Source organism: Mercurialis annua, linkage group LG2, assembly GCF_937616625.2.
Source record: "Mercurialis annua linkage group LG2, ddMerAnnu1.2, whole genome shotgun sequence".
NCBI lineage: Eukaryota > Viridiplantae > Streptophyta > Magnoliopsida > Malpighiales > Euphorbiaceae > Mercurialis > Mercurialis annua.
The window spans coordinates 29428848-29500104 of NC_065571.1; the positions used below are offsets into that span (position 1 = coordinate 29428848).

At 44.3% G+C, this 71257-nt stretch overlaps 5 protein-coding genes across 5 annotated transcripts; 2 read left to right on the forward strand and 3 right to left on the reverse strand.

Moving 5' to 3' along the window:
* Positions 1-2737: 2737 nt before the first annotated feature.
* On the reverse strand, positions 2738-3519 carry LOC126667516 (uncharacterized mitochondrial protein AtMg00170/AtMg00620-like). The gene is given in 2 exon segments (XM_050360502.2): positions 2738-3200; positions 3202-3519. Coding segments are annotated over 2 exon segments (570 nt in total). The 5' UTR covers positions 3373-3519; the 3' UTR covers positions 2738-2801.
* Positions 3520-17730: 14211 nt separating this feature from the next.
* On the forward strand, positions 17731-25363 carry LOC126667518 (NADH dehydrogenase [ubiquinone] iron-sulfur protein 2). Its single transcript, XM_056104646.1, has 9 exons — positions 17731-17873; positions 18769-18837; positions 22176-22642; positions 23496-23498; positions 23704-23944; positions 24020-24325; positions 24658-24737; positions 24989-25044; positions 25205-25363. Exons 1-9 carry the CDS (start codon positions 17731-17733, stop codon positions 25361-25363), a joined length of 1524 nt encoding a protein of 507 aa, XP_055960621.1.
* Positions 25364-32600: 7237 nt separating this feature from the next.
* On the reverse strand, positions 32601-32913 carry LOC126667519 (uncharacterized). Its single transcript, XM_056104791.1, is given in 1 exon segment — positions 32601-32913. A coding segment is annotated over 1 exon segment (294 nt). The 5' UTR covers positions 32904-32913; the 3' UTR covers positions 32601-32609.
* A 304-nt stretch (positions 32914-33217) lies between these two features.
* Positions 33218-34031, forward strand: LOC126667520 (probable cytochrome c biosynthesis protein). The gene is given in 3 exon segments (XM_050360505.2): positions 33218-33276; positions 33383-33416; positions 33418-34031. Coding segments are annotated over 3 exon segments (528 nt in total). The 3' UTR covers positions 33853-34031.
* A 21233-nt stretch (positions 34032-55264) lies between these two features.
* On the reverse strand, positions 55265-56061 carry LOC126667522 (NADH-ubiquinone oxidoreductase chain 6). Its single transcript, XM_056104542.1, has one exon. It carries the CDS (start codon positions 55880-55882, stop codon positions 55265-55267), a length of 618 nt encoding a protein of 205 aa, XP_055960517.1. The 5' UTR covers positions 55883-56061.
* Positions 56062-71257: the final 15196 nt, after the last annotated feature.

A 71257-nucleotide genomic window follows, 5' to 3' on the forward strand; every position in this document is an offset into this window, starting at 1 on the left:
TTAGACATGAAAGGATAAAATAAGAAGTTGCTCTTATACCTCAGGTATTTCTAGCTTCACTGACATGAAGGAATGGCTACAAGGCCTTTTTTCATACTGAAAAAGACAGTTAAGTATAGCCAAACTCACATGAGAGGGGGTTACTCTTAGTTTTTGTTTTACTGCTTTCAGATTGGTCTCTTAATTGAAACCCTAATGCGCATATGCAGCCTATTGAGAATACATTGTAAAGTGAACTTTTATTTCGGGCCATGCCTCTTTCTCAGTAGCAGGCGCTAGAGAAAGCTAGCATCAGTAATTCTTTCTTTCCTGATCGAGTTAGATAAAGAAATTAAAGAAGTTTCTCCGTAGGGAAAGATTTCTATAGGAATGCGGTCAACTAAAGACCAGGAGTTAGGAGTTTTTTTTTGAGGCTGAGTTAGGAGTTAAGGCATTGAAAAAAGAGATATTCTAATTTTAAGATAGTTAGAATTTAGGCTTTTTAACTCTTTATCGGTTTTGGGACATGAAACTCAAACCCTTAAGGCAATTGCCTTTTACCTTTATTCATTATTAAATAATATGCCAGCGAGCAGAATAGCTATTATAATAGGAAGCTACAGCTTTACTTGAAAAATGATCTCTCTTTGCTCAATGAAAAGTCTATACGCATCGTCAAAGAAGATAGAATGCTGCTACCTTTTGCGAATGACGACAGTAGGCCGATTTCTACTTTTCTTCAGGGTGAGAGGTTATCTTGCTACTTGTTTTTTGTCTATAGTGAGATTCTCTTAGAATGAGAATGTTGTAGTTAGAGTAGTCTGCCTATAGTCTCATTCATTGACGTAGATAAGGATTTTCTTCGTTGACTACCTCCTTATAGTGCGAGAGAGAATGCAAACATAAGATATTGTTTTACTCAATGCTAGATGCACTTGTATGCCTCCACTAAAACTGAAATTTCCTCCTCGCTTCCATGAATGCATATTTGACTTCGTCAAGCATTTCCCCTTCAGCCGGTATTTTCGCGTCCTACGGTCACATTCTTTTTTTTGGAAGGCGGCGAGCTCGAGTCCTGTCATGATCGCGTAGCCAAGTTTAGTTTGGTGTAGTAGTAGGCATTTATAGTAGCTACTCAGATCTTTATCTTTCAGCTTTCTTTACTCCTTCTGATAAAATCTAAGTATATGGTAACGATGTAAAGGCCTACGTGCAGTTCAATCGTCTTGTCCTCGCTGACACATATCCTTTTTTTGTCTATTTTGAAGGGCGGTTTAGTTTCTTTTCAAGAAAGAATCTCTTATCAACTCTACAGAGAAAGCGGCGCTCCTCGGATTTTTGAGTTCTTGGCCTCTATTCACACTTACACATCATATGCTTGTGTGGATAGCTGCTGTATGGCACGCCGAAGCTTTGCGACTATGCCATTCTTGGCGACGGTGATCTTAGCAGCTTGGCGGTGTACCACCGATTGGGAGCCATTGCCGAAGAAATCGTTAAAGGCAACTGGCCGAGCCCGGCAAAAAGAGGTTTCCAGAGCGAAAGCGCTTGAAGTTGAATATTCTTCCGCGAGGCGGGGCCCTTCAAGCACGCTTTATTTTGTAAAATACTTTGAAGTTTGGACAACGGGTTGATCCACTGTTGTAGATGAGAGAGTGGACCACTTGCAATATCCTCCTTCAGCACCTTCGGAAAGCGCCGCCTTACATTTGGACGGAGAGTCGGGGTCGAAGAACTAGGTTTGTTGCTACTACTACTTCTACTAGAAGTACCATAATCAGGCCGCTTGAAAAACGGCACTCTGTCTTGTGTGCTCTGAGGAACTCCAGCAACCAACTAGATTTGTACACTCCTGACATCCCCTAACTTTGGCAAGGCAACAAACAAGTAAGCTCTTAGCGCTTCTTTGGAAAAGGCTACTCGCTGGATTAAACCTCTGCTCTCCTAATTCAGTCTATAGGCTTTTGTTTAGGTTCAATCTTATAAGTTTAGCTTAGGTCCATCAATCAATCTCTCATAAACCCCTAAGCTGAATCTATATGGGGCCTTGTGGTAGGCCTAGCTTGTGTAGGCTATCTTTCACCTATGGTTTCACCCATACTTTAAACTCTTGTCATTACATTAGGCCCCAAATTCCTTGTAACGCTCTAAGAGGGTAGTGAGGCTTAGATTCCATAGAGTTCAACCTGCATTGGGCTTTAGTTAAGCTACATCCATTTTAGAATAGATCTTTTATGTAGCCCAACTCATAGAGAGTTCTGTCACTTGGTCTGAACCTATTTCTTATATTCCTATGATTGTTCAGTGATGGGTTTTCTAGGTTTAGGTTTCTATCCTATATCGTGTTGTGCTAAGCTCATTTCTCTTATTAGGTCTTACCTTTTGTACTTTGTGGACGTTCAGATTGCATACCATGCAAGTCATTCATTATCCACACATGTCATACATCTTTCATATAGGATGATCTTAGAAAGCACCTAAGTGTTGGACATTTGCATGATACAAGTAAACTATAGCCTAGAAAGAAGCAGGCAAATCGCTCTAGGTTAAAATAGAACCTACCTCGGAAAACTACTTTATAAAACAATTACTGCAGATCGACATTGGAGGTGGCCCAAACCTAGGCTGTGACGCTTCCTGTTGAGTACACAATTAAGACTTGAAGTTCGTTTACACAGTACGAGAAAGACAATTATAAAGAAAGAATGGGACTAAAGCAACTTTTTTAGATTATATTCTTTAATATAGCAATAGCATCAACATGACAATAACATTACAAAGCGATATAGGCATTTATCCCATCCATCAACCGAGAAAGACACCTACGTTACACTAACAGGAGCGCGCTTCTTTATTAAAAAAAATACATTATGAAATGAACCCACATATAAAAGTGGGCTGGTCTGCTCATTCTTTGTGTTCGTACATTTATTCATTATTGCAATACAAATAACACCTCCACTAGAATAGTGATGGAGAGGACTCGCGCCGGATGGAACAAGGCGTTTTGAACCATATACTACTGTTGCTGGAATGAAACGCAGCCTCGGAACAGAATTATGCTGCTTGCTGGGCCCTGATGGTGGAACTGGCATTTTTGGGGGGAAGAAAGCGGCCCCCTTTTCCTTTTGCGGCAGAGTGGGCAGCATCGCTTTCCCTCGTGTAGCTATGATGCCATTCAGAAACAACACAAGAAGAAAAAAAAAGCAGTATTTCGCGGATTCTTGCCCTGGAAATTGTAGAACTGTAGGCATCAAGGTAAGGGACCGAGATTATATACTGCTGCAGAAGCGGAATCGAAGGGGTTGGTTGAAAGGCAAGGATAGCGTGATTGGCCGATTGGTTGGAAGGTAAGGATAGCATGATTGACTGGTTGCGGGTCCTTTGGATCATGGGCCACAGCTACTTGGGTAGAGACCGCTGAACATCATTTGGACAGGCCGAGGCTATATGGGCTTAGGCCTTTTGATGGCTGTCATTTTCTGGGCTATTTTGAAGGGTTAACTAATTTTGTATATAAGCAGTCAAACAAGATCGGATGGAATCTAGCCGGACAAGCAGGCAATGGAGAAGAATCCCTCGATCTATTCTATGGTGAGTAAAGCGCGTCTTGCGAGTCAAGAGAGGGATCAGATCAAGATGTCGTGGGATCACCTTCGCGCGCACCGACGCGCCTAGGGAGGCAACCTGTTCGACGTCATAACCGATCTCTCAACTTGCTTGATGAGCGATCCGCGCTTCGAATCAAAGTGGCGATAGCTTGCTGTACTTCGCGCACAAGAAGAGCGATCAAAAAACTAGAGGGCCCAGTGAGCCCACTGCAATGGCACCGAAATGGGGTCTGTAGGACGAGAACCCTACACTAGCTGAGATCCTTTCCTGTGCACGGCGTACCGAAAGGCATTAGCAACTTTGTGACGGGGGCGACCATGGATTAAATAAGAAGATTAAATAGCTATCATAAAAAAGCATGGATTGAACGGCTCTTTTTAAAACCCGTGTTTTTCGCCTAAAATTATCTAAAGCGCGATAGAAGCCCTAAACTAGCTAAGCTAAGTACGTACGCAATAGCGCGGGAAGAGCCCCTACCCTATAGTTTGAAACTAGCTCTGAATCAAAGAAGCTAGCATAGCATAGCGAAAAGATGCTCAACATTATTTGTTCCTATATTCTTATACAAGAAGCTCAACTATTTCTCAAGACTATATAACTAATCAATGCTACACTCACTGGTAACGAACAGCAGGAATCGCATACAAAAGTTCACAATAAGTATGCCAATCCACCGGTGAAGATAAAGGCACATCCTGAGAAAGAAACTCTAAAAGAAAATGCTCGACGAAGGGCCTGCTTTAACTTTAAGGCGCATTAATCAGGCTTTGAAGGTCACACAAGAAGGCTATTCGACCGACAAAACGTAGGAACTATTGCGTGCTGAAAAATGGACTTTTCTTTTTCTAAGTGAAGGGCAGCAAAAAGAATCTTGCATCTATCTCGAGTTGCTCCCTTGAGCGATCTATCCCTGGTTTTGTGACGTCGAGTTTGCTCTATTCTCTTAGCTCGGGCTCCTATCAAGCTTCGCTTCGCGCATGATAGCGGCATTATTGGGGAAGGAAGTCGCTCGCTAGTGCACCTCACCCAAGGTTCACGTCGCTAAGTCAATTCATGCTTCGACGCCACTCCCGCCTCGTGTTTTTGACAGAGTGTTGTGCCATACTTCGAGAATGACACGATTCGGAGGAGCTATAACTCATTTGGGTGAAAGCCCCTTCTTTCAATCCAGAAGCCTGGAAGAATTGATTGAGAATAACAATACGATTGACCCATTGAATTATCTTTCAATAAAAGACATCATGCCCTAGACGCGAGGGTGAGTAAGAGACCCAGGTGAATTCTGCGAAGATAGAAGAGCGGACTTCTGAGAAGACTGGAAGCCTATAAATAATAGGAAATGCGAACTGGAACCTCATCCTTCAAAGGTTTGGTGTATATTTTTCCTATTCGTAACGACCCCGACCTTGCGTCAGGGAAAGTGGTAAACCCCAAAGACTCTACAGGCTAGCCAGGCCTAAAAGAGCTTCTAAAATTCCACCTATTTTCATTCTGTCTTTATTCCCCTTCTGCGCTATCAAATATTCATTATCCCTTTAAAGTCAGGGATGTCGGGACGGGGTAAAGCTATTCTCCTTTTTTTCCTAAAGTTACAGAAGGAAAGAGGCCTCTTAATTAAATATGTCATAAATAAAGTAGGAACAGCAACATATAACATCGGAGAAGGAGATCTTTTTTTGCTATCTAGTGCATACAAAAAAAGGAACTCCCTTAAAGAACTTTCAGTCCTAAAAAAGGACTTCCCCCTCGGCCCCATCCTCCCATGGGTCACTTCGCTCGAGTCCATAAAGAGTGAGTAAGCCGCTCATGTCAATTGCATAAGTGATGCCCGACATCGCTGACGGAGTCTTCAATCCTTAGAAGCTTACGTCCTATGAACCAATTGCCCCTTAAAAATCTAGCTCGAAAGGCTTGCCCTTCTCCTCTGATTGGGTATCAGAGGCAGGTGCGTATATGTTTCGCGGCAAGTCAGCTCGCTCTTGTCCAGTAACCATTCTGAGTGGAGGTAGGGCGTATTGTTGAACAGGATTGAACTTATTATATTCTATTCGAGAACATCAGAGCAGTCGCCGGCTCAACAACACACAACACAGAATTGCATAGAAAAATGAAATTAGAAGTGAAACCTAACCTTTTATAAAAAAAAGCGGGGAAGGCAGAGCACTAATCGGGCTGCGAAACTAACGACTCTATTAGAAAGTAGAATTACCCACTTTTACACGAATTTTCCAGTGGATTCTTTTTTGCAAGGAAGAAAAAATGGACTTACATTACGATATATTTTTCTTCCTCATTCTGATTTTGGTTATTTTAGTTGCATTGCTTCCATTTTTTTTTTACGCTGTATGGCTCGCTTGTGGGTGGGTAAAAAAGTGTTATATGGAGGGGCAAGAGGCATTTGAGACTTCTGTCTCCCCTTCCGGAAGAGAACTCGAACAAGAGCTCAAAGGCATTCTTCTTTTTGTTGGTTCATAGTCCATTTCGATCTTGTTACTTTATGTTTCGGAGTCAATTGATCTCTCGATCAAGTTTTAACTAGAAATATCTTTAGAGAAGAAAAACAATAAATCGTTTGCCCTGTTGGGGGCCCTTCCCCGCCGTTACGAAGTTCTTCTGCTGTCATCTTCAAAAAGGAAGGCTAGAGTAAGGGGGGACTGAGTCTCGTTCCCATAGTTTTCTCTGGGTTTAGGAATTGTCCACCTAAGCGCCCTGAAGAGCAGTGGCTCAATTGCAGCGCACCAACTGAGAGATAGACTAAATGTATCAAAGCTCAATCGAAAAAAAAAGAGCAATCAATTAGATCCTTACGTTACGCTCCTGGGATTCCTCGGCGCAGGGAGTACGGGCCTTCATCTCCAGAAGAAAAGCATCGAGTGCGCGAGTGCAGCTTTCGACAAAACAAATGAATTCTCGAAGTTAAGTTATGGCGGAATGCGGAAAATCCCCGGCCGTGCTGGTTCTTCCCTCCACACGTTCTCAAAGCGATCGATAAAGTGAAGTACCAGAAAATTTGGCTTTCGGAAGAAAAAGATTGAAATTACTGTTCATAATTTCACCTATACCTTTGAGATTCAAAAAGAATTGGATTTTCTTATGAAATGTTTATTATTATTAAATAATCGTTGATAGCTCTCTTCTTTAAAACTTATGCCGCAGAAGCTGACATCAGGCTATTGGCGTTTTATCTGCATCTTCTCGACCAAGACCCGGAGGGGGTTTGCTTTGTTTGGGATGAACTCGCAAGGACTCGACCCGAGGACTTCCCTCGTAGAGTGGCGTCTTTTATAAGACTCTCTTAGTTGAACTAAAAAAAATAGAAGATTTTGAGCTCTTTTGGCTTACTTTTAGCCACGCGGGGCGGCTATCCGCATGTGTCCCAAACAAAGTGACGTCAATTTTTTTGTAATGGGTCTACTTGAGATAAAAGTTTTGAATTAAACCTATCCTTATACGCTCTAAAAAGGGTCATGGACTCCTTTTTTGTTTAGGACCCCCTTTCTAGATTCCATTTTTTATTGAGCCTGACCATCATTACACATGAATTCTTAGTATAGTTGCTGGTCTAGCGATCCCTCCTAGCCGCCGCCTAGAGTGCAGCCTGCCTGCTGAAGACCGTAACGTAAGTAACTCAGTGCTCCATACGGGGGAAATGAAAGCAGAATTCGTTCGGATCCTCCCACATGTTCAATCTTTTTTTAGCGGTTTTCCCAGAGATCTTTATCATTAATGCAACCTCCATTTTGCTCATTCATGGAGTTGTATTTAGTACCTCTAAGAAATATGATTATCCGCCGTTAGTTAGTAATGTGGGTTGGCTTGGATTACTTAGTGTTGCGCGCCTAGTAGGGCAGCGCGCTTTGGGATGCGGAGGCGACCAACGGAAGCTCGACTGGTTGGAGAGGAGCGAAAAGCCCCCTAACCTAATGCGGCACCGGGTTTGGACCGTAGGGAACCGTAGCATGGGGGACGTCTGATCCTTTTGCCGCCGCAAGGCTGGCTAATCGTACGCAGCAGGCTCGAAGACCCCTGGTTCTGGAAGGCACATGAGTCCGAACGCTATGTTGAATGTGCGACCGACACTACACTACGTAGGTACCTGTGCAGATGAGGCATCGGTCGGTCCTAGAAACGGCGGCAGCGGAGCGAGGAGTTAACGACCGGGCGTGCTGCAACCTAGGGATCACCGGGCAGCTCTTTCGCTCTATAGGGATCGGGGGGGCATAGCACAATTCTTCTTGGAGGAGGGTTGTTTTGCCCAGGTGACTGATCCTGCCATAATGTACTCCTACCTATTAAAGCATCGGCAACCGAAGTCGAGCATACATACGACGACGTGAATAGCCGGGAGGAAAGAAAGGGCGGTAGATGATAATGAAAAAGGGCGCCGCGTCTGGACGGGCGGAATAGATGAGCGAAAAGTGCCATGGAGTGAGGAAGATCCCGAGTCTCATGTAAGACAACTAAATGCACCTCGAGGTGCTGCCAATGAACTGGGGGGACCCTCTCGAGCACAGGATAGGCAATTCAGAGATAGAGCTCGTTATGGGAATCAATGCTCCGGGCCGAATAGAGCTTACTTCCGGCACCTGGCTTTCTCTGGCGCATATTAGCTTAGCTGCGGCCGGTTTGGCTTCCTCTCTGGAAAAAAGGCCACTTTCCTTACCTTACCCACGCTACACTCTCACTTCAAGCTACGCCTGCTGAGCAAAATGCATTGCGATTGACTCTTCTGTTGACGCACCGGAATATGATCCAGGACGGGAAGAGAAATACTTTTTTTTCTTCGGCGGGCTTTCTCTCGTAAAGCCAAAGACGCCCAAGACAAGGTACAATTGTTAGAAAGGGGACATGATCAATAGAACCTGGCTGGATCGGGGCTGGGATAGTGGCGCCCATTCCTAACCAGTTCCGAAAAGGTTCGCTCATACTGGAGGGAGCATCCCCGCTTAGTGATCGGTCCGCTAGTTCACGCAAATCCGAAGAAGTTATCACGGACGAGCCACATGCAGGGAAACTTGCACGTGTGGTTCTGGCCGGGCTTTCCTGAGGTATCTAATAACCTTGCTTCTGCTCGCTGCTGGCGCACCTCTCCTAACTATTGCCCATTTATTCTGGAATAATCTTTTTAGGAGGGACAATTTTACATATTTCTGCCAAATCCTTATATTATTAAGTACGGCTGGTACCATTTCGATGTGTTTCGATTCTTCCGAACAAGAGAGGTTTGATGCTTTTGAATTCATTGTTTTAATTCTACTTCCTACTCGCAGTATGCTCTTTATGATCTCGGCTCATGATTCAATTGCCATGTATTTAGCTATTGAGCCTCAAAGTTTATGTTTTATGTGATCGCATCATCAAAAAGAAAGTCTGAATTTTCCACGGAAGCCGGCTCGAAATATTTGATCTTAGGTGCATTTCCCTCTGGAATCTTATTGTTTGGGTACGACCGGACAACTACCGACATCTTTTAATATCTTTCTTTTTTGAATGTTGTTGTTAGTTAAATATGTATCTATCTTTATATATCGTAAATTATCGGATCGGGTATTACTTAGATGTGAAACTTGCAGACCTCATTGGTTGTGATATTGATCTTACGGGGGGGGCGAAATCAAAGAATATATAGACTTGTAGAGACCCTCTATGTAGTTGTCTATCTAGGGCGATCGATCTACATCTTTCCCCATAGCCCTGGCTCTATCGAACCAGCTATTTTCATCCCTGGGGCTGTGTCTCGATCTCCTACGTGCAAAATCTGAGGGACTAGTTCCTATGGAGATCCCCCTTGGTCTAATTCCACGCCTTATGACGAAAAGGGAGTCGGCGTGGCGTAAAGTGAAGATTGAGGGAAGTAGATCAAAATTCCCTTCTGGGGTATTCCGAAGGTGTAACCTAGGCAACGAAAAATGGGCCCGATACTTCAACTAGAGGAGCGACCAGTTGGTTCACCAAACCCCGACCCAGCGTCACACGTTTTCCAGGTCCGAAGGGATCCTGTGCCCAACTACCGACTCCTCCCGGAATTGCGTTATCGGAGCCGAGCCAGGAATGGCCGTTAGTGGACACTCACCACGGTTAGAGAGGCCCTCTTTAATACATTAAGAAAAGATGTTCACAGGGGCCAGAAAGACTCGGTCATAGGAACTTAGACCACCTACGCGCTGGTAAACGAAAACCACCTCGACCAGATCAGAGTAAACAACAATGTCAAATCAGGCTGCCCCTTGCCTTGAAATAATTCAATTCACACGCGGCCACCAGCTTTCCAAAAAGAAGGAGAGATTTGCTGCTTACTGCTCACGAAAAAATTCGACATATACTTATAGTCAAGTCGTCCGCGTATCTTTCTGATCTCCTTTCCTTCTATTCATCAGATTTTTGGACCCATTCAAAGTGAAAAATGGGGTTGATGATGTTGGCTGAAAAGGGGGAGAGAGGAGAGGTTTGGGGTACGCTCACTTCTGCATTTTTCTTTAGGTTATCGAAATTATCAATCGCTCTTTTGAGTTAGGAGGAATAGTGCGTGAATGGCGATTCTCAGACGAGGTAATCATTCCTCTAAAAAAAAAAGAGGCTAGAATGCTTCTATCGATAGAACTTTCTCGTCTGCGCATAGAATCGTTTTTTTGCCTTTCTTTTCCGTTATTACCATATCATGGGCAGTTGGATGGGAATCCGTGTGATGGTTCTAGAGTGGTTTCAAATATTCTTCGCATCCATCTTCGGCCTTGTGTTAGAAGTCCCGCGGGACTGAGTGAGTTTTTGAGTTGTTTTTGGTAATTGACAACCGTCGTATTAGTTTCAATTCATATGTTACCATTCATAGTGAAGTAGCCCTCTTTTTGATGTTTGAGTGCCTTATTCTATCTATCAAAGTCTTTCTTTGTCTATAGCTCGGGTCAGTCCCCCATGGTCAGCTTTTATTTTCTCGAACAGTTCCGGCCTGCATCAGGTACTCTCGTGCGAGCCATGCAACGTTCCCCTTCTAAACCAAGCCTTTCCTTGATCTCTTTATTTAGTTCCTCCCAGGCGTTGATCTCGCAACGGCCCTCCAGCACGTCCTCATATCGCGTCCGCCACCACAGCTTCGCATCCCCAGAGAGAGACATTGTTGCCATTGTGACTTGGTCGTCAAAAGGGGCACGAACAACTTTAATTAAAGTACTCTTCCATGTCCCAGAGGTCTTCGAGCCTTGACATTTCGAATCCCGTTGAATGGCTGTGGTTCCAGGACTCAAATGCGTCTGGAGTCGCCAGGTGAAACATTCGGTTCACAAACCGAAGACCTATCTCTACAGCAAGCTCTTCAATTTTACCTGGTCCGTCACGCTTTGGACATCGCCACCGGGATCGTTGAGGCCCCATGAAGACGGCTCTCCTTCACTGGGAAGACGCAGTACTCATTAGCGAGCGTCTGGTGACCAACGATTCCTGATTCTACTGCCTTTCTGCCATAGTCTACACTTGTCCGCCCAAATGGTCGACCTTGCCATCAAGTTGGGTCACTCGATCCTTTAGTCTTTCCTTAGCAACAGCTGTCGCAGACAGCGCTCCACTGCTATCATCAAGCTTGGACATGGTACAAAAAGAAAGATAGAAAATGAATTAGCAGAAATCGAAAGGGATTTACAAAAAACTCTGCTCTGATACCTCCTAAAGCGAAATAGACACGCGCACGGGTAGAGAGTCTGTCTAAGTCGCGCGGCCCCAGGTGCTACACTACAATAGGCGTCACCTGGGTTCTCTCCTTGCCGAATTTTGCTTCTTCTCCAAGCCAACCATCTGATCAGAGTCCTGTAAAGAGATTTTTAAAGACTTATCCCCACTTTGGTAAGTCTGCTTTGCTGCTCTGCCCCCCAGGCACTAAACTCGGTAGTCCCACTGGTAGATCTTTGGGTTAGCTTGTCTTAGTCTTATCAGGTTTTGCTGCTTTTGCTCTGTCTTCTTCTTCTTAAGAGAAAGCGCCTGCTCGCCCTCGAAATGCGTACAATATTCGTCTTTCAGTACTGGCGAATCAAATGATTATGCTATTCCTTAATTAAGGCCTAATTCATCTTCCACCAACTCAGAAAATTCAATCCCCTTGAAGTAGCAGTCATTCCGGGGTCTTCATCCCCAGCCTTTCCAGGATTCTCTGACTCCTATTGGCTAAGATTAGAAAACTTATTTAGGAAAGCTACAAGTTTGAGGTTCTCCCCTATATTTATGTTATCCGAGACTTCTTGAGCTCATTTCGAAGGACTTTACTTCGCCAAAAAAGGAAAAAGGAAGCACATTTCGGTCTACACTGAAGATCCTGAAAAACTAAAAATAATGAAGAAGGTTATGAAATTCCTTCGGTCTTAGAAAGATTGCTTCTATCCAACTCATCCAGAAAGAGCTTAGGTGCGCGTTAGCCCTAGCTAGAACTCTAGCACAAAATATGAGGACTATGTTTTCTAGCTGAGCTCTCTTAACCAAAATGACTACTCTCTCTGATCGGGCTAAGGAAGGACCAAACCCCTCCCAAACGTTTCACTCGAGTTACTCCTACCAGACTCTCCTTAACAGTTGCACTTTTTCTTCCTCCATTGGCTGATCAATCCATCGTTGATAGTGACTTTCTCTTTTCAAGTCCAGCACTGAGGGGTCTTTGTAAATAAAGGGGGAAGGAAAGCAGCCAAAAAGCTCTCGGGCTTACTTTCTTGTGATGAGAAGAAAAAAGAGATTGCCCGCACAGACTCACACTCGGACTCATCTTTTCAAAGGGCCGGGGACACTTCGATGGCTCGATGTCCTGGAATGACTGCGCTGATTAGTCACCCTTTTGCCTTCGAGGGATATGATCGCCCACTTCCTTGACTAGAATGAAGGCCAGGAAACTTGACTCACTTTCTTACACAGCTTGGAGCCGGGTCTTAAGAAGGCAGCAAGAATCCACCAACAAGTAGATAGACTAAGACGAAGTCCTTTACTTTCTTGGAGAACTTCCTACCCTTCCCGCGCGCGAAGCGAATGGGCCCTGTACGTCAGTTTCGGGGCGGGGGGCGAAGAGCAGGGATAATTGTAGTAGAAAGGACAAGAGCATTTTTATATTTTATCTTAACATTGGTATAAATGAATTGAATTGGGCATTTGCTTCAATCATAGACAGGTCAAGGATATCTTCTCTCCAAAAGACCAAGATATTGGCAGGGGATTCATCCGAGATGTTCGACATTCATCCATCCATATGAAATTTCCGCTTCCATTTTGATACATAGTTGGACCTGGTTTCAGGATGACAACCAAAGACTAAAGCCCGGTCCGAGCAAGATCGTCGAGACGTCTACGCGTGGGGCCATTTCTGACGCTCCAAACAATTGCAATTGTGGAAATTTTTGAAATATAGTGGGGTGGGGCTTAGCCTCAAGTTTGGATTGTGCCCTAGTAGTCGCGCTCTTATCTTACCCAGGTGCTGTCGTTTGTTTTCCTTGTTCGGAGGCTCCGGTTTCAAATCTTTCTCAAAGATAGATGATTGTGGGTCCTGAGAGGAGCTATTGGATTCTTCATCATGATTATTGGAATGAAGAGGCTTTTTGAGCACCTTCCTTCTAAGGAGAAAGCGCGAACTTGTCTCTGTACGGCAACCACTAAAAAAGAGGGTTAACCATTGGTTCATTGGATTCGGGGCCGGATGGATCCAGTGCATGATCCGTAGAGGGTCTTGATTATCAACAAAATTTCTGCCAACTAGTTCCTCTTCCTGCTGTCCTCCGATTTTTGAAGAACAGGAGCATGGGGATTGTTATCTGGTTCAAGCTCTTCGCCCCGAGGACCATCTTCAATGGTTTGCATGTCAGCAGCAGGCATCGTTTCAATGGTAGGTGCTGACCGTATTGGTAGCATTGGTTCTTGGAACATAGGCATTCTCGGTGACGGGTTGACACCAAGTTCCTTATTCGCCACTTTGCATTCGTGACGGGCATGACCTTGTCGTCTGCAATGCGTACAGAACTTAGGTATTCAAAAAGAAACAATTGATTACTAGTGATCCATATAAAGTAGATCCAATCAAAACACGATTTGGGAGGTTTTCCTTGCGAAGACCAACTTCTACACAAACCCTAGCTACGTTGGGGCGTGAGACAAGCTTCGTAGGACCATCAAGGGTCAGGCCAATTCCGAAAGTAGAGATGAGAAAAAACAGGCGAAACTCAAAGAAGAAGACAATAAATAGGCAGATGGGGTCGCGATACCCAACTAAATAGGGGCATGCATTGGATTGCAATTGGGGAGACGGAAATCATGGCTCCGGAAGAAAACTTTCCCTAAGCATCAATCCTTCAATCAAAAACTTCTCTTTGTTTTTTAGTGCATATTTTCTTTGTTCGAGAGCTTGATGAAGACATGCCTTGGATCTAACAGAGTGATCGAAAGATCTCCCTTGGTACGCCAGTTCTTGCGAGCGAACTCCCGAACGACAGGTAGAAGAGGGCGGCCTCGGAGGAAACGTCCTACCAAGCAATATCGAGATTTTTCCGCCGGGTTTCAATAAAAAATTGCCTCAAAATCAAATATATTGCAGACTCGTCGGTCGGTTTAGGACGACCAGCCACAACCGCCGCGTAGTTCTTCGGAGCGATCTCCGTAGGAGCGGGACGCCACCGAAGCGGTAGAAGACGAGGGGGAAGGCTTCGAAGAACCATTCCCTCGTCGAAATCCGTTTGCCATTTATTTATAAAAAATTAAGAGTAATCACGAACAGCAAGAAAAGAATCGCAGCAAGCCTGTCACGAGCAGGCACCACGGGTTGTTGAGTTTTTGGTGGGGCGGAGGGCATTTGGGGATGCATTATAGCACAGGCTGTGACTACGTTTTTTTCCGTAGGTTGATGCTTTGTATCGCACGCTTGTTATATTTGTTTATATAATTAGAAAAAACACTAAGTGCATATCAATTAGTTCCAAGAAAGCGGCCGGTTATACTTTCATTCAAATCTTAATATTTAACGGAATTGGTATCGAACAAGCTAGGGATTCGCGCCTTTATTGCCTGCGAAAGCCATAGCCCTTTAATTGCTTAGGAGAACCGGCCTTATTTAGTCAAATTTCTTGATGCTTTCCTATCTCAAGTTATTCCCCGTGAATCCACCTATGAGATTGCTTGCACCGGCTTTGGATTAAAGAAGATCGGCTATAGAATCGAAGAAAGGAATGGGGACTTAGCGAGAGACTCTCGATTCGCTGCTCTACATTTTGAGAAAGTGGAATAAAAAAGTAAAGGCCGTAGTACCGTACGCCCGTAACAACAACAAAGAGGCCGATTTGAGAACGTTTGGAGAGGCTCACGGGGCTAGACTCATCGCAGACCACAAACAAAAGCCTTTACTAAGATAAGAAAGGCGGCCTCAGAAAAGCTTGTCAAAAGACTTGACCCCCGAAGAGCTGACCCAAGCAAGGGCATTTCGGCAGTTGGTCGGTTAAGACCAGTTGGGGACTTTCCCAAAGCTCCTTTCGACCTCAGCTCCGCAACAAAGACCGATACAAAGAAGGGGACCAGACTGGGTGAGGAGGAGAGGAATATAGTAAATGGATTCATTCACAGATGAGCCCTTGCCTATACCAGAGAGACTTGTGAGATCGATAGAGATAACGAGGCCAGGGTAAGAGACCCATTCTTTATAAGAGAACGGGAATACGGAATGGACTGACAGATTCCTCCTCTCTCCTCTTCTGCTTCTTCGATGAACTTGGCTATTGCTGAAAGTTCACTTCAATAAGACTGTTAAAGACTTTTCGATAAACTACCATCTCGCATCTCGATTCACTAGCACAGCCCTTCTTCCGCTTGGACCAAGCCTTGAGGAGACTGGCTAGGAAAGAAAGACTCTCATTAAAGGAGGGGCAGATATTACTATACTAAAAAAGAATGCCCTTTTGAGAACCTTTATCACATACCTAGACCCAGCAGAGCCTCGGCTCACGTTTTCACTAAAAGAATCAAGCCATTGCCAGCCTTTTCCTCATGGAAGGACCAGACGAAGCAAGAGATCGGATTAGATGAAGGGGAGAGAAACCTACTATTGAAAGAACGCGAACCGCTGCCTCCTTAAGCTTCGCTAAAGCGACTACGTACCTCGCTCCTCATGAATATAATCTTCTACTGAAACAGAATCCACAGCAATCGATGAACTGAGCCCAAGCCCACCTGCTGCTGATGATGAAAGTCCTCCCACTGAAAGAAGTGGAATAAGAAAGCAAAGAACGCAAGCCCTTGACTCGAAAAAGAAAGAAAGGAACGAACGCCCGGCAACTCCCAAAACCAGATTTTTTCACTGAGAACCCGGGCAGGAGCTTTTTAAACCGAGGCTGGGGGAGATATTGACACAGAAGTATTTACAGAAATTGGAATGAATAAGCCCATTCCCTAAACGGATAGACAGAGACGAGAGAAGTCGACCGATGGAAGTCGAAACTGTCACATTATGACAGCCCAAAAACACGGTATAGATGACATTTGATTCATTCCTATATCTTTGAATCGGTCTCAAGTCTGAGGTCATAGCATCCTTTCTTGAAAGAGTTCCTCTCCTCTTGCCCTGGCCTAGTAGCTCGGGTCGGGCATACCCTTGATTCTATTCTTTCTCGTCCACGAACCCCTGTCTACGAAGCCGGGTCCTTGAAAGACCTCTCGCCCCCCCCCCCCCCCCCCGTGACGCTTTCAAACCGCTCGCTATCTTTTTCTTGCTTTCTTGTTTGTTGTCTTGAATTTTTTTAGAACGGCTTTCTATCAGGTATAGTTGGTAGGATGAAGTGGGATGAAGCATTAGTGGATATAGAAAGTGTGCCGGGGATGCGGTTCAGGCGTAGTAGGTCTGGACGCTTAGCATGAAACAGCCCTCTCTGGTATGGTAGCGGCACTATACTAAGGAATAGTATCTCTCTAGCTTCCAGTCTATATCAAACGTAGTTAGCAGAGAGGTAAGTCTGTCTGGCGTTCCCTCGCGTAAATGGCGACTTTGGCATCGGCTCTCTCTCGTTAGGTAATTACCGAGGCGAAACCAGCTCTCTCGGAAGTAAGTTTCCCCACCATCTTAGTGGAACTAGTCTAATAAACTTTCACTTGAACTTCCAAGACTCGGATTTTTTTGTTGTGGTAACGCTCTTCTAGAATTGCGTTTAACGTCCCTTTATGACTTTCCCGATCGGCGCCTCGGGTCGGGAGCCGGGCTCCGGGACATTACTACCACGGCTACTATCGACCCGAGCCAAAAGAAGGAAAAGAACGGACTAAAGCGAGGAGTTCATTGGCCATAGTGAAGGGGGATGGGGGTCAACCTCTTTCATGACCCATGGCCCCAGTGTGTCACTTGGTTAGCATTTCTAGAGAAAATGGAGCAGGGCAGGTTTTTCAACAGGGAAAGAGGGGAGTTGGCTGTAGTTGAGATACGTTTTTCGGATGGACGATATGGATTTTTTCGAGATGGTTAACCACTTTTTTAACCGTGAGAGGGAGGTCATTCCGAACCCGCTGGCTCCAGAACCGGCGGAAGAGTTCCCCACGCCGATCCCATTTTTTTTAGAAAGTTCGGGAACATTGTGAGAAGGAGAAGGATTTAAAAAACGTTAACTTTCCGAAAATGGCAGAAATCTACAACACTGGAGTAGAGAACATTATGTCTCGCGATCTGGAAATATGTGCGAGATTCATACTGAAACCCTCAGCGGATGGGGGGGGGGGGGGGGGGAGGAGAGAAAGGAGAACCCTAATTCAAATCTTAAAATTTCTCATTAGGGAACAACTGTAAGATTAGTTTGCCGATTTCTTTCATAATAGAGCCGTTATTCCCGGCTGGCATAGAAGTCTCTCGCACGCAAGGGGATGCTGCTGCTGGATGTCACGGTTCTGGGGCGCCACAATTCTTTTCTTCTCTCTGGAACAAAACAATCGAGGGCATTGCCTTCCTTCAGCTTTCAGAGGTGGGGGGCTGCATCAATCGTCGCTCAGTGAGCTATTTATTTTATTGCCGCCAATAGCGCTTCGCTTGCATACAAGGCGGCACGGCACGCCAGGTAGAGCTATCGCGCGCGGGCGAAGGAGATGCATTTCTGGTACTGGTAGTACTGTACAAGCTCTTAGGGAATAATATTTTTCTTATTTCTGCCTTTCTTTCCCATGACGACTAGGAACGGGCAAATAAAAAATTTCACTTCGAATTTCGGACCTCAACATCCTGTTGCTCATGGTGTTTCACGATCAGTATTGGAAATGAACGAAGAAGTGGTTGAACGTGCGGAACCACATATTGGATTACTCCAGTGCGGCACGAAGCCGCTGACGTCGAGTCGGCTCCTATGCCGCTAGCTATGCCCTGCTTGGTCCCCCGGCACGGTGGAGGTTCCGTAGCGCGTCATGAGCACCGGGCTAAGGGGCGGTTGAGCAACTCAAGAAAACCTCCCTACCTTACTACAACATAGGGACAGAGGGGAGAAGGTTGTGAAGGTGGCCTGGTTATCCACACCTCTGGTCGGGGAGGACCGACCCAGGTTTTCATGAGCGTTGGCGGGTCCTGGAGTGCCTGTCAAGGGCGCTAGAGCATACCCCGGGGTGATCATCACCACCTGCACCGCACATCTCGGCACAGTGGAACGTGTAACCCGCCTGCTGTCTCATTCAACTACATTTGTTCTTGTAATCTATAGCCTAACAGAACGCAGCAGCGAGGGACAACCCGCCCATACAGCCAGCGGGGAGGATGGCACTACTGGAAAAGACCGTCTGGAGAAAAGGCCGCAGGCGCGAAGCGTGGTAGGCCTGCGCCGGGGGAGCATAGGGAAGAAAGGGAGCCCGGACGGTGGAAGAGCCAGGGGAGGCCGGGTCATTTGACGGAAATGGAAGGCTTTTCCCCTATTTTAGAAGGCCCTATGAAGTAAAGGGAAGCGCATGAATTCTTGGAAAAAGAGGGAGCGAGCCTATAAAAAATAAAAAATGTAAAAAAGTGAATTCAATGAATAGATAGAGTCAACAGTACGACAGATAGCGCTGCCTACACGCGAATTAGCTTCCGAGGTCGAGCAGTCTCAATTTAACTACAGGATTTGCGAATGAATGCTGAGCTGGACCACCTCGAATGGCGTGAGCCGCATGCGGGGAGACCCGCACGTACGGTTTTTAGGGAGATCTGGCCGAAAGACCGGCCGACACCCACCCGACTAGAGGGACTGAGAAATTAATAGAGTACAAAACTTATCTTCAAGCTTTACCTTATTCTGATCGTTCAGAGGGCGATCGCGGAGTCACTGAATGAAGTCCTCCGTTTCTTTCGGAGGTGCTCACCCGCAGCGAGGCAGAGATGACTAAGTGACATATGGAATATGGCGACGACAACAGCATGTCGTAGAAGGAGATAACAGGTGGAGCCAACGATCCACTAAGACTAACGTATCTACAACTACATCCCCGAGCGGCAGTCAAACGGAGGCTTGAATGCAAGATGCCAGCGGAATGATCAGTCGGACAGAGGCTAGGGCTGCTTCCTTCCCACCGCGTCCTTCCTTGTGTGTCGGAGATATAAAGCGAGTGCACCGGAAAAGAACGGGAACTGGGTCGATCTATTCTATGGCGAAGCATCCGAAGCATAACTGCACACTCACACAATCTTTGTCGAGAGATAGGAGCATTCGGTGGAACCGGTGAACCACACTTGCTTCTGGATAGATGTGTGGGACAGAGGGCTCGTGGTACTTTCTGCCCACCCTTCCTCCCCTGCTTTGAGAACCGCGTAAACGGAGAGTAGGCAGTGTTGCTGCAGCGGGACGTGAGGGTCCGAATCGTATATTTCAATTCAAAATTGGAATTCCAACAATTCGGATCCAGAAATTGATCATATCAATAAAAAATGGATCGTCGTATCATATAGTAATTAAAGCACGCATCTAGAAATCGTAAGAAGAATACCTATGTCGATTCTCCAACGATTCTTGTAGTCTCGATAGTACGGCGACCTCAAGCTCATCCACACGAGTATGCGTCTGATTGAATCCTCGCCTTGAAGTAATCTGCAAGAGTTTCTCTTGCTGAGCAACCCTAAGCTCAAACTCTCGCCTCGATTACGTCTTTGCTAGGATGTATGAAAAACTTTCTCCAAGCTTTTCTGTGATTGATGACTACTTGAACTCCTTCAAATATGCTCTCTTAAGTGTGGTGTGTATGTAGAATGAGCAAAGGCAACCTCTATTTATAGGGTAGAGCTTTGCTTAAGAATGCAACACCTCACATGCTAGGTGTCACACACCAAGCAAAGGTGTTGCCACCATTCGACACCTCACATGCTAGGTGTCACACACAAAGCATAGGTGTTGCCACCATCTGACACATCACATGCTAGGTGTCACACATCAAGCATAGGTGTTGCCACCTTCTGACACGTCGGATGCTAGGTGTCACACAGAGAGACATACATGACATCATCACGTGACATCATCATATGACATCATCGTGACATCATCACATGACATCATCGTGACATCATCACATGACATCATTATGACATCATCACATGACATCATCGTGACATCATCACATGACATCATCGTGACATCATCACATGACATCATCACATTAACTTGGACAAAATACAATTAGGTGCCTACTAAATTATAACTCTTACAAATTAGTCCCTAATTTATACTTGTTTTTCATCTTAGATTAATTTCCGAGATATGCTAGTATCTATATGAAATCGATCTCTCGTAAACTCAATCGGTTGCACACCCTATTGTGTGTGACTAACTAGGTTCACATCTATATGGCCACGAGAGTCATAAGAAACGCCTTTCTTATATTAAATAATTAAATCCCATTAATTATTAATTCTCGTAGATCGTGAGTGAAGTCTAGCAACATATCACGACCCCCAAATAGATATGAATGTTTCGATGCATTCTTTATGAACCAATGTTCATAATTACCGTACACTCAAAATTCCCTTCATCTAAGATTCCGATCTCGACTAGTGTCACGGTTAAGTCAAACACTGTTTGTCTTAATCATATGACCTCATCTCAGTTCTTATTCTTGATAAATATGGCTTTCTCTAGAAACAACTTTCTAAGTAAGTCATATACACCCGCGCAGGTTTTATCATCCATCAAGAACAATTTGAGATAGCATAGAATCTTTTCTCCGTTCATCCGGAGTGATAAATCCTCTGTTGGTTAAACCCCTATCTCCATATACAACTAACTAGAGCCAACACATCCCGCGACCCTAGCTCATGAAAGATCTAGGGATAAGGAGTATCAAACTCTAATCACCTATATACAAGATAGTGTCACCGCAAGTCAAAGGACATATGTACAATTATGAACTAGATGACATTAAATTGACTTTGATGAAATACCATGTATAAGTCATCGAGCGTCACTTGTTCGACCCACTCAACATCTTGAGTGTCCACATGTTTATCCTGATCTCCATCAAGTAGTATGAGACTCACTACTTCCTATAATTAGTAACTCCTTACTAATCAGGAGAATAAACAGAGGTGACAATCTTTCCGGGATAATACGATGCCCTTATTCGTAGGACCCCATCGATCATGAACTGTTATTTAGATCACATGTATAATAAAATCTGCAACTCATATTCTTAACACCATAAGAATAGATTCTACCACAATGTGATAAGGACAATACGTAATAAATGAACACTTAGTTGATGAGACACTTAGTTCAATTAGAACATATATATCTTTGCCATTGGGATTAGTTCAACAAATATACATGATCAAATGGCCCTAGTGCACATACTACTAACAGGCAGAAGGGAAGGAGGTCCTCATACGGAGTCGCACACTTACTTGAGCAGTGTGGGAGACTGGGAAATGGGTCGAGTAAACTCCCCTGGGGCCGAAAAAATAACAGATGAAGCTTTACTTAGATAGAGCTTTGATTGGCATTGATTTTTTCTTAGTGATTGGAAAGGAGGGCGCCTGGGTATGTTATAGAAAGGGAAGGCAGAGGTAGTACCTCGAATGGCGAAAAGAGGCGGCTCGGCAGGGAAGGAATGGGAAATCGTCAAGGATGACTTCTTTGTTGGCGAAACGAAGGGCGCCGCAGGCGCCAGTGATTCTCTGAGCTGGTCTGGATTTCCAACGCCTCGGGAAACTGGTCGAGATAGATGACAGCGGCTTTTTCCTCTCTTCCTTACCGGGAGGGCAATCTTCTCTTATGGCCTTCACCTCCCTCTCGGAAAGGAAAGAGAACTCAGCCACCCTTCTGATCCATTCATTTCTGAAAGCAGGGGGGGATCCAGAGCTAAGCCCCTTCTATTGCATAACCTAAAAATGCTATAAGCAAAGTACAAAAGTGGTTGCGGAAACGAGACGCTTTGGTTACCGACGAACTCTTTAAAAGGCGACCAGCTTTCTAGTTGTTACGCTGCCATTTTTCCAATATCATTGAATAGCATGGCCCGGGGCTAAGGTAATTCAAGTGGGAGAGCCGTGTTATGGGTGACCTTATTGCACAGTTCAGAGAGCACTTGTGTATGTGATGCAAGTGAACGTGTACGAAAAAGCTGTCGTAAAGTTTCGTTGTTCGTTCCGTCGTCGACCCTATCTATATTTCTACGATGGCCCAAGAACACGCTTATTCTTCAGCCGTAGAGAGACTTTTGAATTGCGAGGTACCATTACGAGCTCAATATATACGAGTGTTATTCCGTGAAATAACTCGAATTTTAAATCATTCACTTGCTTTATCTACTCATGCTATGGATGTGGGAGCACCAACTCCGTTCCTGTGGGCTTTTGAGGAGCGGGAGAAATTCTTGGAATTCTATGAAAGAGTCTCCGGAGCCAGGATGCATGCCAGTTTCATACGACCAGGTGGAGTGGCACAAGATCTGCCTCTTGGCTTATGTCGAGATATTGATTCCTTCACACAACAATTTGCTTCTCGTATCGACGAATTAGAAGAGATGTCAACTGGCAACCGTATCTGGAAACAACGATTAGTGGATATTGGTACTGTCACTGCACAGCAAGCAAAGGATTGGGGATTCAGTGGTGTAATGTTAAGAGGTCGTGCGACATGAAGACATTGATAGCAATATGGGGGAAGTTCCCATCAGGCAACAACGGTTCTGCCTGACCCTACTAAAGCATGCATATTATGTCAGTGAAGACTTGGTGTGAAGCCTTGGAGCTTACGTTAGAAGGGCAAAAGGCCCGTGGGCTAGGGTGAGCTGAGGGGGGACAGCGTAAGTGAGCGAATGTGTGTAAGCCCAGTCAAACATGACTGTTCTAGGCGGGGCGGGCCACCCGCCTTTGAATGGTGTTGGTCCGTAGGACCGCGAACGGATTTCGCCTCTGGCCTCTGGGCACGTCGTCACCGAAGGAGTTCACCGGGGTGGAGCGCGGTCCGCCAAAATCGGCATAGATTAGGTGCTATTGATGGAACATGGTAAGCCTATCTTTCTCCATATGGAAGTGCTGCAGGCACATAGAGGTGTGGGTAGAGGAAGTCTCAAAAAGCGAAGGCCGAGCTGTAGGTCACATGACCTGAACCGAGTTGGTGGCTGACTGGGCTTTATCCTGGATCAAAGTAGATCAGCTCGCCTTTTTGTTATCCAAAAGTCGGTCGAATCGGACGGGCCCCTGCCTCCGAACGTCGAATGAAATAGGTGGACGGGTTCTCTTTCTACACCCCTTTTGATATAATAGGCCCGGCCACCTTCCTCCTATCCCTTATGTTTAGGGGCGGGATTCACCCAAGAATGACCAGTCTTGTGGTGGTACGGAAGGCACGGACTCCGCGAACGTCCCGCGCCCCCTTTACTAATAAGGGAAAAAAAGCCTCAACTAGAACCACATTCCTTTTGCGTGCGGATGTAGCTAAGTGTCTGACTCTATTGGTCATAGTTTCCTGCTGTTGCAGCTGGTGCTCGTTTGCGCGCGTGTGAACCAACCCAACAAACAAGGAAAGGATGCCTCTCCGGGCATCTTCGAGCCGTATGAAGGGAAACTTTCACGTACAATTTCTTTTTTTTTTGGGGGGGGGGGGGAGGAGCCCGACAGGGTCCCCCCCACTGACTTGGCCCGGGCCTAAGTGAAAGTGAAGTGGTGGGCCTACCCATCCCAACCAGGGGTATGCTGGGATTTGCTAAAAGCAGCACCTTACGATGTTCATGACCAATTGGATCCTGACGTACCAGTAGGTACCAGAGGAGATCGCTATGATCGTTACTGTATCCGTATCGAAGAGATGCGACAAAGTGTTCGGATCATTGTGCAATGTCTTAATAAAATGCCTAGTGGCATGATCAAAGCCGATGATCGTAAGCTATGTCCTCCGTCACGATGTCGAATGAAACTATCCATGGAATCGTGCACCGTGTGAAACGTAGATCATCGCCGTTCTTAACCGAGACTCAGGTTAAGCTCCGTCTCGGAACCTTGTAGGGTTAGGAGTAAAGCATCCCGAGGTTGGCGCATCTCGTTGGGCGTGGAGAAGCATTGGGAACCCCAATTTCTTTCTTCGGAGCCGTTTCTTTTCCCGTCCCCCCGCCCCGGCATAGCGCTTCGCTTCTGGTTTTTCGGAAGAATCCACTTTCTTCTCCCTTCTTCATTGATCTGGGGGGAAAAGGAACCGTCTACCAGTTGGGAAGCTAGACATCAAGTCAGTGGCTTGATGAGGATAACTAAGCTGACACGCCGGAATTGGCTGCTGGCACAACAGGGCGGTGCCTTACCGCAGGCGAACGCGCGGTAGCGTTCGTGGTGGTGCTTCAGGATTCCAATGTACTGCGTCCAAGATTAGAACGAGCTTGCCGGTGGACCACTGCCGTCCCATTCTTGAGTGAGCTGGAGCGGAGCCATCTTATCCACTGAACTAGCTAGAAGCTATCGCTTCGGGTCGAAGCACTAAAAGAAAAAGATCGGGAAACGCGGCGGCATAGGAACCACGGGACCCCCTACTAGTAAAGGGAAAACGGAAGTGCGCTCCTGCGCACCAGCTGAAAAAAGCCCTTTCCCCTTTGTCTAATAATAAGGTAAGCTTCATAGCTCCAACCTATACAATTTTGATGTCCTTTTTTTAGGTTGGGTTGCTGGATACGGGATCCTCGTAGTAGGCTGGACAGACATCCAGCCGAGAGAGGGCAGCCTTTAGAAGCAGCAGGTTGGGAAAAAAAGAGAACGCTTCGCGTTTTATTATCTTCTTCCCACCCTAGAAGTAGCACAAAAAGAGGGATTAGCATTATTGACCCAATGATAAACCACTAACACCTTCCTTCCTCGTTTGGGCTCCGCGCACTGGGAAAACGCTCTAGCAACGACCCTCAAGGCCATGCCTATAGAGTTTCGGTCAACTAAATTTCGAAAAAAAGTGTTTCATAACATAAAATAAGGAATTGACTGTGGGCAGTGAAGGCTCGTTTAGTAGACAGCGAGCTCCGCTTGAACAGAAAGCTTTCAGGTTTGGGACCGTAAAGAGGCTTAGAGATTTTTGCATGGTCGATTAGTGAGCATCACATCTCATAAGGAAAGACTTAATGCCTGGTTTGAGCGCTATAGTTACAATTATGCCAACCCCATCTTCCCTCATTGTATGAGTTACCCTAGCCCCATGGGGTATTTCATTCTCAGTTCAAGCCTTTCTCTGGAAGTCATCATAAAAAGCTGCTGTTGAGGCTCGAACTTGCAGTAAGGGAAGGGAAAATGAGACAAAGGCTAACTAAGGACGAAGTAAGGAAGAACCAGTCATTTCATACCTGTGCCAAGGTGAAGTTAGAAAGTTCATCATAGAAGGGAGAATCAGTCCGGGCAAGACAGTGCACGGTTGAAGTCCAATCAGCTCGGTCAAGCCAGTCTGTTTTATATAAAGTACCAATCCTAGCTGTGAGTGACTGCGTACCTTATATTAAGAGATCTTCCCCTAGCTCTTTCATTCCGGGAGTAAAGCCAATGTCTTTCTTTCTGAGTTCGACTGAGGGTCTTTCACCTGAAAGTGCTTGCTCAGGTATCAGGTAATTGACTACTAAGATGGACCGCTTTCGCTTCCCAGCTTGCTTTTCCTTCATGAAAGGAAGTCTTTTTAGTGAGGTCAGTCGGCTATCTTTAACAAGCGTGGCATCTCTGTCCTTCGTGAATGCGAGTTCAGCGAACTGCAACGCTTTTCTTGCTTCTCTTGAAGACCCTTGATCCTTGATCAGTAAGTAAGGTATGGTAAAAAAAAAACTGCATGTGAAACTTAGAAAAAGTCATGATTGGAAAGCGAAAGTTTGTAGGTAGGTAGGATTAGAATAGTAAGAAGGATAAACTGATCTCTGACTTCCCGTGCATGCTTACTAAACCTATTCAAATAACAGGTAATCATGCAGCTCGCCAGAATCTCAAGTCCAGAATTCAGACAGCATACCATCTGCATTTGAAAGATACTAAGCTACACTTCGTCTTACTCATGCCAGACCTCTCTGAACTCCGAGCCGCCAACGTTAGAATTCCGGGTTATAAAGGAAAGAGGAGAAATAAATTTTTAAAGGCTTTTTTTTAAGAAGGTGAGAAAATCCGACCCTGGTTCTGTAGCTAAAGCTAGTCAGTCCTTGGTAAGCAAGTACGGATATCTTAAGGAATAGGATAAAGAAAGTAAGCCAATGCCTTTTTTAGGAGTTAGCCTCGTTCCCGACCCTCTTTCCAGTAGTTAGTAATCCAGAGCAGAAGAAGAATTTAATAAAGTAAGTGAAAGCAGCTAAACCCTCGTACCCGCTAGTATACTCTGTTATACCACCCACGTGCTATCGGTTCTAGAATACAGAATTCCCAGGCAAGTAAGCCAACAAGAAAATAAGCATGCGTTAAACCCTGGAGTCTTTCGTTCTAGTGCGTCAGTTGGGGAAGAATAGAATATATAGAAAAGAACTAAGGCTAGTAGGATCAATCCCAGACCTAGGAGTGTAGCATTTTGGCTTGAACTGCTTTGACTTACTTAAAAGATAGGGAACTCTCCTGGCCGACATAGAGGAAGAAAGCCTATTGAAGCAAGATCGGACTTGGCATAGTTGCAGTACGACTTTCCAGGTATATTTAACTAACTGAAGCTATCGAGAGCTTTATTACCATGTGGCTATTGGTAGTAAGTATCCAGCATAAAAAGTACCAACATTAGTACCGGTATCAGTAGTTGTAGTTGCCCCCATAATTCCATTGCTCTTAGTGCTCCTGCTCCTGCTAATGCTAATGCTAATGCTAATGCTTTCCGTCCTTTAATATGTATCCTTCCCACTCCTGATTTGTACTATTGCTTGAACTGCGAGACTAAAGGATGTGAAACCGCGCTGAGGGTGATGGAAATGACTCCCCAGGAACTACGATTGATGTTCGTTAGGATTCAAGGGCAAAACCTTCTTCTATTGCACCTTGGACTGGGAGAAAAAACTCTTTGTGTGTAAACCAGGCAGCTTGAAACCGAAACGGCCGAGAAGCAAAAGGGGGAGGTCGGGATTGTGTCGATTAGGATTAGGCAGTGATCCGAGTATACCCTCGGTAAGTGTCTCACAGATGCCTCCGGGTACAAGTGACGCCATTCAGCATTAGCCAAGGCTCTATCCAACCGCACCTTCATATATTGTTGTAATCCCAAAGCTATCAACCCGCAATCATCAATCCATCTAGCAAATTTAGCGCATTTCCTCATGACATTGCTTGAGCCTCCGTCCATGGATTTATAAGTGTTGAAATCACCCGCAAGCAGCCAAGGCTTATCAATTTTATCTTCAACAAAGCTTCCCATAATTTCTCTTTCAAAGCGGCTGGCATAAATATAAATCGCTGTGAAAAGCCCCCATTGTCGCTGACGTATGTATTTAACCTTTTTTTCTTTCACTCCATACGATGTGATGGATGGAGACTTTTTTTGATTGAACTCTGTCTCTGGACTAGTCTATAATCTTCTTTCCTCTCCCATTTTCTCCAGAATCCTTGTAGAGAGCCCCCGCTCCCTAGAAGTGAATCTCTTTGGAGAAGAAGGCTCCGACAAGAGTGAGCAGGCACGCTCTTATGAATGTGGTTCAACATCCAGGGCTCTCTCTATGTGTCAATACCATATGTTTGAGTCTTTCGTGAACTCAAAGAATAAGAATAGCATCTCACCATTCTCATTGATAGAAAGTAGCCCGGAAGGGCAAACAATCTCCCCTTTTTATCATATAGGGTATTGTATCTATGGCAATTCAAAGCAGGTATCAAATTCTTAACTACAACAGCCGTATTCACTCGTGCTTTGGGGTTCTTTCACTCCTTCAATTAGAGGCCAAATTTTACCGGTTGTGTGGGTGAAGGGAAAGGCTGTTGAAGAGGTTACGAATTCGGGGTGGAGCAAGTACCTCTAGAAAGATCGATTCCTTAAATACTCAATTGGCTTATATAGAAATTTGCTTTTTTAAGTAAACCAATCGCTTTTACCGGGAAATGCAATTCAAGAATGACAATTAGCATTACCTTTCGTTATAAATAGCGTTGTGTAGATTCTACAATCTACTACGATTCCCTTAATCCTTTTTTTTTCCTTGTTGAAAATAGGTTTTTTCATTATACTCACAATCTAGTTCCGGTTCCGGGTCAAAACCTTTGAGATAACTTCTTTTATCTAATAGTTGATTATGGAAGGACTACAACAATATTTGTATATGTTCTTGGCTTTTGTATGACTCCTAGAATAAGGAGCTTTGCTCTAATATGCTTTTCCTCTAATCCTTCTCACTTTCTGGCTTTGAGATCTCTAATTTGAGTTTGAGTGCTTTTCCAATATGGTTCTTATCTCCATTGTTGCATGGAATGGAGGTTCTAGGTAAAAAGTGAGTTTATAGGTCAGCGGGTTATAGGGCTACCAAGACTGCCAAGGAGAAAGCCAGGGGATTGTATTTATAGGTAATAAGTCTCTCTTCACCCACCCCGTATGCTTAACAAGTAGTGTAAGAGAGTGAGATTTAATTTTATAGTAGGTATAAGATAGTGTTCCGTAAGTATATTATATGAGCTAATTGATGAGCCTTCTATCTCCTTCGGTCAAGCAAGGCAGACTGAATCAAGGGACGAAGCACTTATAGGCTTTCTGCCTTCTCTTCTAGCTTATTTGATTCCCTATAGGTCTAGGCAAAGAAAACTAGGCTAACTTGACTAGCCCCATTCCATCCTTTGACTCAGTCTAGCTAGCATCGAATTCGGAAGATGAAAGTTCGAACCTTGTACTGTGCCTTTGCTTTGGTCTTTTTCGATAGACTTTCCGTAGCTCAGTACTGTAGATCGTTGACGCTAAAAGCTCCTTGTGACAACTGTACTTACTGTTGTACTTGTTAAAAGAGATAGAGCCGTCTCGCTATGACTCAAAGATGGTAAAAAAGCTAATAGATGGACCTAAAACGGTAGAGTGCTTGGTCTCCTAGCTTGCCTTCCAGTTTGTCTTTCACTCTTTTAGTCAGTCATTCCCTTTCAGTTATAGTTGAGGCAATCAACGAAGCCTACCCGGTTCTATAGCAAGTAAGCACCCAGGAGATCTCGTAAGCAAGGGTTTAGAGTTGCTAGAGCTATGAATATATTTCTTATTCTTTGTTATGACAATCAAAGATATAACATATCAGACTCAGATGTAATAGAGAACCGGATATCCTACTCAAACCTGATAATTTTTATTATGCGTTCTTTGGCACTTTCATAACATAACATAACATCCATGTGGTATCGATCATAATGGGTCATCCAACAAAGATAGATCGAGATCGTGATCTAATGAAGAAGGAATCTCCATAATCAAGACAAATCTTTCACTTTTGACATTCTTTTCAGACAAGAGGCTGCAGATGGACCATCATCCGATGTGGGACTTATGCCTTTCCGAATCGGATTCATGCATCGAAGGAATATAAGACCAAAGCAAGTTCGTGCCACTTTAGTTTTAGGAAATCCTCTGAAATAATCAAAATACGGGCTATCCATTGTTCGAGAATGCGCAGTTAGTGAGACAGTACGGAATATTCAGGAAGCGGAGTAAGCGAAATAAGTACGATCCGATCTTTGGGCATAAAGGCTTAATTGGCTAAGGGCCCTTTAAAGCAGGAAGCATCAAATTGCAATTCCAAACGGTCTGACCATTCCCACGAGCAGAGAGATCCGAAGCAGTTCTTGCTCAAGTTAACCCTGTTCAGTGAGACCCGGGTAAGGCTCTTTGAAGCAGATGTTGAAGGAATTGAATCAAGAGTAGGAGTCTGATGCAGAGAAGACGGTCTTTGAGAATCCGCTCTTAGGGGAATATCCGCTTTTTTAGCACATTCTTTGACACAACTATTAGAGACCCGTGGGGCACGAGCACGAAGGGGAGCCATTCTTTCCTATCATTAGCGAAAATCTGTTTTATAGCTTTCAAAACACGTGGCGAGCATAAACCTTTGGCTCGTTGGTTCATACTCAATCTGACTTCTTCCGATTCGATTTGATGAACAACAGCAACCGGTCTATTGCCGTTGTCCCTGCCCTTTGAAAGCCAAGTGCCCTCCTCTGGTCCTCCGTTCACTAACTTCCTCTCCTCTTTTGAATAGGAACAGCGGCTGGTTATGGAAAAAAGTAATGCTAATTGAGCAAGCCCAGCGCTTAATCATAGACGAGCCAGGGGGTGTTCTTTCTCGCCACGGAATAAACTATGAAATTGAGCTTTAGTGCGTACTTCCCTTCCATCCGGTTAGTTAAAAAGTATGTTAATCGGTAAGGACTGGAGTGGAGCTAAAGGATTCCTTTCAAGCAGGAAGCCCAGACCTACAGAATCAGCAAAAAGTAGACCCGAAGGCGCAAGGTCTTCTCCTCAGAAGAAGCTGAATAAAGGGTGATGGCTTTTCAGAGAATTTGTCTGAATGTTGCTTGCTGCCTTCGCTTCTCTGGTGATCAAGGAGCCCGAAATTCTAATGGAGGTCAGTAAGCCAGAGTCTGACCAGGAGGAAGATAATGAGAGCCTCCCCTTGAATCTCATTCCAAAAGAAGATGCCATAGAAGCAGAAATTCAGGGACCTAGAAGACACACACATGTTAGATCCGGACAGGGCTGGGACTGATCTTCTTAGGCGCTCTCGGGGGATTTTCGAACATGAATCAATAGGAACTGCACTTCTACTTGCCTTGCCTCCTGGTATTTCCCTTGCTTTAGAGCTTCAGTGCCCTATCCCAGAGCATTGAAAGAATAGCTATTACCCATTCCTATTTCACCAGCAAGCCCAAAAGAAGATAGAGTGAGGTACCCCTGTGATATAGGTAGTAAACGGAAAGGAAATGCCACTTCTTTTCTTCCGGGATCCTTTCCCACCTGTAATCCTAGCCTGCGGCATATCGCTTGAAACACTTCACTTGCCTCATTGCAGGATCGATAGATTGAACTGTGACCCATGCTACCTCTTCTAGTGCGCCTTGGTGCTGCCTGAAGCTCTCAACTCCTATCTCGAAAGGAAAAAACCTGGTTGATGTATAAGCCAGTGCGGTACACTTACTGATTGACTAGCTCTATCTTGTATGCTAGGTTTGAGACTTTTCCTATCTACGGTACTTGTCTGCTTGCTATTACTTGTACTAGTTTCCTTTCTCTAGGAATCACTTGTCTAATTCTGTCATAACAGTCTTTATTGGCTAGTTTGTCTGGCCTGTCTTTTCTGATCGAGGGAATGCTGTCGGCAGACTGATCTAAGAGATACGACACCGATCTCCGGAACACGGAACTATCCAAGGATAAAGAGTAGTCCTTTCTCTTTCTTTCTCTGCCCAGACAATCAGACAAGCTAGCTACCAGTCTTCCCTGCCTTGTCTTCTCTTATCTCCTATCTTTTCCTTGATTAGATTACCTTCTTATATTGTTTTTGCTTTGCCTGTCTCTTAGTCGGTCAGTCATAGTTGTCTCTCTTTCCTTGCCTTTCCGGATAGCTTTCTTTGACTTGCATTCCCGATTTCCTGTCCTGATTCAACATATTCCTCCTTATGAATAGGCATACGCTGCTTAGATAAGCCAAGGAAAAACAACCACCGCTTGGTTTTGACACACAAGCGACCCGGCTTGCCAAACATCGATGCAAAGGTTAGATTTCACCACCTCTATCTCCAAGCCCCTTTACTAGGTTGGGCAAGCTTGGATGCCCCTACTCTCAACAAGTTGCTGGTCGAGATCGTGGAACTATCGCTCGAGAAGTAAGTAAGCTGGTCCTTGTTTGGTCATAAGGATAATCGTTCTTATTAGGTCAGGGGCGGCCGGTCCGAGGGTTACCCGCGATTGGTAATGGCATAACCAGAAGAGGGGTAGGGGAGAAAAAGTTACGCGCTGGGTAGCGCATCTGTTTCGGGTACAGAGGCGACGAGGGGTGCTAACCCGGCCACCAAACCCTGCAGGTCAGGGGCGGGCCGGCCATAGGTTCGAATCCTGCCACCTTTCTTGTGGATCATCCTGTGGTTACCGGATGATGGGAATAACAAAGCAGATATTTTGAAATGAGCACGAAATGTCAATATATGAATTGTTTCATTATTCGTTATTTCCGGGTCTTTTCGTTGCATTCACTTATAACAAGAAACAACCACCAGCGTTTGCTGCAGCACCTGCATTTTGGTGTATTCTTCTTTCTTTTCTTGGTCTTTCGTTCCGTCATATTCCTAATAACTTATCCAATTACAACGTATTAACCGCTAATGCACCTTTCTTTTATCAAATCTCAGGGACATGGTCTAATCATGAGGGTAGTATTTTATCATGGTGTCGGATCCTAAGTTTTTATGGATTCCTTCTTTGTTACCGGGGTCGACCCCAAAGCCATAATGTCTCAAAACGAGGAGGCCATAGAGAAACTCTTTTTTATTCCTTTGTCTCGAACTTCGTGAAGAACTCCATTCTATCTCTCTCTCGTTACGAAAAAAAAAGTGGGGCTGCGCCTCAGTTGTAAACTCCCTTCGTTCTACGAATCCTTGTTGATTCTGAACTTCGTTCGCGAAGGAACCAGACTTTTGACGGGCCAGCCCTTTTTTATGCGCCGCTTTACCCTGAAAGGAAAATGAGCTTTGCTCCTCTGGGCGCTAGGCGCTCCCGTGTTTCGCGAGAAGGAAAAAGGATGAGTCCTTTGTTGCATCTGGCACGAGATGATAAAGAGAGAGCTTCATCTATCGATGAAAAGCGGATTGACGGAGCTCTTGGCATTGCTTTGTTTTTCTCTCTTTTCTTATTAGCGAGTTCTGATCCTTTTGTTCGAAATTTCTTCGTTCGTACCGAACCGCTTGCAGAATCAAATCATGTTCCACAAGATCCTATATCAGCTATACATCCTCCTTGCATTTATGCCGGAGACGTCGCCAGTGCAAAAATGATGAATGGAATTGTGGCACTCCACTCGCCGCCAATGCGGAAGGATGCCGCCGAAAAGAATGGAACGCTGCTTTGCTCTGCTAGATGCGTCGGATCCCGTATAACAAGTGAGCTTTTTACCCTCAAATTTAAACATGTGGGCGCAAAATGCTATCCTGCTCTATTGTTACGTAGCAATAGAAACCCACTCATGCTGCTTCGGCGGCGCTTTTTCGCCTTCTCTTCGCTCTGGACAGGAGCGCTAGTGGACACGGGGAGGGAGCAGGTGAAGCGTGTCTTTCGTAATGGAAAGAAAGAGACCACTACTTCGCCTCTTTGTTGGACCGCCGGCGCGAACACAGTGGTCTCTGACCAGGACCAGGAACCAATTCGAATTTGGATCTTGACATGTTGGTGGTTTTTAACCGCAGGAATCTTGCCAGGAAGTTGGTGGGCTCATCATGAATTAGGTCGGGGTGGCTGGTGGTTTCGGGATCCCGTAGAAAATGCTTCTTTTATGCCTCGGGTATTAGCCACAGCTCGTATTCATTCAGTAATTCTACCCCTTCTTCATTCTTGGACCTCGTTTCTTAATATTGTTACTCTTCCATGCTGTGTCTCAGGAACCTTTTCAATACGGTCTGGATTGCTAGCTCCCGTTCATAGTTTTGCTACAGATGATACACGAGGAATCTTTTTATGGCGGTTCTTCCTTCTAATGACCGGCATATCTATGATTCTTTTCTCCCAGATGAAGCAGTAGGCATCGGTCCGTAGAACCTATAAAAAAGAGATGGTTGTGGCGCGAAGTACTCTTGTGCACCTACGTCACTCGGCTCGCGCGCAACCCCGCCCCGTTATGTTATGGAAGAATTTTACTTATTGCTGGGCTGGTTATTCAGAGCCAGCAATTGGCTGCCGGATTTTGTCCCGTAACTAGAAGAAGATCGCTTCGGGGGTCACTATGGCGTGGCTGAATGTAGAGCAGTCCGCCCCTACAGCCTTTGATCTGTAGATTCTTTATAACTTCGGAAGATGGTCAAGGTAGCTTGCTTCCAAGCCACTGCACTAGATGCGCATGTAGTCATAGTAGTCGGCTCAGAATGCCTCTGTTCTATACTAAAAAACTACTGCGGATGAATGGGGAATTACGTCGCTCTTTAATCTGCAGAATAAGGCCTACGAGCTCTCTGTTTTAGTTTGATGGCAGAGATCTCTCCACACCAAGGAACCAAATCACAATGGATCGAAGCCCTCCTTTTTCTTCCAATTAGTGAAGCGGGAGTCGGGAAGTTTGCTCTTGTCTGATGAATAAGAAGCGCTATGCTATAAGGTCATTTTTGTTTAGTAACAAGCCCTGGCCCTATCGAACCAGGAGAAAGGTTGCTTTTGGTCATCGGTCAGGCTTTAGAGCGTATGAATCCATTGTTCCTTCCCCGGTGATCCTGCAATGGTTGAGCCTTTACTTTTACTCAATATAAATAAGGACAAATCTAACTCTACTTTGCTCGGGGCATTCGTTAGGTGCAGAATTAAACTCCAAGGGAGAATTCTTTATTGAGTTGAGAGTGGGCTGGCGCTTTTCGGTTACCCATCCTACCTAATAGGGATAGGAGGTTGAATGTCAGAGAATTGGACATGGAATGCGCTTTTGAGTCCGTACACCGCTTAGCGCCCTAAGAGAAGGAAGTCTTGCTATTTTTGTACTGTTTTTTCCCAATTTCAGGATGGAGAGGATTCGAACCTATGAATAGTGTAGGACCAAAACCCCTTACCACGAGGGAGGTAGTTCTAATTACTATGCTATGGGGGTATGAAACCTTATTAATCTTAGTTGAGTACCCGGCTCACTCAAACAAGAACTCTAGCTTGGCTTACTTCTTCTGGCTCGCTTAGCCCTAGCTCGAACATGCTAACAGCATTCCGTTCACTTACGCAATATTCACTCGATTACTTGTTAGCTAGCGCTATTCCATAATTTTCTCTTTAAGGGCATATATAAATCTAAGGTTCTGAAAGAACGTAGTAAGTGATAAACGAAGTTTATTCTCTCTGATGTAGCGAAGATAGTTAGCACTACCTTATGCTTACCAAAGAGCTAAAGTAAGAAATCCTTTTTAAACAAATAAAAAATGAGTACTTTCATCAGCAAAGGGAACTAGTAGGGCGGGCAAGGCAATGAAGTCAAGGTGTTAGACGGATAGACAGCTTGATGAGAAGTAATTGGATGGATGATGGTCGTAGGTTCAACTGGGTTCAAAAAGAACGTAGCGCTTTAGGAATGCAGTTGCTCGAGCGAAGGTCTTTTTTCAAATGGTTGAAATGGGGTTATCTCACTACGGTTGAAAAGGCTGCTATATTTATAGAACGCAAAGATGACGAACCTCCTAGCTCTTAAGTGAAGGCCATATCAGTGGTATATCGAACCACTCAGGAAATCAACTGTGAGTTACGGAGTTGACTCGCTTTTTTAAGATTCTAAGAGATGGCGAGATTGGTGAGAGCATATGTGATACAAGGGGAAGCTTTGAGTCTACTTCTTAGTCTATTATCGGCAGTAGGGTTGAATTGCCTTATTTTGCCTTTTGATCATCAGTTAATCAGTTAAAAAGGGATTTCCTTGGTACCAGTTTATAGGCATTCAGGAAATAGGCAATGGTCCTGTTCACTTTGAGTAGAAAGTCTTTCTATCCCCTTAGAAATTGCTTCAGAAAGAACCTCAGATACAGTCTATGAAATAGCCTCGGAAATTGCCTACGTATAGGATCTACTGAAAGAAACTTCCTTTAGAGCTGTGGGGATTTGGCTTAGTCACCATCTCCGTCCACCTTTTCGGCTTAGGTTACTCAGTTCCCTGCCAGAAAGGCCTCTCTCTTACCCACGGTCAAGGTATCCCCCTTGGATAGAAGGAAGATTTACATTTACCTTATTTCTAAAATAAAGTTGCTTGGGATCTTTCTTCAAGAGGCATATCTGCTGTCTCAACTATACACATTCTTTATTAATTCCAGTCAAAATATTATAATTTTAAGTGCAAGCTGCGCTAAATGCTACTAAATAGATATTGGGGGACCTATACCGAACGAACCGAGATGACTGGGCAAGCTCTCGACTAGATCTCGCTCAGCATAGAAATTCACGGCGTATTTGGAGCGGAGTAAGCTGCGGATCATTTCAACTCAATATCAGGTCGAACTAGAAAGCAAGAGGGTGAGTGGCTCGAGATGTTATTTTTATGAGTTAGCCAAATCCAACAACAAAACTTGCGGGCGGCTTCTCAACGGGAAACTCACACAACTTACAAAGCGGTAATAAAGATGGCCTGTAACTTGGCAACGGATTAGCCCCCGACCTGTAGAATGCTCCTACGCAAGTCTGGTTGTGTCTCGGGTAGTTCGAGTAGTAGTTTTAGTAGTAGCGAGCCAAGCCATTATATACATATATGATATTTCATCAGAATAAAGACCCTTCAGAAAGGCTGAAAAGAGCCTTGTTGCTTGTCTAGCTCTGCAGCTCGTGAAGAGCTAGATCCATAACACTCACACCTGTCTACTCGCTCTGTTGCTGATGTAGCTTCAGTGTCCGTTTCGACTTTTTCTTTAGTTGAAGCTACTGATGCCCTTGACTTATCTTTAGAATGACGTATGATACGCATTGCATCTTGCTTTGCTATCAGAGTTCAAGCTGCTCAGAAAGGTCTGTTTAGGGAGAGGCTATGCCTTTGACGTTCCTCACTGGCCTTGGTGCAGGTCACCTCGTTATAAGGCAGATCCTTAAGAAGCGATGGGATTACGAGTGATGATAGGAGGAATGGCACTTCTATTGAAAAATTATTATACAAAGTGCTTTCTGCGCATTGATAAATCTCAATTTCAATCTCCTAAAACTGCCACCTTTGCCTTTGCTGCAGAATCGATGTCAGCTATATTTCCATCATCACTGGCAGCTGGATTACCCCGGCTAACTGTAAGAGGTTTACTTCTTGCCCAAGGAGAAGAAGCTGAGAAGGCAGGAAACTCAGCTACTGAAAGTCAGTCAGAAGGCCATCTCTATTCCTCTATTAAGTTGCCAGTGGCTATCTGAGCCTCCCCTCTTCCAGCCGCTCCCAAGATAGAAGGCTAGATCATTTACTCATAGCCTCTCACGACGGAGAAAATCCATCTCTTCTTATGCTGAGTGAAGATCTTAGACTGAATAATCACTAAGGGAGATAGTAAAGAAAGCAGAAAAAAGAATAAAGAAGCAACCTGGGCTCGATTTGCCTTCCTTTAATATATGATTATGATAGATTCGCTTCGGAAGAAAGGATGCTCACTTTCAATGTAGACAGGGGTGAATGGAACCTCGCCTCAGAAGTCAAATAAGAGAGAAGCTAATCAATCTCCCACTTCATTCTCATCTCATAATGAAAGAAATTCGATAAACAAAGTCTGTCCTATCTCAGTCATAAAGAGAGGGCTGGCTAATGCTACCCATTCCAGTGGAAAGGTATTCTTTCTAGTTGAGCCTAAAGAATCAATTCTATATGCAGCGTGCTGCCGCGCTCTCTTCTCTTGCTTTTGTTGAAGTTGAACCCAAAATCAGAGCCTTCTTCCCATGACGGATATGATATCCAGGCTAAAGCCAAGTATTCCAAGAGATCTATTTCAAGATCCTCAAAGGGAGCAAGGTAAAGTACCAGCGAGTGTGAAAGTATCAACAAATCAAAAAATTTGTGCAAGATTCCTCCTCCACCATGAAAGCCCCGTTCAACCCTTTTTGTGGGCAAGAGCCATGGAATATGCAAAAAATCACCAGTTAATATAATAATATGTTAGCTTCAAAATAGCAAGTCCCCAATGTAAAGCTCCTTTTGGTGATGGAATTGCCTTAGAATTGAAATAACGTATGGTACGTACGGATATTCAATGTAGCGAAAGAAATAAAAGGCTCCTTTAGGCTGTAGCCCAAGTCCAAGTCAGAGAAAACTATTGAAAATTCTAGCTGGTAGTAAGGGTTTTACTCAAGACCATCCGCGGGAGGTCAGGCTGCACTTAGAGTCGTCCTCAGGTCAATAATCCTGGCACTGATTGATGCTTATCTTAGTTGGAGCATTGTCATGCCTTGCTACTTCTATAGTCTGTATTGGAAATTCCTCCTTGTTCTTCTACGTCAGTTAGCTGTGAAACTCTCACCGGGCAGAAAGTCTTATATTTTAAGAAAAGAAAAGAAAAAAGCTTCCGAATCAAGAAGTAGATTCTATCTAGGCACTCATTAGTAGTCTTCGATTCTTTCCTTGGCTTGGCTTTGACCCTGATCTTCTTAGGCGCACTGAGTGTGTTAATAGAGTAGGTTGCGGTTCGTAATAGACTCTAAACGCCAACGAGCATTCATTTTTTTTTTCGATTTTCTAGGACTACACGAGACCAATGTTCTAATTCCCGTTTCCGTGAGAAGCCAGCCTACAGTGAGACGTGACAGGATCCGATCCCATCACCAAGAGGAAGGGCGACTATCAGCCTAGAAAGAAAAGAAGTATGGACTGGGGAAGTGCAATACACTGGGGGACTTCGACTATCTATACTATAAATCTTTCCCCGGCACTCCGACTAATCCTATTCTATTACCCCCCTGGCTCGCTGGAACTCGCAGAGGAAGTCGTGAATTTCTTCCTCCTCATCTGGGATCAGGACGGAACAATCCACGAAAGGGAAAGCAAGCCTTATTCAACTAAGAGACAAGCAAGGAGACCAAGCCACTCACCTCACCGAGGGAGAAGAGCACCCTATTGAGGGGAAAAGAGCACCCGCTTCTCTTACTTCTCTTACGCTATTTGGAGGGAAGAGAGGAATTCTTGGACTAGAGAAGCCCCTCTTCTTCATCTTATCTTCTCTTCCTAGGGGGCTACACACTAAAGGGAAACCTTAGCCTTGGTTGCCTGGAACAAAGAAGCTCCCCCAGGGGGTACTTCCTCTCCAAGAGCGATAGAAAGAACAGAGATAGCTAAAGCGTCCCTTTTTGCGAAAACAATAGATTTTCTTTATGGCGAAGAATGGAACGCTACTCTAAGAGCAGTCCTAAAAAGGAGATGCAACAATTGCCTGCCTATAGGATATATAGCATAGAGAAAGAAAGGGGACTTCGACTCCTAGTAATTAAGTAAGAAGAAAGCCCATCAGGGGAAATCCTTAATCTTTGCAGAGGTACCCCGGAAAGAAAGATCGGCAGAAAGGGGGCCTTGTCCTGACCTTAGGAAGCAATGAAAGACTTCGTAGCTCAGTCAGAGGGGAGCGTCCTATTCTCATCTTACAAGAATTTTCTTTGATTTTGATGTTCAAGAGGGGGACGCTACTCAAAGAGGGAAGCAAAGTCCCTAGGAGCTAAGATGAGCTCGGGATTTCACACTCTGCGAAAGGCAAAGCGAAAGACCCCCGTATTTAACTACCAGCCGAAAAAGGAGAAGAAGCTACTCACAGAGGGGGAACTTCTTGTACATATGCTCGATCTGGATTGGATCTACTAGAAGAGGAATGCCTCTATTTATGCCTTTAGGCAGGTTAAAGAATGATTTTAGCTTATAGTGGAGCGTAGGACAGACCTTAGACCATGACTGACGGAAGGCAATCATGGAGGGAAGGCAAATAAAGCGGGCCTTCAAGCCAGGGTCAACAGACCGGGTCCAGCCAACAAGCTTGAGCTATGAAAGAGAACAACTACTTATATATATGAATTATTGAGAACGAAAGCGAGCGCATGAGAATTGAAATTAAGAGAAAGGGAGGACAGATAGGCTAGGATTAGCTGTGGCTTCTAGACGAGGAGCTGAGGATAGAGGTTTAAAGTCTTTCCTTTATGACTTCCCTTGAGCTTTTCCTTCATGCACTGGGAGAGGCAAAAGGACTTCTAAGCTTCTTGTTTGATAGCTCGATGTAACTGCGTGACTTTCTGGATGTTTAACCATGAGGGATGTAGCTAACTAAGGCAGTCTGGATGCTAGCCAAGAGCGTAGGTTTTCAATGCCTTGCCTGCAAGCTTTATGAGATTGTAGCTTTCTTCGATTTACAGCTCTAAAATGGATAGCTAGATAGGTAGAGTCCTTCCTTCCTCAAGTCAGGAGTCGCTTCCTTAGATAGGAATAGGGTGAGTTCTTCTTTGAGAAGTCCTGAGGGCCTATGAAAGCTTAAGACGCGAGTTAGAAGTATTAGCCTCCTTCTTTGAACCTTCTATTGGTGTCTCAACATCTGCAACCAATTATCCTAAAGGTACGAAGTTGCTCGAATGAAGTGAGAGGGTCGATGGAATTGAGCTCGACTGGAAGGAGAGGGAGAGTTTGGGAGCGCTCATCTTTTTTGTCCTAATTACATATTCCTTTTGATTAGCTGCGCCATCAAAATCCATTTTCCACCCTCGCTGAACATCTATCTCAAGAATCTCTTCATCCGGAAGATAAAAGTCCAACTCCACCTTATCTTCTGTTGGAAATTCTGCAAAATACTCGGCCACTGCGCGTCCCTTGATGGATTTTCTAGTAACGTATTTCAGATCAAACTCAGATAGTACGATCAACCAGCGGGCCATTCTACCCGTTAAAGCAGGTTTCTCAAACAAATATTTCAACGGATCCATCCTAGAGATAATGAAAACCTGGTAAGCTAGCATGTAATGACGTAACTTCTTCGTAACCCAAACCAATGCCAAGCAAGTCTTCTCAATCGGATTCCATCTCCTCATAAGCCAACATCCTCTTACTTAAATAGTAAAGCAACAGAGGCTTTCCTGGTCGCGTCGGGACCAAAACAGGCGGGTTCATCAAACATTCTTTGATCTGTTCGAACGCTTGCTGACAGTTCTCATCTCACTTCCTGCCTTTATCCTCCCAGGCCAGATCGGCATTAAGGAATTCATCCCTAAAGGAAGGCGGAAAGCTACTTATTTTTTTTTACTATGAAAGCCGGCAATAAAGCTCTACGACTACTTGCCCTATCTCTTAAAGCTTCACTAGCGAAAACTTGGAACTCTTTCATTTCTACGACCAACCGAGAGTCCCTGTGCTATGGCTCACGCCCGGAATAAGGTTTTTTTCCTGATCTGCTTTAGCAAGGTTGTATTTTTCCTTGTTGAGCATTAAAGTACTTATTGCAACTGTAACCGCGGTCACAGAAATAAGAAACTTCTCTTTGACTTCAGCACTTGAACTTCACTTTATGGGAGTAGGGGCTTTCACTGGAACTGAAACTCTATCTTCTGTTCAACTCGGCTTCCTTAACTTAAAGACTTTGAGGGCTTACTTTGTAGGGCTTTCCACTCGCGCTACCCACTAGAAGTTTTCTCTAAGCTAAGCTCGCCAGCCGTCAACCAAGCCGATCAAATCTGCCTCTTGCACTCTTATATAATCTTTGGCCTCTCTCTGCTTCTCGACTTTACCGATCCTTCTTCCATTCCATATAAGGACCTTCATGTGGAACTATTGTTGTTTTCACATTCCCCTCGCACCTTAGCGCTGCCTCTGGTTTTTCGTCTTGTGCGGCCCTTATTTGTCTTTTGTTCTTTGGCCTTGACTTTCCTCTTCTCCCCTCTTTTCAACATCTCTGATATGTTCTTCATTTTGTTCGCCCACTCTTCATTCAGGGTGGTTAGAACCAGGGGGGATCTTCCATCTTTAAGGTCATAGCACCATCACCTGAACGCTTACTTTGACTGCTCTTCTCAGGTTCACCTCTTTTCTTAGGATTGGCTGACCTGAGGTTCTTGTTTTGAGTCATTTGTTTATCACAGAACAAGTCCCCCTCAGTCAATGCCATAGTTGACCCAGTCTCAACCCTCTCTTCCAGATCCTCGCTTCTATGGGCCAAATCACTCTCCCGCTCGTTAAACTCGCACCTTGAATACACCCTTCTCGGCTTTGTTACCCAGACACTCATCCTGAGTAATCTCTTCCGGTTCCGCAGTGTCCAGATCTGGCATCTTTGCCTCTTCTTGTTCAGGGTCCTCTAGAACCGCAAAACGGTTCGGGCTGACTAGGTCTAGTCGGGTCATTCCACTAGCACAACTAGTGTCCAGCTCCCCCCCTTTGCCATCGTCACTACTGGTACCTGACCCCGTCGGCTCGACATTTTTGCAAACACCGACCCTTACTCAATAGGGCAATGAAAAGAGGATACCGAGGACAGCTGACTACCACTCGAAGTCAGACTACGAGTACACATTGTATGATTGAAAACTGCCGCTGCGTACTACCTGGTGCTTGCAGGTCTGACTGGTGCCTTCTCTCCAACAGCTGCTTCAATCAATGTTAAGTCTGACTACGAGGCTTCTTAGCCCGCAGTTGACTACTTATTGAAAGACCGAACAGGAAATGAAAAGTCGTACTACAACAACTGTAAACATTCCCTCCCCGCTCTGACTTTGATCGACTTGCCCACACAGCGTCTTTTTTGAGAGAAGAGGTCAAGGGGCTACGTGACTCTCGAAAGTCGTCTTTTGTATCGCATCAAGAGAAATTACACTGATAAGATCATTGCTTGAAGAGTTTCATTGTCGAATTGGATCCCAATAGTAGCTGCTGCCCAAAGGTGCTTTATGAAAGCCGGTCCACAGCGGTGAAACTGCGATTTATTTTGTCGATCGAACGCGCTTCTTGCTTTTTTTGCCTCTCTGGCTTGACTACTCCCATTAAAGAGCCCGTTGGCATAGAAAGCGGAATTGCTTCTATTGACCGAGTGACAGACGTAATTCAATTCAATGGGCTGAGTCGATCAAGGCTGCTCCTAGCAGAAGACAAAGTGGCGCGGTGCAACCAAGAGGAAGAGCACTTGTGGAAGCGGCAAACAAAGAGTAAGTGAATACTTAGTAGATGCATCTAGTGGAATCAGTCGCAATTGAAGTACCACTTCTGTCAGCTAATGAATAGCGGTTCCACCATGTAATTACGTTCTTCAGTGCAGTCAAAGGCGAAGGTTGAATGAATATTCATCTGTACCAGTTCTCTTTGAATAGCAGAAAGCGGTGAACGGTAAGCAATCAATAGGGGTGATTTAGCTGCACTTTCTTTTGACATTATTGGGAAGATTCTTGCAAGAGGTGCCATCCTGACCTGGAGGAATTGGTCTTTGATTCCGTTTTTGAGAAAGATAATGAACCGGCTTTACTAGATATCGTACCTGCGCGAACAACCTCACTCAGCTAGCCAGCACTGACCCTTCGGTTTGGCGCTTTTACACCGGTTCTTATCCCTATCTCAGCTATTCCCATTTGAATCAAATACCGATTCTTATCCCTATTTCTGATTGAACAGGAATCCTCATTCGTCAGTCCAGCCTCACCTATTCCCGAAAGAAGGGTGTAGCGGTGTAATGACTTGATTTGCCTCATCACATAGGAACCCTTATAGATCTTTTTCATCCTTGCAAATGAAAGAAGACGAAAACGGCATGGAGACACTCGCTTTCACTATTCGATCCACGAGGAAAACAAGATTGCTGCTGAGTCAAATGGGATGATTTTAGATAAATTCTTCTTTCTTGTCTTGCGCGAGAAACTTGCTGTTAGGTATGGGAATTACCCCCAACTCTAGTATTCTATTCTATGAAAATAGCTTTTTTTTTGTCTCACATGGCGCTAGGCACAATTCTTCAAGCACATATCTGAGAGAATGATAGGCGTTTTAACAACATGATTTGAGAACGAGAATGCCTTGTAAAGAGCTCACTTCCGCAAGGTTTGTTTAGTTTGAAGAAGGTGTTGATTGAAGGAAAAAAGCCCGTGAAGTAACAACATTTCAAAGTCGGAAATCCACAGTACTGGAAATTCTTCCTAGAAGGCCAAGGTGTAAGCAAACATAAATGAGCTAACCAGCATACTTTTATGTTGATGTTGAGCAGGTATCTTTCTTTTTGAATGAACTAAACCACCCCTCCAACGCAAAGCAAGAGAGGCTAGTGAATAAGCAGACGAGGACTATACTACCCAAAGACAGCTGCTACTGGAGAAGAAAATAGGACTCAGGAGTGGAACGGAGCGGAAGAGTTAAGCAAAAAGGCTCTATAGAGAAGGGTGTAGTAAGCTATAGATTTTGAATCTGTCTTTTTTCAAGAGGGGAATGAGACGCCTCTTTCTTGAACTATATCATAAACAGATCTTCCCTTCCACACCAATCACGAGTTTTTCTTCATTCCTCTCGTATATCGTCGTAACGCCCTTAATGCTAGGTTTTGAAAAAGACTTTTCATGTCATTCCCATTTAGGTCTGATTCGGATCTCTCCGTTGTTTCCTTTTCCTCCCGCACCCTTTCCTCGAAATGAGAAAGAAGATGGTACACTCGAATTGTATTATTTAAGTGCTTATTGCTTGCCAAAGATCCTACTTCTACAATTGGTAGGTCACCGGGTAATTCAAATAAGTTGTGTTTTCCGTTGTTTTCCCATGTTACAACTTCCGTACCAATTCGGTCGATCCGGAATGGATTGGTTAAACATTCTATTAGGGAGCCTGGTCTTGACTCTTCTGTGTGGTATTCATTCTCGTTCGGCTCTTGGAATCACATCCAGCAGTGGTTGGAACAGCTCGCAAAATCCAACCACTTCACCTACTTTATTGCCCCCAACCCTTTCTCGTACCTCTATTGAAACAGAATGGTTTCATGTTCCTTCATCGATTGGTTATTCCTCTCCGTTCGTATCTCTTTTTCCAATTTCGGTCTCGCTTAGTTTACAAGATTGAATGGCCAATTATCCTCTGAACCCTCGATTCGATTGTTTTCCAAGAATGTTGAGCCGGGTATGTAAGTCATGTATCTGGGAGGAACTTAAAAGAAGGGCTTTCGGTTTTTTGCACCCTGTTTTGCAGCTATTTAAATAAGAAATTCAAATGAAAAAAAAAGGGTACATAACATAATATATCATACACGTACATAAAGAAGTTCCTGCATAATCTCTCTAATAATGTTATTAAGGGCTAAGGGAGGTCTCTTAGATACATTAAAAACATAACTCGACATCCCGCAATAAAGTCGGCGGCTCTATTTCTATCCCTCCAACAATGGGTGACTCTAAAAGACTGTCTTGCTCTTGCATTTTCAGTGAAGCTCAGCAACATATTTCGCGCTTATGGGGCTTGCATTGTTTAAGTTCCGGAAATCCATAAACATACGAACCTTTCCATCTTTCTTCGAAACCGGGAGGAGATTTGTTAGCCACTCGGGTCGTAATCTCATTAACTTTTCTTTCACCGCTTTTATTCCTGGGATTAAAGGCAATCCATGAACAAGCAAATCTCTGTATAGTCATCCTCGTAGGACCAGGCAAAGACATCCCTGAGAGGTTTCTTCCTATGTTATAAACATCACCTTTCCTTTTAAATCCTTTTATGTCTCTAAAGGACACCGCTTATTATCCCGTTCCCACGTCTTGAGAAGTCTCCTTTGTCCCTTCAGCTTCGCTGCTCTCTACCACCTCCACTCCTACTCCATATGCACTCTCGGCACCTGCATCATGTGTCGAAGAGGATGATTCTTCACCTTCACTTCCTTCCGTACCTGATTCTTAGTTTGCTCTAAAGGCAGCCAGTGACTCGAGGTCTTCTGCAGTGAAATCACTCTCAGGTAATTCAATAGTTTCAGCTCTGGTTCAAATGGTATCTGGGGTATATATCTTATCTGTTGTTAACGAATCTGTTTCAGGTTTTCAGGCATACCCGGTCTTTTCTCTTTCAGTTGCTGCTCCGGGGAAAGAAGTTTCATTGGGGAAGGTGGTATCTTCTAGTGGATCACTTAATTAGCTTAAAGGACTTATCTTTGCTTGAACTTAGCCCGAGTAAGGCCGACTTAAATAAAGAGAACTAGGTGCCAAGCCTTTATATGAAAGCATTTCTTTCTCTCTGGGCCTACTTTCCATCCAAAGGGATGAGATTTTCCTTCTTTGATGGTCGGAGACCTGCCCCGTAGGATAGGAGACTTTCCTCCTTTGGTGCTTTCCACGGTGGCTAGCCTGCCCTTGCAGTCTATTATTCTATTCTATTTTTAGGTTTAAGAACTAGCAGCTTATCACACCGTTCAATTAGCATTCCTTTTCGTTTCGTTTCCCTTAACCTTTATTATATTTTATATTTTCTTGTCTTGGTGAAAACATTGGGAATTCTACTCACAATGTGATCTATCTTACACGAGCCCTACGGTTCGGATCCCCATTTAGAAGAGGGAATAAAGACCTACTGGTTCAACGAAATCCGAACTTCAATCATTCCATTCAAGCAATTGTTATCAAAAGAAGTCTCTCTCTATTTCAAGCAAGAGCTATTCGTTCTTATCCTTACTCTCCATCCACTTTGTTTAATGTTGAGGAAGGGGGGATCGAGCTTTATAGGTAAAAAGACAGAATAGTGAAGGTTGTGGCGGAATCAGTTCTTGGTCATCCTACCAGTGGGCAGGGGTGGGGTTCCCAACTCAAAGAGATTATGCAAATAGATTGTGGAGACCCAACCTAACTTTCCGGTATACAGACCTTTTGCGTGCATAATGAAAAAAGAAAGTCAAGACTTATGCCGGCTCCACTAAGCACCTGGCTGATCGTCTCACGTCAACCTGAACAACCACAACTAGATCTATTCCGTGAACAGTCTCTTTCTCAGCCAAAGTGTCTTTCGAGACCTTTGGAAGCAACTGGCTCTCGCATGGGAACTGATTAGATAACGCGTTCACAACGTTCAATTGAATCAAAAAAACCTTCCTTTGGTTCTACCTTTCTCTCTGGTTGAGTACCTTCCTTCGTCTGTAGTGAATTCAAGAATAGTGCGATGGTGTTTAGGGAAATCCTTATAGTTATTGAAGTCTAAGAGCCAGATAGCAGCTTCACTCGACTGCCTTAGGATGTTACATTCATGCTGGGGAAGCAGTGATAGGAGAATATGATAGACAGTGGATCTTACAATGCACATTCAACATGCTGGGAAGAAAGACGCTTACTTGCTTATTCGTTTACCTGGCCTTATCTTTCATTCCGTTAGGGACACCTGTCCTATCGCTATCAAGAAGAAGGGATTTCCCTTTTCCTGGTCAATTGAATCTCTCTTACCTCTTTCAAGTAAAGAACTTTGCCTTGTCTGGCCTGTAAGACTTGTCTAAAGCTGGAATTGCACGATATCCTAAACTTGACCTCCTACCTACCTGAAGCCATTCCCAGAGGGAAAGGCATAATAATCTGTTTTTCTTTTAGGGTGTAATCTTCCTTTTTCGTATCAAGAGAAATAGCTATCACAAATGAATTCCGTTCCTTCCAAAACAGAGCAGGATAGCTGCCATCAAGTTGCTAAGCAAGGGCGAGATGGATAGGCTAGGATCGGGGAAGGTTGGAAGCTCAACCATCAACAAAAATGCTCTATATTACTCTTAATCTTAAGGGCTGGACTGACGAATAGTGTTTAAGCTGTGCGTGTTGAACCAGCTCTTTTTTTTAAGGTCAAACACATATGAGACCGAGCAAGTGTAGAAATTAGTGCTGGAAATTTACCCTCTTTTTTGGAAGGGAAGGGACTTACTTATGGCGCAAAGCTCTCTCTTTAGCTTGCACGGATACACAGAACAGAGCAGAGAAAGAAAGGATAGGAATGTGGTGTAATCAACGAATAAACATATAAAAAGATTACGCGATTGGTCTCAAAGATGATGATCAGACAGGCAAGTCTATCTCACAAGCAACTATAGGAGGCTAAACGCGACCTTTGATCAATGTTCCGTAGCCATAGATTGGATTGCCACATGCGGTACAGCTTAGTCGAGGTCTGCTTGGAGTCCCGGTTGAGAGGCCGATCAAGGAGCTTTCGATCTTGATGTGAAACCTTACCTTCTTGATGAGTTACGAGATCGGAGTAACAACATCATAGAAAGAAAAGAAGAATAGCTGAACCAAAGCGGGAAAGCTAGCTGGCGAAAAACCTAGCGCAATGAAAGATGTTTCTTTTAAGAAATCGAGATTGTCTTAGTGTTCAGTCAGCTGTACTACTAGAAAAATCTTACATCTTTGACCGGCAAAGCATTGAACGAACATAGGGAGCAGTCTTACCCAACGGCGTTGCAGGACGTCGACATTGGCCAGTGAGGAGATTAGGCGGCAGTTGAAAGAGCTGCTCGAAAAGGGTCATGGTTGGCCCAGTACATCCTCTTGTGCCTCGCCCCTATCTCTACTAAAGGGTCTTGGTGCCGAAGAAGGCTCGTGGTGCATGCGCGTGGATTAGGAATCTCGCACTCTTAACAAGATCACAGTAAAGAATCGCTATCCTTATCGAATCACTCGGAAGCTACTTCCACTGCTACTCCAATTCCTCCTAGCTAGGCGGGAGAAGAAGGAGATTACTCAAAGGCGGAAGGCTTAGCAAAAGAGGGCGAAGGAAAACACTGGCAGGGCTTAAGATTCGCCTGGCGCTGTCTCACTTGTAGAAGGAATAGCACTCGACTGAAAGGGGAGGAGAGATTTGGAGAGGTTGGAGCGAAAGTTCTGTTTTCACGAATCCTGTGACCGAATCGGCTGCTTTCGGCTTTGAAGGAGTAGGCACCGTTGGAGTCAGGGCATTAGCCTTATCTGCAACCATGTCTTGAAAGATAAGCCAGTCCATGCTAGAACTATGGTTACGTTTTCAGGGCTGGGCTAAGATAGACTGGAGTAGTTAAGAAAAGAAGCAAGGAAGGAAGACCCAACAATCGTAGACTTGAAAGCGAGTTCATACCCGGTTTAGACCATCGGGGAGGAAAGCAGCAGTTGTTCAGTTCACGAATCAGCAGTTATATCATCCGCGTAAGGAGATGGAGAGTCAGCCTTTGTTGTCTTGTTCAGAAGAGAAGGGAGCCCTTGATTCTAAGTAATTGGTTTTGCTAGTCTTCCATATATCGGGATATCTTCTTACTGAGGCAGATGCCTCTTTTAAACTTAATAAGACTTTGGAATCAAATCTAGACTAGACGAACCAGTTTCGATTGAATAGCCTGTTTACGGTAAAAAATCTTAGAGTCTCGGGGATCCGAAACGCTTGTGTTACAGGCCGCGGAAATGCTATTTATTATTATATACAATAAAGATTTCTTAGTTGTAGCTTACCGTTCAAACGTGACCTATTTTTTATGCTATTTCTCAGCTAGCTCTCACTATCGGTTTCGTACGTTATCCCCGCTCTACTGGTTGTTCGGCTAGTGTTAGTCTTCTCTATGCCGTCCTCCACCCTATACTTCTTAGTATACGGTTAGGTAGGGAACATTCTTTCCTATCTTGATTTTTCCACCCGCGTCACCCTCTATTCTATGCTCTTAGATCAGTCGTCGCGGATGAAACCGTTACATATGCAATGCAATTCTTTAGTTGTCCGTACACCAAGAGAAAGCTTTCCATCATCGGTCAGTTGTTTTCGCTCCAGACGGTCGTCGCACGAGCCGACAGATTACGTCAAGCAGTTCTCTGGATTAGCAAGAATTCGTGTCACTGAGAATCGGGAAGAAAGGAAGAGAGCTCTACCATTGAAATGTCCGTCACACGATGCTGCACATCTCGAGCTCATTTTGACAAACGAGATTGTTTTGTGGTTTGTGAGTCTTCGCCTTCTTCGTGGGGGCAAAGTTTAGGATCTTTTTATGCCTCGCCCCGGAGGAGATACCAGAGCAGAGAGATCCGAAGCAAGTAGGCTCTTTGATGGGGTTGTTCTCGAGTAAGCAGCTCTAGAAGCTCTCGAATTCGCAGCTTTTTTCCTGGATTCATTTTTTTAATAAAAAAAAGGACTCCAATAAGAGAAAGAAATTATCCCATTTAAGAAGATTCGTCGCGGGAAAGGGATAAAGCCATTAAAATCGTTAAAGCTTTGATGGGAACTTCTAGTATATAGTTCTATTGAGAGAATACAGAAGACGATGGCAAGGCACAAGTTATTGCGGTTCCCCGAATAGGGTTTAGGGCATATCCTCGAGGAAAGCTCTTTCTGGGTTTATCTGTTGGCAGAAAATATTGAAAATGTACTCTTACCTTGTTTATATATGATTTATCTTTTGATTTGCTGCTTTCTTACGAATTGATAGAGGTGCGTAGCAATCAAGTTATCCCAATAGTAAGCATATTAGGTCAATCATCCTGTCAGCTTCCTTACTATTCTTTGCATCGAGCTAGAACTCGGTAGTGAGCCTGTTGGAGGCCTGACAATTGCTATATAATCATTATTTGTGGACCATTTTGGTTGGGGTGCGAACTCGTAGCTGACGAAGGATGTTTTTAGCTTATTCAAAGGGAATCCCTATAGGCATACGTATGTCTGAAGTTTTCTCCGAATAGCGTTTATCTTCTCTTTAAGCTCTTTCGAGCGTCTTACCTTTCAAAGAGACGGTTCTTCGCATCTACTTAAGTCGATTCGTAGCATCTGAGATTTCGTGGTATCGATCCCTCAGACAGTAATTCTGTACTGCTTTACTTCACTGCTATACTTCCCTAGCTCAGTACAGCTATACGAAAATACAGCAGTACAGTTAAGTTAATAACAGATACACCGGTAATTCCGCATCTAGGATTCTGTAACAGCAAAAACAAAGACCCCTACTACCGGATCAACAGGGAAATGCTAACCATGCTAAGACCGTTTAAACTGCAAAGTTATTTCACTGATTACTAGCCATAAACATAAAGACTCTGCATCCTATCTTCATGCCAAAGCTGATTCAATAGCAGCCTATCTATTCTAATCTAAAACTGCGGCAAGACTTGCACCGGTTGGTTATTCAACGCCGGCTACTTCTATAAGACAAACTGCGGATACGATCACAGTGGATTCCGTGCCTGAATGTACAACTTTTTCTTTCACAACTCATTCTCAAACAGCGGATGCCTATTTGTTCACATCAGAAGGAAAGAAATCAGTCCCGAAAGTTGGAAGTAGATTATTTATTATTAGCAGGCGCATCAACCGAGACAGAGTCTTCAGAAGGCTTCCTCGCAGCTTCGTAAGGGGCTCTTTTGCATAATCAGAAAGGTCTTCCTCAGTAGAAAGCCCCTACTAGAGATCAGTGCCCTTTCCCGTTTGCTATGACTGACTTTTATGCTAACTGTTTACTTCAAAATGTCAAGTACCGGTGCCGATTCCTTTTCGAGTTATGTTATGGAGAATCTGGGGAAAAATCATATGATAGAGGGAAGTTGGAGTAGGGCAAGCCCTTTCTTGAACCACTCTTTACCGCAGAAAATGAAAAAAGGAAACCGGCATGTGTGCCGTCGGATTGTGAAGGTGTTTAGTAATCGGATGCTATAGAGGAAGATTCAAAAAGTTAAGATATGCCAACTAGCTCAAGTCCCACAGTTGATTCAATAGCTATGGATTCTGCCTTCAAACCTTCCACGAAAACCCCGTCTTTTTGTCCGCAATGACCTACTCCTCTCTGCATCAACAGGAAACTCCGATTCTATAGCATCCACCGTACTAAGAGCTCCTTCTTGAAGAACCGATTCTGTAACAACCTCAAAGGCGAATCTATCTAAAGAAACCTAAAACTCCCTTTCTGATCTGAGATTGCCTGCTCTTCCTGCTACTCCTAGTCCTGGCACTGTATTATCTAATACTCGAAAGGCGACAACAGCTCTTAGTCCGCCTTATACTCTTACTGCTCTAGGACAGTACGGGGAAGACTTCCTCTAATAAAGGAGGAAAAGGGAGAGATTCATTAAACCAAAATCCAACCAAAGAACCGGAACCGAGACAGTCGACGGTCAAGGTACCGAGACCGAGACAGTCATTAAAGCAGTAAGAGTCGAACCCACCGGAGAGAGATTGCTTTTTTCACAGACCAGAAAGCCAGGAATTGCTTTCATCACAGACCGGAGAAGGTCACCAACCTCAAAGCCGATAAGACCCCAAGACGCGACAACAACAGAAGGAATTTGCTTTCAAAGAAGCCCTGATTTCCTTGAAAACGACGCCCTTCTCTTCTTATCTACGCTATTTAGCCCGATTCCTTCTCCTTTGTCCTAAGAGCGGATGAAATAGCATCTATAAGAGCTGCAGCTGATTCGATCAAAGAATTGTGCTACTTCCATGAAAACCCGGTTTTTTTGTCCAAAATGGCATTTTCCCCTAATCATTCCGGGCAAAAGGATCAGTTATTGGACTTAGGTTAGGGCAAGAAGGCTACGCACCCCTCCGCACCTCGGTTAACTATGGATTCTAAACCTTGTCCCATTCGATACCATCTCAATTCACATCGACCCTGCTGCTTGTAGATTAACTTCCACGGACATTAAGGCAGGAAATAGCTAGATTCTCAAGCAGCTTATTCTGATTTAATAGCTTACACCGGCAACCGTAAGAGCAGATAGGCAAACTAGGGCCTCAAGCCTAAACCTTTCGGAGCCTCTTTGCACTCACTCCCTTAAGGGTTAATTAAGCTGTGCGAGGAAGATTCAAAGTAAATCTATTCCACTAGCTCCAGTCTCACAGCTACTGATTAACTTCCTTCACCAGCTCCTAATTGAAAAATTACCCAATCTTTCACAACAACCGATTCTGATTCCATTCCAACAAACCTTCCACCGGGAAAGAGCCAAAGAAAAGAGTTTCCTCTAGCACAACCGATTTTCTTCCTGATGTCCTTGTCTGTGGTTATCTTCTACATTCTCTGCCATCATCCGTCATCCCCTTGATCGAGTGTCCCTAAAGCAAAGAGCCAATGTCAGCTACTCTTCATAGCCATAAAGCTATGGGCTAACCGGGTGTCGAATTCATACCTTCTACGCTCTGTTCCTGGGATTGGCTAATGCCTTTTTCCTTCTTAGAGGATATCCTGCTTCGTGCTTAGGTCCCTACTTTCTTTCTTTTTTATGAAAATAGTGCAAATTGTTGATACCTTTTTGTGTGAGAGTGACCGTTTACACACCTTCTCGAGCCAGTGTAGTGGATCTTTTCCCATTATGACAGTGAAACGATCAAAAGATGCCGATTAGAAAGGCAAGGCCAAAGCTTTACCAAGAAGGGCTAGTCTTGCTTCTCCAGTTCCACCAGAGTCTTTAAAAAGAGCGCTCGGGAATAAAGCCTAATCAAAGCGGGCAAACAGAAAGACTATGTAACTTAACAGGTGCAGCCACGACGGCTTGTTCCTCAACCGCAGTAGCTCTTGTTCTTCTTCCTTCTCAGAGGTCGATTCAGCAGTTTCAGTGGCCTCCATGGTTAGTCTTTGTATTGCAGGTTCTAATCCTGAGATGGATTCTTGTGGGCCAGTCTCAGGAGTTCTAAACCTGGGTTCCAGGGATGGCTTCATCTCGGTTGTGGAGCTAATCAGCTCCATCAGACCGCCTGCCTCCACAGTGAAGCTTCCGGCCACTGCTTCCACAGCAAGACAGGAGTAGAAGTGAGTGCTTCAGGTGGATAAGCTTCGGCGCTCTCAACCTGATTTGGATCGTTTGACTATGGCTTCGTGTTCTTTACAATCATAAGCTCGGGTCCAAATCAGGGTCTCCATCTCGCTTTATTAAAGAAGTTCGGGCAAATCTAAATTTTCAAAAGTTATAGGTATAGCTCAGGACATGGGATTGGATTCGGAATTAGAATTGGCTCTGCATCATCTGGAACTAAATAAGTTTCTGGGTCTTGATTTCATATGAAATCTGCATATGGAATTAGAACCGGGCTACCCTATGATCGCGATTTGATCATCATTAGGTGGTGGCCTTATGACAAAAGAAAGGGGAGCTTACGTCCGATCAAGACAGCAGTCTGCCCTCTAATAGAGGGTGCTACGGAAGAAATTAGGCACTGAACTGAGGTTTAGCAGTGCTTATCACTCAGGACGGCCAGACTCCAGTCGTCGGGTTTACTGGAAGACTTGCTGAGGAGCTTAGTGCAAGGGAGACCGAGCAAGTGGGAATAAGTTCTTCCAAAGACTTTGCCTATAAAAACGATGTGAATTGGTCTATGTTAAGTAAGGAGGGAAGTAACTATTCGAAGTGGTGTATGCTAAGAGGACTAACAATAAGGGGGAAGCGCAGCGATCAAAGGTTTGGTTTAGTTTAAACGAAAGAAGAGATCTTTCTAGCGATTCAGTTCCTAGAGGGTTCCAAACCTAGCCTTCCAACATGAGAGCGAGACAAACAAGCCTGAACCCATCCAATGAAGTCAATCAATGGATTGCTACGAAAAATATCCAAACAACACCTTTACTTTGAATCTAGATGATTGGGTGACCCCCTCTCCCGCGCTCTTTTATCTCTCTCCCATTTGTCAAGTCGAGCTATCACCCCGATTGGAATAGATATACACAGCCCCTCTACCCCCTACTCTAGTCAGCTTTCTATCTCTTTCTCCAACCTTCGATGATTTGCCTGTAGAAGGATCATCGAAGTCAAGAAGAAGTGATGGGCCTGATCTTCCGATATCGATATCTGATCCATAAGCTAGCTCTTGGTAAAAAAAAAGAATATGCAAGACTGGGGCGCAGTAAAGAACAACTATTTTCCTCCCCGTAAGCTTCGCTAAAGCAACTACGTACCTCGCTCTTCTCCTCTTACATAAAAAGGGAGTAAGAAAGTGAGGGACGCCGTGCGATCATACAACTATTCTACGTGGGCCTTAATCTGCGCATACGAAGAAATAAAAACATGTTAAAAAAGACCTCTTGAAATGCCCGTTTTGTCTACTTAACATATGGGACAAGCTATATACCGGCTTGGAGCTTTCTTCACCAGTTCCCATAGCCTCTTCTCTTCCATCTTTTCCTAAACCAGGGTTGGCTTTTATTTAGTCCTTCTTTCCAAAAAGAAATAGACCTTATGGTACGTACCCTCTTTAGCCATTGGTGCGTGAAGGCTGAATGGGTAATCTAAAAAGACAATTGGCTTCTCCTCAAAGGAAGTCATATGCTTTTTTTGGTGTCTTCAATACAACCTTCCTTAACCTAAAAGTGTAGGTAGGACAGTTAACGAATAGGCTACGGCTGTAGCTGCAATGAGTAATGATTTCTCGTATGCTCTTTCTTAATCTGATAGAAAGTGGTTCCTTATTTTATTCTCGGCACCTATTAAAGTCATGTAATCCCTGTGTACTTGTCATCGAAGCAGCACCCTTTTTCAATTCTCCGAGAGTAGCAATCGATCCAATGTGGATTGGCGACTCATTATCCGCCCGACCAGCCAGAACCTTTATGCCTATAGGGGCTCTGTTCCACACACATATCTGTCCGGATGCTGTGATCGGATTGGAAGAGAATCAGGCCTTGCTTGACCCGCGGACTTGAAACTATTTAAACATGTCCTGAGGCTCTGAAAAAGAAGATTCCAATGAATCCAAAGAAAAGAGCACATTATGGCCATGACCAGCTAAATATCACTGCCATCTCACGAATTGGATTCGAACCAATCAAGCTACTTGCCCTTTAGTAGATCGTGAGTGGGGCTGTCGTCCTCTTCATTATAGTCCTCCTAAAAGAAATAGCATTTCGTCGAAATAGATCCTGTCTTTTCACCTTAGTAGTCCTATGCATAGTCAGTACTATAGCCCCAATCATGGCTACTAATAAAATAAGACTAGGAACCAAAAACCAGACGAAATAGTAGGTATAAAGTAAATTGCCCAATGTTTCCAAATTAGTCCAACTTCGTACCTTTCCGGCATAAACTGTATATCTCAGAGAGGTCGTATTTCTTTGGGTTGGTAGTAATGGAATGGTTTCATTATCTAAAATGAAGAACATTTCCCACCAAAAGATCAGTCCAATAATACCACTCACTGGTAAATAGCGCAAGACTTCTTCGTGAATCTCCGCTATTTGAATATGGAACATCATAACAACGAATAGGAATAAAACGGCTATAGCTCCTATATAAACTACTGGGAAGATCATAGCGGAGAAGTCGAGACCTAACAAAAGAAGTAACCCTGAAGTATCGCGAAAGACTAGGATGGGAAACAAAACGGAATGTACCGGATTTTTAGCACGTGCAACCATCAAACCAGAGACCAAAGCAGGGCTCGACAAAACAGAAAGTATCATGGTATGCCGTCCTTCCCTGAAATGGAACTTTCATACTGGAGCAAGAACTAGCATGAAAGTCGATCTATTACGACCAGCGCGGTTGTTCGTATTTCATTTTATTTTTCCAAGCCAAGCCCCCCTTCTTAGAAAGAACTCACTGAGTTACTTACAGAATCTCAAATCTCTTTCGACGCCGAGAATTCTTTATGTGTCTAGGTCGATTAGAGGTTCGGTTTGCTTCTCCCCTTTAGCGTTCTGGGCCCCTGAAAAAAAAAAGAAAATAAAGAAACCCGAAATCAAAAAGAAAGAAGAGAAATTTGGCCATGTTTCCCGAGAGAGGCCGCTTTCTCTCAGGCCATCAGTCTTCTACTTCTAGTCTACAGCTCTATCACGGGCTTCCCTGTTTCCTGGGATCTGCTCGCTCGTCTACGTTCCGACCCAATGCAGGCAAGGCATATCTCGTTGAATCAGTCTTTTTCGCCACATCGCGTATAACGGGAATCGAACCCCCTCTGCTGCTGGCGGGCGGATGGAGAATGTTCTACTTCGATCCAGCAACTTGTTAGGAGTAGGTTTTGGTTTCCCCTTTCTCTAATAAGAAGGTAAGCTTCCAAAGCTCCAACCTTCAGCTGGTGCGCAGGAGCGCACTTCCGTTTTCCCCTTACTATACAAGGGGGTGTAATGAATAGAGATCTCCCGCCAGCAGTCTTCTCTTCCTATCACTTTGTTCAAGAGATCTGATCTCATCGGCCCTCACCGGGCCGGGCGAAGGGGAAGGAATGGGTGGTCCGGGAACAGCAACGGGAGAGGGCTCGTAGCCCCTCCTCTCCCTCTTCCCCACGCCTATTTGTTCCCCCGGCCCCGGAACTTTTTTTTTAAAAAAGATGAATAGATAGGGCCATGATACATTCCGGAATATTTGAATTTAAGGGTAAATAGACTCTTTTCGTCCTTCCTTTTCGATGCCTGCCTGAGGACCTATGTGAATATTTTGGAATGGGGATGTTCGCTTTTTGTAACAAGTAGACCCACGATACGGACTAATAGATGTTCTTACTCTTACCCGATAGTAAGATCTATTCATAGTTGGCCAGTCCCCCACGGCATGGCTTCTCGCTTTTCATGAATGTCTCTCCCACTCTGCTTATGTGAGTTTGACCCGCCCTTGACTCTTCTTGCTTCTTACTCCCTATGAGCCGTTTTACGACCTTACTTTTTCGGAGGGTCGGCGGGACATAGGAGCCTCAGCTCATGCATCGGTTTACCGAAATCACCTCCACTATCCCACTTCCTTCTATTCAAAAAGGCGAGCAGCCCTTAAACAAAAAGGCCCTAAGAGGGCTCTTCTTTATATATTAAAAAAGCCCTTAAGTAGGTAGCCCCGAAAACCGAACTCAACAACTTGTTAGGAGTAGGTTTTCGCTTTCCCCTTTTTATTAGTAAAGCGCTAACGAGCAAGAAAACGGATGCGCGTTAGCGCAACGGCTTTCGCACAGCTCAATCCGTTGCTTGTTCTATAGTACGGGGCTTTTTCAATAAGGCTCGCGTAGGGGCGCTCACGTTTTTTGGCTCTCTTCGCTCCACTAGCCTTGATTGGCGGATGGAAGTACCGAGGTGCGTCTGGTGATATATAAGATCACGGCTGCATTTAGGAGTGATCTTTCCCTCTTCTTAAAGCAGGCGTAGAATGAAAAAAAGCTTTTCATTTCTGTCTATTCTCGATGTATGCGTCCCAATCCAAGGAAAGGGGAAGTGAGCTCAATCAGTGCTAGAAGGAATCCTTCCCCTCATCGAACGAGGAGAAGGCGGGTCATTTATCTATCTTACAAATAGAAGGCCGGGTTCTTGGACCAGATGAGGGGGGTTACGAGACAGCTAGGGCGGGCCAGCTGAGAACATGGAGTTTGAGAGAGCCTCCTCTCTTGAATTTGGATATAAAGTGCATATTTGTCGGCCGAGTGAGCCTTTCACCTGGCTAACACACAAAAAAGAAAGCATGGGAATAGTGAGATCAAGGTTCCTTTTCTGATTAAAAGTAGCAAGCAGTGCTTATTTCTTTCTCACTAGGATAGAGAACCCGGACCCATTCCCAACTCGACAACCAGAGACAGGCGACGTAGCCTTCAATTCCACTTTATGGGAGAACCCCCGTAAGCTTCGCTAAAGCGACTACGTACCTCTAGCGAGATTTTCTTTTCCTCCCGTGTCCTCCGTTTAGTAGGCGCCCTCGATTCCCTTATGTATGTAGGCGTCCAGCCGGATAATATGTACAAACATCTTACCAAGGAATGCGCATTGACTCATTCTATCTTGATAGAGAGATTTTAAATTCGACGAAATGAAGCACAGAGTGCCCGCTACTCGTTCATCATTCAGACAGATGCGTCTCTCCCCCAGTCGTCCGGGTTCATCCTTCAATCAATCATTCGTACGGGGAAAAGAGGCCGGAGTGGCTTTTATGGGCTTTTCGTTCCTCTCCAACCAGTCGAGCTTTCGTTGGTCGCCTCCAACTTGATTCTCCTGATGTGGCTAGTTTTTTCGGCCAACCATGGCCGATCCGGCCACTTTGACTGCTGCCAAATCCTTCTTTAATGGAGGATCTTCATCCCGACCACCAGATCCTTCTTCTTCTAAGTCTTACGCAGCTATGGTGAAAAAAAAAACACTTTCGTCTGCCACCTTTAAAACATAGGCCCCTTCCTTTAAAGAAAAAGCCCGATCTCTCATCTCATCAAGGGGAGTCGGGTGTCTGCTTCACTTATGATGAGATTCACAGATCAGTACTTTTCTATCAAAGAAAAGTTCTCCTCAGGCCGTCCCCTGTAGATGAGATTAGACCTCATGTTTGCACTCATTGGATGATGAACATCGAAGTTCATATTTTATTACACCTTTATCCAAGAATGTTATTATGAGGTTCTCATCACAAGAAGATTTCATTCAATCTTGGACCAGGAAATCTCTCGTCATTAAGGCTTATTATTTCAAGTTTCTTTGGTCTCCTTGGTTTGTTTGATCCGCGGTTTGAATCTTCTATTGCACTGCTTTTTCTTTCTCTCCCAAACCTTCTCCTTCAATCCAGACTACCTTAAATCTATTTCAGGGGTGATAGATAGGGTTCTGAGATTTGATGGCCCAACGATGATAGGGTTGGTGTGGCCAGACCACTGTGAAAATATAATGCTCGCGTCTGCGTGGAGATAGATCTCTTAAAGCCTAAGCCAAATCGGATCTGGTTAGGAATGGGTGTAGGAGGAAAATGGCAGAAAATCATCTACGAGAGAGTTCCTAAGTTATGTTCCCACTGCATGCCACGACAATGACATAAAAAAAGGGATTCAGAAAGCCTTTCACAAAGACCCTTACACAATAGGGCAAGCCCTAAATGAGTAAGGCCAAACTCAACTCAAGGCCTCAGATTCTCACGAAAAAGGCAATCAATGAAGTTGAATACGCACTGCCAGCATAATAATAGTATTGAGATTTCGAGCACTGATTTGATCGTAGATAACCTGCTCCATCTGCTCTCAATACATTGATTCATCAATCCACTCATGATGATATCAATGCTCGTAATCCTCCTTTACAGCAGTCTCATTGCCATATCTCTGAAGCAATCATTCTGATATCGTTCCAAAAGAAGAGACGTTCGCAGATATCTCTTCGAAGAAATCCGATTCTGTTCATAGAAATTCAAAGAGATTTATTGCAGTTCTCTCTCTTTAACTTTAAATGCCATGCATAGAGAAAACTGGGCCCAAAGCATTGTAGGTGAGCAGATCAGCAAAGAATCTCTTGAATATCAGAAGCGAGAGAGATTGTTCTTTTGGGTTGGGTCAGAAAATGTTAAAACTTTTACTATCAAGGTAATGAAATTCTTCTGATTTTTTTCTGACTTCCTTCATCATGGAAGGTAAGAAATTGCTTACTTAAAGGGCTCGACCAATCTGCTTTGTTATCAGATAAGGAACATATTTTGAGCGAGCCCCGACTAAGAATCGAAAGGGCTGAAGCAGCTTGGCTGTCCCTTTCTAGTAAGGGGGGCATCTCATTCCGGTTGAGGAAAATAAGAATCATGAGATCCATGCTCAAGCTAAAAAAGTTGAGAACTCAAAAGTAAAGGGTGAACCTCTTACTAGATATAAATCTAGATCAGTACAGCAAGATGTAGCTCATCCCCACTTTCAGTAACTTCATGATGAAAGCTCTTATCTTGAGGGGTATAGCAAGATCTGAATCTCGTAAAAGACTAACTAATATTATCAAAAGAAAGTGTGCATTTTTTCCATTCTTGAACCTATGATAGAACATTTGAGGATGCAGCAGATTGGCAGAAAGATGGGCCTCCCTAATACCAGAAACAAGAGCACATAGGACAGCAAAATCTGGTTGGAGTGATGATATGCAGGTCAAAAATATTCGAACCTCAACTCAATGTTTCACGGTTGATCTATACTGAGATTTACCCCTATTAAGCTATCCTTTTTCTATACAAAATGCAGCATCACTGATCGCCCTTTGTTGTGTGGGGTGAATGAAAAACTATAGCGGTCTTATCTAATGATGCTTGGTTTATGGAAGGAGACTTTCATATTCTCGCTGAAACTCATGAAAAGCTTGGATTCAAAAACCTGATAATAATGCGATGCTGGAATTTAAGGAGATGATTCACGCCCCTTTATGCATGGGGCATGTGGATATAAAGGCAGCAAATACACGTGGTGTAATAACCAATCTGGGAATAACTGTATTTTGGCCCGTCTTGATAGAGCAGTGGTAAACATGAGCTGGGTCAAGCGATTTGCCAAGACTTTCGTTGTGCATTTGCCCAGAACTTGCCCCTTACTTCTATAAGGCCACTCCCCTCTGCTTATCTCCATGGTGGAGTAGCCAGTTGTCACGCAGCTGGAAGAAGCGAGAGGAAGAGAGGGATGAAGTGACTCGACTGAAAGGTACGTAGTTGCTCGAACGAAGTGAGAGGGTCGATGGAATTGAACTCGACTGGAAGGAGAGGGAGAGTTTGGGAGAGGATGTGAGAGATTTGGTACGTAGTCGCTTTAGCGAAGGGGAAATTTCCGTTTTCTTTTCCCTCTCTCTTTCAAGCGCTGCTGCTGCTCCCCGTTGAAAGTTTTTAGACAATGAAGCGGTTTCGAAATTTTACTTGTCCAAGAGCGCCTGTACTGTTGCTCCTGTAACCCATGCACGCCCATTCTAACAGCTAGCGGATGCCGCCTCTTCGCATTCGGCGGGTGTACTTGTAGTGTCGCAGCCGTTTGACTATTGGTTGTAGTCGTTGCCGGCACGCCGCAGTCATAACAATATAAATAATTAAAATGGAAAAGGGGATGGTGGGTGCAGGCTTAGAGAAGGAAGTAGAAGCATTCGAGTGAATCTGATGCTCTCCGCACCGAGGAAGCACATGCTAGCCCCACCAGTCCAAGGCAAAAGCGGATTTCCAGAGATACATCAAAGAATTCCACCTGATCCCAGAAAAGATGTAACCTTGGAAGTTGGCCAATAGTTTCAAATCGAATGTTGATTCCTTTGCTCATTTCATTTCCTGTCTTTTTTTATGTCTTTGAGCACGTTTCAAAAGAATCCACTGCGCCTTAGTATAATAAGCCCCCGTGGGAAAAAAAAGCGCCGAGGATCACGTTTTTCGGATGAGTTTCAATGATATTCAATCAAAAGAATTTGTTCCAAGATTTCGATTTGAAATCAATGCTAGAGCTAGAAGCCTGTCCGGCTAAGGGTTAGGGACATCCTAACTAAAAGTAGGATCAAGAGAATATATCTTCGAAGAGTTCTAAAGTGTAGCTCGAGTAGCTCGCTCAGATGCTGTTTGTCAACTGGAAGTGTCCACTTTCTTGAAGGGCTAAGGGGGATCCTTCGACTTCCTTCTGTTTTTCATTGTCTTTTTCTCTTCTTCTTGCCATTCCGCTTCTCTGCCTCTGGTTGAGTGGCATTCTTCTCCTGGAATGGAACAAAAGAAAGCCCATCCCTCCCTCGGATGTAGTCGCTTAGTTCTGCTTTCTCTATCGTGTGACGAACCGGGTTGTCAAAGTCACGATCAGAAAGGTTGAAATCCAGATCGGAAAGCGCTGGTTCGATCCCAGCTCGTGACAAAGCAAATAAGCGAGAAAGAAGAGCTAGAATAAAGCTAGCATTCTTTAATCCATATCTATTGTGATATAGAAGTAGTAGCGGGGAAGGAAGTTGCGAGAGATCCTGATAAAGATATCGAAGCAGCGGACATGAAATGATCCATAGTTTCGAAGAAGACAGGAAAGGATGAGATGGCATCGAATGCATTTTTGGAAGGGATTGAGCCAGAAAAGGTATCCGTATCAGTAGGACTAGCATTCGTAGTAGCAATAGGAGAAGGATTCAATCTTTCAAGCACTTCAATTATGGACATTGGGAACGCGGCAGCACCGTGGCCATATTGAATTCTCTGCCTAATGAGCCCCTTTCCATGATCTCGTGTCGCCAAACTCTCGGATTCGCTTTTGCCTTTACTTAAAAATATGTTACAATATAAAGCATTATAGGCATCTCAATTCGCGATATCCCACTTCCGCATACTTCAGTGGAGTGCTCACGCCCTTTATCAAATTGATATGCTAACGCGTATAAACACTCAAAAAAGCGTATAAAGGAAGAAAGCACGATTCCCCAATACACCAACTTGCACGCTTCACTCGCTTATTTGAAAAAAGCAGGCATTATGGACTGACTGAGAGCAAGGATGGGCTTGGCACGCGCTAAAGGCTAAGCTCTTCGCTTTCCTAAGGGAAAAAAGGCTGATCTCTCTCTTTAAGACGACCTTCCCTCTCCCCGAGAGTCAGGAGCTATCTTTAGAGTGTTATGTCTTTTCTGTCACTATGCTTTCATGATTCCGTATGGTATGTAAGTTACTTATGCAATGTGTATCATCAACAGCGCACTCTATCTTACTTTATTCAAGTCTATAACTAGGGAATTCCACTTCTACCTAATATGCGCACTTTTCCTTTGATAGAATAGGCTGCTGAGAATCAACTGCTGGTGGAAGGTTTGATGAAGGTGAAGGAATTGGGCAACTAGGCTCTTAGGGCTGCTATTGACGAACATTTTACTGAGAATTTCCTTTATTAGGGATTAAAGAAGAAAGATGCACAGAAAAAGCTGCTTGGATAAGCTTTTGGAAGTTAGGAGGAATGTGCTCTTAAAGAAATGCCACTAATAGTCTAGTAAAGAGGCTTAGAAAGAATTCGAAAGTTGGGAGGGAGCGTTAGCCTTTTAGACAGAAGTGACATATCTAAAAATTTGACTTTCAAGAAGGAAAGAAAGAGAATATAATGCCTTTTTTAGAATCCCCTGCAGGCCAACTCGGAATAAAAAAACCCTCACTTTAGAATGAAGCAGGAATCATCAAAACCAGAAAGCCCACATGGATTCCGAACCGCAGATGGCATCAAGCCCGATTTAAGCCGATTCGGCGACATCAGAATAGGTTGTGCAAGAACGAAAAGAAGGCAGGGCATTTAACAGGAAAAACCATAAAAACCACCAGTATAGGCCTTTGAAAGGCAAGCAACTAGTCCGACACATGAATCCATAATAAAGAATCAATAAAGAAATGTGCTATTACCGGCAAACCAAGGCAACGGTTAAATATCGTAAAGAATGCTGACTCGGCCAAGTATGCTTCCCTCACTTCAAATGGATGCTTGGTAGCTGGGATAGACACCTTTTTCCCCTTCCAATATCCCTTGATGCATTGATGGAGGGAGGAGGGTACTAGGTTGTGTTCATGTATCCACTTTCTTCCCAAGAGCATTTGGTAGGTGACAGGAACATCTAGGATATGAAATGGAGTAGGGCCACGGATGGCTCCAACTTTCATGTCTATGTTGATGTAGCCTGTGGTCTCCATTGATGATTGGTCAAACCCTGTGATTGTGATAGGGTCCCATATGATGCGTTCCTTTGAGGCACCTATTGCTTTGAAGGTTGTCAAGGGAATGATGTTGATGGATGAGCCATTGTCAATGAGGGTCCTTTTGATGGGGTACCCATTGGCTGTGCTCTCCACATACAATAGCCTGTTGTGAGTCCAGCTTTTGACACGCATGTCTGAGTCGGTGAAGGTGATTGCATTCTCATACTTCTTGGAAGCCTTTCCTACGCCTTGGTTCACCACTGCGCACTCTCCATATTAGGCATGAGAGATGCGGGTTAAGGCAAGGGCTGCTTCTTTGGTTGATTGCTCATCAAACCCTAGCTTGCCCATGAAACTCTTGAAGTTGGGAGTCTTCATGAGTGAGTTGGCTATGGAGTTTATAATGACTAGCAGATTTAAAATCGTAATGATAATGCACTATCTTAAGTTTGTTTGGTGGTCTTTTTCTTTTATCGTCCTTCACCGGTATGACAACTACCTCGAGGTGCTCTTATGTTATTTCGTTAAGGTTTTATTTGTTAGAGTAAATCATTTCTTTCTTCCAGTATGCCGCTCCGCGGGCATGGAGCTAAATATGAACATATTTCACAATGTTTAACACTATTTTCAGAAACTTCTCTTTTGATTCTACTAAGAAAATGGATTACGCTCGAAATGTTGTTTCATTTGGTAAACGATGTAAGGTTGATAGAAGCGTTTTCTGTTATCTAGCCAATAATTTTTGTTTGTCTATTAAAATGGTTGTTCTTTGGATATTTTATCGGGAATGTTATTGAATCATCGGGTACTCCCTACGGAGGGTTCTCAGTCAAAAACATTCCTTTTACACCCTTCGGCTTTATTGATTGAGCGCCCGGAGTGTTGGAATATTACATCCCCTTCTCTGGCTATGGATTTCACCTATATCCAAATAGGAACGATGAGCCGTGCTGAGGTTCAGGAGTACCTTGAATACTTACAATCCAGATTAGATGAATTGCCACCCGATGAAGATACCTTTTTTGAGGAAAGTCTGGAGAGAGATATGGGCAAATTTCTTATATAATATAATAAAGGAAAAACGGGTTAGAAAAACAGATAACATAATAAGAAGAATTTCTCGTTTAAATCATCTTCCACCCACCTCTCTATCGCATTCCCATACATTCTTTGGAAAAAGAGCTTTTTCACGGATGACTCCTATCTCCTTATTTCATCTTTTCCTCCCTTTAGGACTGCCTCTTTCTTTTTTTATATTCCCTTTTCCAGACCCTTCTAATCTAAATTTCTTTCCGGTTTGTAATCCTTTTCTTCCTCATTCTGATTTTGGGTTTCATATTATGGAGCCATTCTCTCACTTAATTACCAATTTCCAAGTCAATGTGTTAAGAATAAATGGCATCTATCCAACTCTCTGGCCGGAGCCGGAGTCAAGGAGCTAGGCAAGGAATAAGACGTCTGAGAAGGGATGCCGAGAAAAGGCTGCAATTGAATCTGGTGCAAAGTCAGTAGTACTAGGGGCTTCGAGGTTTTCAACACCGAGCCTTTCCTAGCACTTTTACCTGGGTCCTTAGCCTTCTGACTAGTATTCTCCTGATGAGAACGACGACTAATCCCAACTAACTGGTTATCCAGTACCTCTGACTGGACTTGGTTAGCCTGATAAGGAGGTGAAGAAGGTGGGAAAGATAAGGCACTTTTAAGTGTACCAGGTTTACGTTTGGAAGCTTGGCTTAGGTTACCACAAACACCTTGATTTTCAGCTTGACTTGACCACCATCCAAAATATGAACCCCCACTTCGGCATTCAATGGCACAGAGTGAAGGTTTAGGAGATCTTCTTCATGGCTTTGAATACAGCTGAGAGCATTCTGTATAAATTGTGCAATTGTAGATGGGCTAGGAGTTAGTAAGTGTTTGACTCCTCCTTCCCGGCTTCTGTCACCGCTACGCCACGAGGGGCTAGTTTCCTTCTAAAGAAGGCGACCAACGGAAGCTCGACTGGTTGGAGAGGATTTGAAGTTGCCACTCGGCGGCCTTTTTGTCCCATCTCATCCGCTTTTTCCCATATCTTCTGTCAATAGAATCCTTTTTCAAATGGAAATCTTTTTCCATACCGCAACTTTGTCCTGGCGTATCCTTGATCCCTGCAGATCTTCTCACGTGACGGTCAGAAGGCTTTTTGGCAAAGGAAATTGAGAGTCGCATTCCGTTCCTTGCAACATGATTCTAATTATAAAAATCGCATTAGCTTTCCCCCGTGTCGCTGACGTCACAATTAAAGCTCGTTCAGTGTCCGGAATAGGGACCGGGGTGGACCGTGGTAACTCGGCGAGTCACTTACTCATGAGATCCAGCCTTGCCTCCCATACTCACCTCAACCTGCTTTCTTTTTTTTTTAGACTTGGATCTAGGGGGCCAGCCCCATATCCCTGCTTGAAGAGATGGGCATCTGTGCTCCACAGCTACTGGTCTCATCACCCTGCAAAGAGGGGGAACCAACCAAGATGTATGTCGTCCAACCCAACCTCAGACTCTTTCTTCCCGACCTATTTGACTCTCTGGCCGCAGTTATTTAGGTGGTATACCGAGATTGAAGAGATCTAACTACTCCCCGGAACACACGAAAGACAAATATGAACTAGGTAAATAGAAATAAAAAAGAGATGTTTCCAATTCATCCAAATCAGAAGCTTTTTCTACATCCATATGATCTACTAAAGTAGATCGATATTGCCCATATAATGAAAGCAGATCTTGGTCCATGGAGTCCCAAGAAGGTAAGAACTCCAACCTGTCCGATGCTTCTTCGGCTAAATACAATATACAAGTGGGACCTGCACTATGAGCAAGCTGTGCGAAAAACCGCTTCTTTTTTCCGGTTCCGAAACAACTTGGGCGAAATGGGGTTCTACCGGGAAACCATGGATTTTTTAGTTTTCGCCATTGATTACTGGTCGAGCCACTGGAATGGAATGAGATAAGAATCTCTGGAGATCTTTCCTCTCCACTTACTCGATACAGGCTTTCCCTCTGTAGAAGACTTCTTCTGAATGGTATAATTGTCTGACACTACGTTCCTCGATCTTCAAAGAGGACTGACTCCTCCTACTCCTCCTTCTCCTTTAGGATAGGATCGTCGTTGGTCCTTCTTTCACTAAGGATCTCACCATTTTCTAGTAGTTCGTGCGAACGCGCGAGGGACTATCCTTTCTATCGCTTGCGCTTGCTTTTCACTCTCAAGACAACGGTCTTTCTCTTCTATAAAGCGAAGCAAAGCGCATGGCGCTGAAGTGAGACAATCAAAAGCACGGTGAAAGGAGTACTATCCAGGTGCGAAGAGCTCGATCCGGTTTAGTATCACGCAATTGCTAGAGCACGGGAGGATCGGGGAACAGATATGTCGATGAGGAAGAGTAATAACTGGTAAAGAGATCAAAATCCCAGGGTTTGGAAAATCGTACCCGGATAGAGATGATGGTCTTCCTTTGATGTCTCCAAGCCGGCCATAATAGAATAGATAGAGCCTATTACAATAGAATCGCATCTCGCAGAATCAATCACGTTTATTAGAAGTGGACAATAGAGTGGAAGCTTGAGAAATGGTTGAAATATCGCTCAACATAAAAAGAAACCTACTTCTTTGAAACATAAAATCCGGCGTAGAAACTGTTTGAAGGTGATTTGATGGCAGATATTCTGTGGGGAAAACGCTTGGACTTGGAAGAATCGCGTATCCCTGAAGATCGAAGAGCTTACTGTGAAACGTTCAGGAAAAGAGAAAACCCAAGGACCTATGGCGAACCAGTATCGTACTCTAGGGTAGCACTATCTATGGAAAGATGAATTCACTAGCCAAGTCCATGCACCTACAACTCGATCTACTAGCGCTCTCTTCGATCCTTCCAGGTCAAGACCTTCGCTTTAAGTAGGTTGGGCTAGGTTTCGGTGAGCAGATGTTTCGCTCAATTACGATCCATACTCAAACATGTTCATTCGATGACACAATGCCTCACCTGCCCTCAGCCACACGTCTCTTTTGTTCGCCCTAGACCCACCCACCAAATGGAACTCTGCCCTTTCCAACCAAGGAACGAGAAACAACGGTTTGCTCCTGGGGCTCGTCTACACCACATCGACCTAGAGCTTACGCTTATCTTTATGTTTCGTTTGATTGATTCGTAAACCTTTCCCCGCTTTCGAAGGCTTTTTCCGAATGGAAAGCTTGGACCTAAACCTAAGATAAGACCTAGAGAGTCTCGAGAGCTAATAGGGAGCATGGACAGCTTAGACAGCTAATGGAATGCTAATCGAAAGCAGGGAAAATGACTTTCTAACCGATAGGCCGATGGTCTTAGACCTGCGCATTCCCTACTTCGAATGCTTACACTACTTTACGAAAATGTCTACATCGAAAACGCACAAAGACTATTCCCCATCAATTAGGGGGTTCCACACCAAGATCAAATGAGGGACCACTAGTTGCATTTATCATATCATATACTAAGGTTGGACCACTGCCGGAGAGAAAAAACTTTTCTTTGTCCGACCAACCTAATAGTTGCCTTATATGAATGCATAGAGTCTAAGGGCGACTTTACGCTCTCCCCCGAATTGTGCAAACCTGAACGCAGCGAGGGGAAGGGGGCCAAGGCCTCCTATCTTTCAATCAAATAAGAAAGCTCCGGTCCTTCGCCACTACTAAGATGGATTTCTCTTCGACAGTACTCCAGCTCACCCACTCTCTGGCGAGAACTGGTGCGAGGGGATGCGATGCGCATCGATCTCACTCCCGAAACCAGGGATACTTTTAATGGAGCCATAGCAGCACCCGAGTAGTTCCTCATCTTGTTCACCTCAAAATTGATTATAAAATCTCCTATAATAGTTCGTCCTGGTCCAGATCTGGAAGTATCATCAATGGTCTGTTTAGCCGTAAACCTTATTGCATTAGATCTTTGAACTTTGCTATTCCTTTGGAAATGGACCATTCCATTGTGGATCCACCATGATCTTGGAATTTCCTAAGAATGGCAACTGGAACTTCAGTCGCCATCTCCATATCTCGTTCACTTGTGAGCTCGGTTCGGAATAAGAAGCTTCCCGGGCGATGAACAAAAGGATCTTTTTCCGGAACTTCAGGTGCGCTCCGCCCGGAGATAGCGAAATCTCCCCAACCTCAAGGTCGATACCAATCCTTGAATGTAGAAACCAATGCTTCCATCTGATCGTAATTTCCACGGATTCCAGAGAAGAAAGAATAGGAAGATCTTTATTAGAATGAATATTCAGCTGAAGTGGAATGTGATAGATTGGAGCAATGTAAATTCATATTTGATTACTTGTTCCTTAGTAGTTGGATCTCTCACCAACCCAGTTTTGGCTCTTCCGCCCTTCATTCCACTTGGGCATCTGGTCGATACCAGCAAAAACATCTCGGAACAAGGTCCCAGCACCAGCCTGCCTGATGTGCTCGAAAAAGAAAGGAAGAGACGATCCGATGTAGCATGTCCGAAGGGGAACAAACCCCTAAGACCACTATGGAAAACATCAATTTCAAAGGCGATCTGATTAATTTCACCTGCACGTCTATCATCTTTATTCACTGGGATCACCAGAACTAGGCCCAGTGAGTCACCAACCATATTACTAAACAGTGACACCTACTTACTTGTTCGACACCAGATCTTGATCCTGCTCTTCCGGGGAGGCTCTTGCAATTCCTCCTCCCATAAAGGTTTCATGTTTCGAGGCTAATCCTTTTTCTTAGTTTAGGGGGGCAACTATCCGATTGACAAAAGATGCTTGCTCGAGTATGCACTGGGTCCCGCACCACTTATTAATGAATCATGGATGGATCGCATGAACGATTCCCTATGATACCTAAAAGCCCCATGATTCCATTCACTTTCTCCGCCGGCCGGGTCAATTCAATGATGGGCCTTCGGGTCCTTTCCTTATCCCGAGCGAGAGCGATCGACTCTGTACCTGAGTAGATCTAAGATGAGAGAGTCAGTTGAGGTTAGAAAGGGTCGATGGAATGGAGCTCGACCAGAGGGAGAGGAAAGGGGGAGGAGTGTTTTCGAAAGGTATTGGACGGACTGATAGGATGGAGAAAGGCATTGGGCCAAGCAAAATAAGAAGGGGAAAGCATTAGACCTTAGTCGGATTGAAGCACGACAACCTTAAGCTTCCTTTCTTCCTTCAGTGAGGGCCATCGGGTATTCCTAATTGCGGAGATGACCTAAATGATGTGGAGGGAATATGATTGGAAGCTTTTCCAAGAGACAAGGAGACATGCGGAATACCAGACAATGAGATGTACCGATTGGATGGGGGCTACAAAAGGTTCTGAAAGAAGCTCGATCTTGGCATTAAAAAAAATGGCTGGTAAGAAAGACGACTTCGCCCACTGCAACGAATAGAACAATAAGACGATAGGGGTATGCGACTAGACAGACCTGCAAGACTCGCTTTGGCTTACTCCACTGAAAGGGCAACCAAAGGAAAGGGCATTCCCCGATCTATGACAACAAGGGATTGGATTCGAGCAAAGACTGTTAGGCATAGGCTGCTAGCGGAATGGAAAGAAGGACTTTTTACATCCTTAAAAGACTGAGAAAGTACCTCAACGAATAGAGAAAAGTCAAGACAAGAAGAAAGTATAGCCGGAATAGACTATTTTACCTACGCAATAAACTACATGAAAGCAAGCAGAGGAAGCGGAGAGGTACTTGAGATAATGGAGGGCAGGGACACCTAATCGAAAGCAAGGTGCGAAGCGGGAACCCTTCCCCGATACGGGAATGGGGATAGACTGATTAACCTACCTTTGGAGAGCTGCGAATTCTTAGATTGCTACCAACTAGACTAAGAGATAGAATGCATAGAGTGCTGGACTTACATACGTTCTTTCCTACAAGACGGACTAGAGTAAATGTGCTTCTTTATCTCTTAATGTATATGGAAGCACCTCTTCATCTTAGATCGATTAAAGGTAAATAATTTACACCCTCTTATACATCTATGTGGGAGATGATCGAGAGTGATACACCAAAGGATCAATCACAATACGAGAACTCTTCTTAAAGAGGGTAAAGATAGCAGGGGCGGACTTTCGCTCCTCTCCCTCTGGTCGAGTGGCTACACTCCTTCTTTAATCAAAGAAAGGATAGGGATCAAGATCTAAATATTGAGCTTTAGTGGTAATGGGGTAACCCGAAAGCAGAGAATCAGGGTTTTGGTAGAGGGGGTATATGACTGAGTTAAACTCTTTTGATTCTTTACCAGTTAAGCCCTTAGGAAGAAAAGAACTCAACCTTTCTCTACTAAGCAGCCGCTGAACTCGAGGTGGGTCTTTCCTCACATGATAGATTCTTAACCAGGCCCCCTTTACTGATAGATTGGATTGAAAACGAATTAGCCTGTACCGTACCGCAAGAGAACTGGTTAAAGCGGAGGATTAGCAC

Excerpts from the sequence above, each read along its gene's own strand:
- LOC126667522 (XM_056104542.1), bottom strand. The coding sequence starts at position 55,882 with ATGATACTTTCTGTTTTGTCGAGCCCTGCTTTGGTCTCTGGTTTGATG.
- LOC126667518 (XM_056104646.1), top strand. The coding sequence starts at position 17,731 with ATGACGACTAGGAACGGGCAAATAAAAAATTTCACTTCGAATTTCGGA. Across the intron at positions 17,874-18,768 it reads CCACATATTGGATTACTCCA|TAGAGGGACTGAGAAATTAA; the intron begins GTGCGGCACGAA and ends CACCCACCCGAC. Across the intron at positions 24,326-24,657 it reads TTACCGCAGGCGAACGCGCG|GTTGGGTTGCTGGATACGGG; the intron begins GTAGCGTTCGTG and ends TCCTTTTTTTAG.